General features: G+C 36.8%; 6 protein-coding genes across 10 annotated transcripts; 2 read left to right on the top strand and 4 right to left on the bottom strand.

Moving 5' to 3' along the window:
* Positions 1 to 1,987: 1,987 nt before the first annotated feature.
* On the bottom strand, positions 1,988 to 2,395 carry LOC115949956. Its single transcript, XM_031067215.1, has one exon. It carries the CDS (start codon positions 2,393 to 2,395, stop codon positions 1,988 to 1,990), a length of 408 nt encoding a protein of 135 aa, XP_030923075.1.
* Positions 2,396 to 6,818: 4,423 nt separating this feature from the next.
* Positions 6,819 to 7,427, bottom strand: LOC115949955. The gene has a single exon (XM_031067214.1). It carries the CDS (start codon positions 7,425 to 7,427, stop codon positions 6,819 to 6,821), a length of 609 nt encoding a protein of 202 aa, XP_030923074.1.
* Positions 7,428 to 21,086: 13,659 nt separating this feature from the next.
* On the top strand, positions 21,087 to 38,843 carry LOC115994048 (splicing factor U2af large subunit B). The gene is made up of 10 exons (XM_031118061.1): positions 21,087 to 21,260; positions 24,072 to 25,824; positions 25,924 to 26,061; positions 32,871 to 32,942; positions 34,172 to 34,213; positions 34,318 to 34,407; positions 36,507 to 36,614; positions 36,792 to 36,884; positions 37,039 to 37,118; positions 37,442 to 38,843. Exons 2-10 carry the CDS (start codon positions 24,304 to 24,306, stop codon positions 38,205 to 38,207), a joined length of 2,910 nt encoding a protein of 969 aa, XP_030973921.1. The 5' UTR covers positions 21,087 to 21,260; positions 24,072 to 24,303; the 3' UTR covers positions 38,208 to 38,843.
* Positions 38,844 to 40,888: 2,045 nt separating this feature from the next.
* On the top strand, positions 40,889 to 42,662 carry LOC115994919 (50S ribosomal protein L28, chloroplastic). Its single transcript, XM_031119260.1, has 2 exons — positions 40,889 to 41,218; positions 42,276 to 42,662. The coding sequence occupies exons 1-2, from the start codon at positions 40,975 to 40,977 to the stop codon at positions 42,506 to 42,508; spliced, it is 477 nt and encodes a 158-aa protein (XP_030975120.1). The 5' UTR covers positions 40,889 to 40,974; the 3' UTR covers positions 42,509 to 42,662.
* Positions 42,663 to 43,575: 913 nt separating this feature from the next.
* LOC115994918 (translation initiation factor eIF-2B subunit beta-like) lies at positions 43,576 to 50,781 on the bottom strand. Its single transcript, XM_031119259.1, has 11 exons — positions 50,546 to 50,781; positions 50,369 to 50,432; positions 49,922 to 50,076; positions 48,198 to 48,467; positions 47,779 to 47,908; positions 46,358 to 46,465; positions 46,133 to 46,235; positions 45,917 to 46,042; positions 45,242 to 45,435; positions 44,869 to 44,961; positions 43,576 to 43,858 (listed from the first exon to the last, which is right to left on the bottom strand). Exons 2-10 carry the CDS (start codon positions 50,419 to 50,421, stop codon positions 44,871 to 44,873), a joined length of 1,230 nt encoding a protein of 409 aa, XP_030975119.1. The 5' UTR covers positions 50,422 to 50,432; positions 50,546 to 50,781; the 3' UTR covers positions 43,576 to 43,858; positions 44,869 to 44,870.
* A 3,454-nt stretch (positions 50,782 to 54,235) lies between these two features.
* Positions 54,236 to 60,447, bottom strand: LOC115994859 (protein NPGR2-like). 5 transcript variants are annotated; one of them, XM_031119160.1, is made up of 7 exons: positions 60,361 to 60,447; positions 60,084 to 60,277; positions 59,198 to 59,561; positions 57,604 to 57,856; positions 55,916 to 57,132; positions 55,307 to 55,460; positions 54,236 to 54,816 (listed from the first exon to the last, which is right to left on the bottom strand). In XM_031119160.1, exons 3-7 carry the CDS (start codon positions 59,450 to 59,452, stop codon positions 54,500 to 54,502), a joined length of 2,196 nt encoding a protein of 731 aa, XP_030975020.1. In that variant the 5' UTR covers positions 59,453 to 59,561; positions 60,084 to 60,277; positions 60,361 to 60,447; the 3' UTR covers positions 54,236 to 54,499. The 5 variants fall into 5 exon arrangements, with proteins under 5 accessions (XP_030975020.1, XP_030975021.1, XP_030975022.1 ...); XM_031119161.1 differs by having other exon boundaries at positions 59,198 to 59,483; positions 60,084 to 60,441; XM_031119162.1 differs by having other exon boundaries at positions 59,198 to 59,478; positions 60,084 to 60,441.
* Between the last annotated feature and the right edge of the window lie 10,931 nt (positions 60,448 to 71,378).

Here is a 71,378-nt window from a genome sequence, read left to right as displayed (position 1 = left end):
CAAAATGATGAATATAATGATAACATTAACTTAAATGGAGTTGATTAGGCAAGATAATGAATATGATTAAAAAAATTATTATTTTGTGTCATTTGTAATGTATTATAACTTTTAATTGAGTTTAATCATTTTTTTTTTTTTGAGAAAGTAATCAATTTGAATATGTATGTTATAAACACATGTTGTTTTGATTTATTTAGTTAGCTTATTGAATATTATTATATAAGTGATGAATAAATTAGTCATTAATTGAATATATTCAAAATTTATAATAAACATACCATTTATATTTGTATATCTTTTTTTTTTTTTAATTTCATTAAGTATTTATGAATCTTATGATATACGATACAAAACAGAAAAATTAAAAATCAATTCATGATACGATTAATGTTTTAACAACTAGACCTATTGGGCTAAGTTGTGAGATAACCTAATCATGGATTTGGGACAAAACCAAAAAAAATAGACATCAAAGTGTTGGAGCAAGGATCAAATATCTTTTACAATTGAGGGAAAATCTCATTCAATTCTCAAGTCTGGTTGTTTATTGAATCAATGAAAATTTTGGCGTCTCCTTCAAATTAGACGTACTTGAGACATTGGTTTATGGTTAAGGTGCTGGCAACGTGAGTGGCCTTTGCTTCTACTGGAGCCGGTGAGTGGGCAATGTCCTTTTCAGTTGAAATAGAAAGGATGGTACAATATCAATGTCCTTGTTATGGCAGCATCAAAGTTGAACGTTGTCCATCCAATCAATTGAGGGGGTGTTGGCTCTTTCGAGATTTTGGAGTTCCATGCTTCCATTTGGTTTGCAAAGAGATTCCCATGCATTGAGGTAGAGGTAATTCTTTGAATTGTGGTAAGTGGTAACTCCCAAAAATAATCTTTGAGTTCAACATCGAGTTGTTGACAAGAATGTTTCGCTATTTGGAAGGATGACATCTAGTATGATTGAATGGTTTGCAAGGACGACTTGATTAGTGTGGCCTGGGCATTTTGGGATAAAAATTTTGCTTTCCATCCTGTGATGTGAATTTTGATTTTGTCAATTATGCCAAGGAAATGGGAGTTTTGTTGTCTCTTTATGTGCAGGGGAAAGCCTAGATAGAACTCATAGAAGACCTTCAAGTTAAAAATTCTTAACCTAATTTGGTTACTGAGTTGTGACATTGTGGATTTAAGGATGGCCAAACCCACTGGACAGTGAGAACTTGGCCCGACCTGACTCAATTGGTGCGGGTATTACCTAACCCATTAGGATATTTAGGTATTGGGTGTGGGTATTCTTGTTTATCCGAATTTTTTGAATTAGATACAAGTAGATTGTCTTACATTATTACTTAACTAGTTTGTAACTCTATGTATATGCATAGATACACTTAGGGTCCGTTTGGATACAGCTGAAAATTGAAAACTAAAAAACACTGTAGCAAAATAATTTTTAAATGTGTAAATAGTACAGTGGGACGCATTTTTAATGAAAAATTGCTGAAAATTGAAATTTGTGGGTAGGTGAACAGTGCACGGGACCCACACGTGACTGAAAATTGGTTGAAAAGTCAAACTTTTCAGATAAAAAAAAAATAATGCGCTTCCCAAACGCACACTTAAATATATATATAATATAATGCATAATATAATTCATATATATATAATTTAAATACTATTGATAATCATTTTTATATTTTGTTAAATTTAAATACTATTGATAATTATTTTTATATTTTGTTAACTCTTTAAAAAAATTTATAAGGATTTTAAATTGCCCCTTTTTTTTTTACGATTCATTTATTCTACACTTTTTGATTTTTATATTTAATAACTTACTTGGATGAATATTTATGATGCGGTTCCACATTTAATTATAAAATTAAGAAATAAAACACTTTTTTCTTTTTTTTGAGAATCAAGATCGCATGGTATTATTAAGATACTAAAGGTCCGAAACTACAAATGGATATATGTCTGGTGGAACATGCTCCATCTAGACTGATAAAGGAAAAGAAAATTTTGCTCTCTTAGCCAAAGCATGAGCTACACAGTTTCCCTGCCGCCTAATATAAAAGAAAGAAAAGGTTTGAAGCGAACCCGCGATAGACATAATGTCTTTTACAAACTGTCCAATTGAAGACAGACCCACATCTCTTGCTTTCAAAGCCTTATACACTATCTTTGAATCCCCCTCAAAGATTGACTGAGTTATGCCCAGTTCCATAATAAACTGTACTTCCCTTCTTGCAGCTAGGACCTCCACCAAAACCACCGAGCCTGGATAAGGTATTTTCTCGAATAAAGCAGCTAACACTTCTCCCCTATCATTTCGGACTATGACTCCGATTCCAGCCTCTTCTGGATCTTCAAATACTGTCCCATCATAATTGGTTTTGTACATCTCGCCCAAGGGAGGGCTCCATTTTGCTCTAACCGTGGGAAGATTACTCTTCCTTACTGGGAATTTCAGCTGGTAATCCGAGAGGTAATGCCTTGTTGCACTGAAGATCTTGTCTCGATCCAAACTCCGCTCCTTAAGCCGTACTTTATTTCTTCAATTCCAAACGAACCACGCCACTACCGCGAACAACTCCAGTCTCTGTTTCTGCATCCCGATCAAATTTACTAATTCTTGGGTCTCTCTAATATTCGGGTACTCTGTTTTAACCCAGCTGAAACAGGGGAACCAAATTTGCTCTAACTCTTTGTAGCTTCAGATTGCATGGAAGGTGGTTTCTTGCGCTGAGAGGGAAATACAACACCAATCATCTTCAAGGACTTTCCTCTTCTTTAATTTGACTTTTGTAGGTAATGCATCCGAGCAAACCCGCCAAAGGAAAGTTTTAATTTTGTATGGAACCCGGATCTTCCAAATGTGCTTCCAAAAGGACTGTTGGTGCGAGCCATCAGACGCCGAAGCTGTTGCTCTGTTTTCATCTTCACACAACTGTTTGTAGCCTGATTTGACCGTGTACTCTCCATCTGGGCAGTTAGGCCATATTAAAACATCCTTCTGTTGTGTCATACACAGTGGGATTGCCATAATTCTTTGAGCTTCAAAATGAATGAAATGCTGGTGTAAAATATTTTGGTCCCAAGTACCTGTATCCACAGATATGAGGGCCGAGACTTTTGCCCCCTCTAATTCTGATGCCCGTGGAGATATAATTGTTGGAGTCCCCTCACCCGGTAACCAGTTATCACCGTATATATTAATGCTCTTCCCATCTCCGATCCTCCATCTCATTCCCTTCAGAATCACCTTTCTTGCTTTCATAATACTTTGCCAAGCAAAAGACCCAGATGATATTGAAGCTTCCAACACCGAACCCCTTGGAAAGTATTTAGCTTTGAAAACCCGGAAAAAGAGAGAATTATGATCCCTTAACAACTTCCACACCTATTTGGCCAACATCGCATCATTGAATTTCTCCAAATCTTTGAAGCCCATTCCTCCTGCAGATTTGGGTTTGCAAAGAATTTCCCATTTTTTCCAATGGATTTTTCTTTGCTCCCCCTTCTGCCCCAAAAAAAAATTTCGAACCAAGGCCTCAATCTCACTACAAAGGCTCGCAGGTAGTTTGAAGCAACTTATGGCGAAGGTGGGTGTTGCTTGCACCACCACCTTAAGTAAAACTTCTTTACCGGCTTGTGATAGGAGCTTTTCTTTCCACCCTTAGAGTTTATTCCATATCCTTCCCTTTATGTATCTTAGGCTCGCTTTTTTATACCTTCCCACCACCGTCGGTAAGCCAAGATATGTTTCATATTCTTTCACCTCCGGTACCCCCAGGAAATATGGAAGTTTTCTCCCGATTGAACTTTTGGCCTGAGGCACGTTCATATAATGAGAGAATGGCTTGAATTGCTTGAAGGTCAGACATGGTAGCTCGACAAAACAACAAGCTATCATCTGCAAAGAATAAATGTGAGATTTTTGGGCCATTTTTACATAATGAAAAGCCCCTTATTTAATCATTGTGGGCTGCCTTTTGGAGCATTCTATTTAACCCTTCTGAGCATAACAAAAACAGGTAAGGGGACAAAGGATCGCCTTGCCTTATCCCTCTTGATGGCCTAATATCACCCTTAGGCTCCCCATTCACCAAAATAGAATAAGACACCGTACTAATGCACTAAAAAATAAGGGACACCCATTTATCACAAAAGCCCATTTTCTTCATAATCTTTATCAAAAAATCTCATTTGACTCTATCATACGCCTTGCTCATATCTAACTTTATAGCCATAAAACCCGTCTTCTTAGATTTTTGAGATATCATATGGTGTAAAGTTTCAAATGCCACCAAAATATTATCAGAAATAGCTTTGCTGGATTGGAATGCACTTTGGGTCTTTGAAATAACACTAGGTAATATTTTCTTAAGTCTATTAGCTAGGACTTTAGAAATAATCTTATATAAAGTATTACAAAGTGCTATAGGGCGGAATTCTGAAACTCTTACTGGGCTTTTTACCTTCGGAATGAGTGTTATGAAGGTACGATTTATGGAGTGGGAATCATACCAGAGTTGAGACAATTCAAAATTGCCTCTGACACTTCCTCTCCAATGGTTGGCCAAAATTGTTGGAAGAATAATGGAGGCATCCCATCTGGTCCTGGAGCTTTTAAAGGGTTCATCTGTTTCAAGGCTAACTCCACTTCACTTCTTTGAAAAGGGGTTGAGAGTTCATTGTTCATTTCCACCGTAATCACCAATGGTGTGGCTTCAAGGGCTTCCTCGATCTGAACTGAAATAGATGAGGAGAAAAAAAATATCATAGAACTCAATTAGAATGTTAGCTACTTCCCCTTCTTCCTCACACCTTTCCCCCCTTGAATTCTCTAACACCTCAATTCTATTTCGTCGAAATCTATGAGTGGCTTGACTATGGAAAAATCTAGTATTCCCATCACCTTCATGCAGCCATAATGTGCTTGATCTTTGCCTCCACATTTTTTCCTCCTTTGAAAAGAGGTCATTTATCTCCCTTTTTAGCCGAAACACCTTACCCATGGACTTCCCATTGATGGCTGCATCTTCTGCTTTGCGTAACTGTTCTTTTTTCTCCTTTAATTGCCGAGTAATATTCCCAATAGCCACCCTACTCCACCATTTCAGTTTTGATTGGCAGTACCCAATCTTGCTTTCAACTCGAACCATAGCATGCCCTTGAGCTTCTCGTGACCACGCCTCCTCAACTGTTTCCCTACACCCCTCTTCCTCCAACCACATGTGTTCAAATCGCCATGGTTTTTGTCTGATTTTTGGAATCCCATTAAGCCTTATAAGGATTGGTTTATGATCCGACGAACTGCACTCCAAGTGCATCACCTTAGTGGTCGGGAATTTTTCTATCCACTCCATGGTTGCAACCACTCTATCAAGCCTTTCCTAAATAGTGAAGCCATCCGGATGTCCATTGCACCATGTGAATTTACCCCCCACAAAGCCTAGATCCCTGAAGCCACACTCATCAAGGACATCTCTAAATTCTTGCATTTGTCTTTTAGGCCTTAGTCTCCCCCCCTTTTTCTCATGACTTCTAGTAATTTCATTAAAATCCCCTGCACAAAGCCAAGGGATTGAATTCCTGTTCTTAAGTCGTCAAAGGCAGGTCCAAGATAAGTGATGATTCTGTGTTTCTGGTTCTCCATAGAATCCCGTAAACCTCCATTTATCCTCCTTGCCTTTGTTCAAAATACCATTGATGTGGTTTGGAGAAAAGGTGCCCAATGAGAAATCAACATCCTTTTTCCAAAAAATCACAATTCCCCCCCCCCCCCTCGTATCACGACAAACTTCAATCATACCACCAAACTTCATCTTGCTTCGTATCTCCTCTAGCCTTGCTTTATCCAGCCATGTTTCGACTAAGAACACAACTGAAAGATCTTGTGCCCAGATTAAATCCCCGAGCTCCTATTCTGTCGGAAGGTTCCCAAGCCCCCGACAATTCCAATATAGGAGATTCATTGCTCTTGGCGGGGCTGACCATCAACCTCCGCTACTGGTAAATTTGTTTTGCTGCTGTAAAGAACTAGCCTTTTTTTTATTTTGAACATCACACCCATCCACTTCCATGAGAGACCATTTAGCTCGTGAGCGACTCCCATTTTTCCCTCCTTCTTCAGATTCTTGTGCAGGTCTTGTAATTCTAGTCCATGTTCTAGTTAGGGTTTGCCCCTTCCTTGCACGGCTAGAATTTTTTCCAAGCTCCTCGAGTTGCTGTGCTTCAGTAATACTAGAAGGAATTTCACTTATAATTGCCATGTGACTAGCAGCTGACTCGGATACCGCTTCAGAGTGGCTTGTTTTGATTTTTCCCTCCTTATCCTTATTTGGAATGTCCACGCCAACCTCTTTATTATTGGTTAATGCTCCCCTTTTTTCGCTCCCAGTGATTGCAACCTTATTTAACTCTCTGTCAATCTCCAATAATTGGCTTTCAATAATATCCCCTTTAATTCCGTGATTAGCTTCCTTAGCCATTTAGAGAATTGATGACCCCGGTGCACTTATTACTTCAGTTACGTGCTCCTTAATTTTTGCTCTAACCGTTTCCTTTGGCTGCCCTTTTGTAACGTTTGCTCGGCGTTCATTCATCGACGGTGAACTCTCCTCTACCACCGGCCTGATCAGAGTTGGCTTCCTCTATTTCCTATTCTCGTAGAACCTCGGTACGACTACCACTGTCTTTCGATTCATCGGAGTTAAAGTTGCTCGGATCCAAGCTCCATACTCACGGTCACTTTCTTTCAATGTTCCTTCGCTTTCAATCCACCTGTCGCAGTCCTTGTCCGAGTGGTCCAAGCACCCACACTAGTAGCATATATTAGGAAGACGTTTGTATTTGAACGTTACCCAATGCTCTTCTTCATCTTCAATGGAAAGAACCCGTCCCCTACAGAGAGGTATAGAGATGTCCACTCGCACACGGACTCGAAAAAAGCTACCTCTGTCAACATCCGCATCACTTGTACTACGATCCACTATCCCCACTACGTCACATAAATCCTCCGCTACACCCTTGCTTAAAAAACTGATCGGCATGTTATGGACTTGTACCCAAAGAGATACTGTGTTCAAAGCCATATCCTGAATTGGGATTGCATTAGCCAATTTTTGAAGAACGACTAGGTGCCTGTCGAAACTCCACGGCTCGCTTGCCAAAATTTTTCCAACCTCCTCCGCATTGTCAAACTCAAAAATCAGTATGTGGTCTCCTGCGTTGCGGACCTTAAAGCCATTCCTTGATCGCCACAGAGGGCTAAAAGTTCTGATTATCGCATCAGTATTCAAAACTTTCTTGGTTAGGAATCTTGCCACAATCGCGAACTCATGAGATACTCTGTCCTTCTTTACTACAAGTTTACCTCCTTCTTTATCATTTAACGACAACTTGCGCCAATCGTTTGTTAGATTTTCCATCCTAACTCTTAGTGTTTCCCCGACCCCAACAAAAAAACCCTACTAGCTCTACCGATAACACTGTTACCTTAGGGGACAACGCCTTACAAGAAGGAACCAACCACTTCTACTAGCTTAAAGATGAGAGTTCACAGTCTCCCTTCTTCAGCACCAGAGAAACTACTTGTTTAGTTAACAAAGGACCTAAACTATAGCTAGGTAACTATTAGTTAAGAGTATTTAGACCAGGTCCCAATCTCATGTATTTAGACATAACTATTAGTAGGTTATCACAAAAATAAAAAGACATAAGTATTAGTAAGAGTTTTTAGACTAGGACCCATGGTTATGTATTTAGACATATTAGTAAGAAATAAAACACTTAAGTATAAATAATTTAGGACACATGGCGCAAAATTAGAACTCTAATTTAGAATTATAATTTAAGTTTCTCTCAATTTCACCTATTATTATATATATAGATTACTTAATTAACTTGTTGATTTTCTTTTGTTGATGGTAAGACCTAACCGGTTTTGGAACTAGATTAGATAGGAATAAATGACTTTCAAGTCTCCCATTTTTTGCTTGTGATAACGCACTTAAGTCATCGATGAACATGAGATGGGTAATTGAAGACAACTTTGAGCTATCGTAGTACCTTTTTTTTATATATATATTTTTAATTTATTTTAAGGCTATTGTAAGTACCTTTGAGTGGGCATTATGAATACAAAATTGAGAGATAAGAGTCAACTTGTTCGTAGATTAGGATGGAGTATGACGGTGTTGTTATGCATTAGCTTATCAAAAGTTTATTTCCATGGCCGATTAGAGTGCTGGCATGAAAAATCATAGGGACTAAAGCTATTTTTTTGACAAAGCACACTTGCAAAAATCTTGGCATTTCATTTGGTGGTGGTAACTATTGTGAACAATGTAGAGAAGAGAGTTTTTTTTTTTTAGCTCCCTCCGTTATTTTGAGTCCAATATATAGAGAGTGAGAGTGCTTCTTAGCTGACAATCATTTTCTCCTCTCCCTCATTTTTAGTTCTTGATCTTGCTTTTACACTCCATTGATTAAGCCAAGATCATAGAACTTGATGATGCCGTAATATCACCAGTGAGCAACACAATCCACGCTCGCTCCCGCTAACAACCTGCAAGAAGAAAAAGTGATCTCGCCGTGGGCACCGGTGTGGTGTCGACCAAATACCCTCCGACGATCAAATTAGAACTGTTCTCAACTCTAGAGTCCTAGAGAGGGTAAATTATGCGTACCTTGATTTGCGAGAGTATTGAAACTTTTATAGTAGAAGAAAGCTTCCCTTCCTTGGACTAAAAGTCTTTTCCTTATGGGACTCTTCCTCTAACAATTCCAAGCGTGATGGACAAATATTTCCTTGTAGAGTGGGTTTTTTCATTAAGGCGGATCTTCTAGAATTATCTTTGTGCGAACATCCTAATTTTCCTAGGATTCCCTCAGATTCCAAACGTGTACACCAAGTATTTTAAGTGACGCTAAGTCCTCGGCCCACGCTTAATATTGGCCCATGAGTCCGAATCCGTCAGGCCCAATGTTCCGCAATTTCTTACCCCTTCAGTTGCCCCCTTCACCCTATGGTCCGTCATGTTTTTAAGTGGTCGGATCATTAGGGTGACGGTTAAATGTAACTGGGCATGACGATCAAGGATTGCTAATGGTGACGGTTGAAAACTTTAACGTTCCCAGATGGAACATATTGACGGATGAAGATTCATGAAGTTGACGACTCCTTAAAGGGTACGATCCGTGGACGCGTGTTGCCAGGTTGTCACATTAATGAGGCATGCCACATGTCATTCTTGGATTGGATGGTGTATCGGATCGAAGCGTCGCTTCGTCTTCCGTGCATCTCTCATATATATATAGCGCACCTCTCTTCCTTCATTTCTAACATTTTCAGCAAGAAATCGTTGTCAGAGCGAAGTCGTCAGCCTTGTCAGAGCATTCCGTTAAGAATCTATAACCGTCGACTATTTCATCCGTCAACTACTCTTTACACAGTGTGGTAAGTACTTCATTCTCATTTTTCATCATCATTTTTTTTTCAATGTTACATTTTGTGTCTACATTTTTGTTAGACCTACACACCCGTCAACAATTTTAGACCCGTCAGTCTTAGGTTTTATCGTCAATTTGTAGGAAATGTCTAGTGCGTCAAGTAATCAGTCAGTGGTCCGTGACGGGACGGAATACGAGGAGGTATACCCGTCCGGTCATAAAGACCAAGAGAGTCCCGGCGAAGATAGGAGTCCGTCTGCTTCTTCTTCATCCTCAACAAATGAGGATATGGAGATGGTTGAAGAAGAAGGTTCTTCTAATGACGACGGGGATCAAGCACTAGGACCCGTCATTGGTGCTGGTGGACTTAGGGAGTTCATCATGCTACCAAAGTGGACGGTGCATAGATTCACATCCATCATCAAGGAGAGACACTTCAGCACTTTTAGGACAAACTTCCAAATTCCAGACAACATTTCCATCCGTCTACCATATGTGTCGGAGAAGTGTTACTACGAAGTCGTAGAAGGTGTCGGAGTGTACGAGCAGATGCTGAAGGCAGGACTTCGGTTTCCGCTAAGTACACTTCATACTCTTATATTATCTGGGACTGTCCGTCACACAGATATCTCCAAACGCCTGGAGGGTCTTCATAGCGATGGAAATCCTCTATGGAGCAATGTCGGACGGACGTAGGAGGTTGACGGTGCATGAATTCCTTCATTACTACCGTCCAGATGAGATCGATAGATCAAGGAGGATGTACAGTTTTGCTAGTAGAAGCCCTTTGTTGAAGGTCATCTTTGAGACTCCCGACTCAAATAGAGACTGGAAGAGTCGTTACTTTTTTCTAGAGGGTAACACGTGGATGAACCGTCCTGGGGAGACGGAGTACATGCCTGTTGACACAACTTGGGGAGTAATACACCCTTCACGTATGCACCCGTTCGAATTTTATAATCCTTTTCATACCGTCCATTATAATTTTTACAATCGTCTATTTCTCTGCAGGTAGACGGCGCCCACAAGTTAGTCTTGAGGAATTTGGTTTCCTTGAAAAGATTTTCCAGAAGACTAAGCCGGAAGAAAGGATCTGGGCCAAGTTAGTGAACCCAAAAACAATACATTGGTATTGTGACGGTCCTGAACCTACCCGTGAAGCCATTATATACGACGAAAGAGTCCACAGACGTAAGTCCGTCAACTTTTACTTTTCGAAAGTAGTTTTTAATTTATGTAGATAGCTTCATCCGTCCTGTATTACAGAAATGGACGACGCAAAGAGGAGGGCACTGATAAAATCACTGGCCGTCAAACAAAAGCAGACGGGCGAGGTTGTGGTTCCCAAGGGGTTGGGGTCGTCGGCGAAGAGGAAGCAGCCGTCCAAGTCTGACCATCCACATAAGCAGCAGAAGGTTCCTCTGGAACCCGTTGTGGGCTTGATGGCTGAGGGAGCGAAGACCGTCACCCCAGCAAAACATGGGTCCGACAAGGGTTTAATGAAGGCCCCGTCCACCAGCCAGGAGAAACCTCCTCCTCTTCTCCGTGATGACTCAAAATTTGCCTTGGAGAAACTTTCGTCAATAATTTCCACGGAGGATTACGAGGACCTGGGTAATCATTTGACGGAGACAATGGAGGAGACGGGTCTGTTTGCTGTTACACAGGTAACTTTTATCCGTCCATTTGTGTCTGTCCACTTTTTTTAGCCTTCTGTTTAACACCCTTTTAACTTGCTTATTCCAGTCCTTGGTTATGATGAAGGGCCTAATGGACTGGTGCCTCAACCGTGAGGCGGCTCTGGACCGTGTACGGGCAAAAGCAGAGCAGACGGAGGACGAACTCGGTCAACTTCATAAGTGGAAGTCTACAATGGAGAAGAAGTTCGACCTGTCAGAGAAGACTAGGAAAGAGCTTGAGAAGAGGACGGAGGAAGTTGGGAAGGCCTTGGAGGCTAAAGACGAGGAGATAAAGGACTTGAAGGAAAAGCTTCGTCAAGCCAAGGAGGATGCTGTCAGTGAATACCGAGACTCCGAGGCTTTGTTGAAAGAGCTGGGGGGATCGTTCCTTCAAGGCTTCGACGATGCACTCCGTCAGCTTAAAAAAGCCTACCCTGACCTGGATTTGTCAATGATAAACGTCAATGATCAAGATCAGATGTCTGCTCTGCCCGCCGCTTCAGAGAATACGGACGACCTTTTTGGCGATGATGCGGTTCAGGGTGACGGAGAATCAGTCCCGTCGAAGGATGCCCAAGTTGCCGACCCAAAAAAGTATACTGATATTACTTATCTTTTTTGTAATTTATTTTAAGAACAATCCGTCCTTTTTTTTTTTGTATTAAACACTTGCCCCCTGGGCTTTTTATTTGCTTATTAATGTTATATTTTATTTTTATGCTTTCTATTTTTGTTTGGAACTTGTTTAAAAATCCGTCCTCCTCATAAAGGAGAGATTTTAAGAAAATACTCGTCTATCCGAGTGTACTTCTAGCCACGTTCACTCCATCCACAGTGTGGAGTTCTATTATTTTTAGTGTTGATTGATCCGTCCATTTGGATGATCCGTCTACCTTGAAGACAGGTATGATCCGTCAACTTTCCAAATCTTGGTAGTCTGTCCACTTTTGGACTTGTAATTTTGTTCACCGTTTTAGTGATCCGTCCACTTTCTGGATAGTTTTTTTCATCAACTTAGTGATCCGTCCACTTTGAGGACCGTTTTTCATCACCTTAAGGATCCGTCCACTTTGTGGACTTGTAATTTTGTTTACCGCTTTGGTGATCCGTCCACTTTGTGGACAGTTTACCCATCACCTTAGTGATCCGTCCACTTTGTGGCCTCGTAATTTCACCGTTTTGGTGATCCGTCTACTTTGTGGACAGTTTTTTCATCACATTAGTGATCCGTCCACTTTTAGGACAGTTTTTCATCACCTTAGTGATTCGTCCACTTTGTGGACTTGTAATTATGTTCACCGTTTTGGTGATCCGTCCACTTGGAGGACAGTTTTTCATCACCTTAGTGATCCGTCCACTTTGTGGATTTGTAATTATGTACACCGCTTTGGTGATCCGTCCACTTTGTGGACAGTTTACGCATCACTTTAGTGATCCGTCCATTTTGTGGACTCGTAATTTCACCGTTTTGGTGATCCGTCCACTTTGAGGACAGTTTTTCATCACCTTAGTGATCCGTCCACTTTGTGGACTTGTAATTTCACCGTTTTGGTGATCCGTCCACTTTGAGGACAGTTTTTCATCACCTTAGTGATCCGTCCACTTTGTGGACTTGTAATTATGTTCACCGCTTTGGTGATCCGTCCACTTTGTGGACAGTTTACCTATCACTTTAGTGATCCGTCCATTTTGTGGACTCGTAATTTCACCATTTTGGTGATCCGTCCACTTTGAGGACAGTTTTTCATCACCTTAGTGATCCGTCCACTTTGTGGACTTGTAATTTCACCGTTTTGGTGATCCGTCCACTTTGAGGACAGTTTTTCATCACCTTAGTGATCCGTCCACTTTGTGGACTTGTAATTATGTTCACCGCTTTGGTGATCCGTCCACTTTGTGGACAGTTTACCTATCACTTTAGTGATCCGTCCATTTTGTGGACTCGTAATTTCACCATTTTGGTGATCCGTCCACTTTGAGGACAGTTTTTCATCACCTTAGTGATCCGTCCACTTTGTGGACTTGTAATTTCACCGTTTTGGTGATCCGTCCACTTTGAGGACAGTTTTTCATCACCTTAGTGATCCGTCCACTTTGTGGACTTGTAATTTTGTTCACCGTTCTGGTGATCCGTCCACTTTGTGGATTTTGTTGCCTGTATAATATACATTCGTAATAAACATCCATGTGAAAAATCAAAGTCGTGTCTAAATATTCTTCTTTAAAGAAAATGCATTTGTAGAAAAAGTACCTGCCCCCTTGGGCTTAAAAAGGCACAAAAAGATTGTAGCAAAAATAAAAAGGAAAAACTAGTAAATTGTAGCTAAAAGAATAGAATAAAATAAATTTTGGAAATCGCCGGATCCCCATATTTTCCTCTACTGGTAGTATTTCCGAAGATGCTTCGTGTTTCAAGGGTGCTGTAGCTTTCGTCCGTCCATCGTTTCGAGGTGGTAGGTTCCCTTCCTTTGCCATGACGCGATCCTGTAGGGTCTTTCCCAGTTGGGGCTGAGTTTTCCTTGCGAAGGATCTCTAGCAGTACCCATTACTTTCCGTAGTACGAGGTCCCCGACCTGGAAGTCCCTGTGCCTCACTTTGTTGTTGTAGTGTTTCGCCATGAGATCCTAATAGCGCACCAACCTCTGTTCTGCTGTTGCCCTAACTTCGTCCAATAGATCAAGCTGGAGGCACATACCCACTTTGTTCGTATCATCGTCGTAGCTCTCGACCCGGTAACTCGTGAGCCCCACTTCTGCGGGAATGACAGCTTCGGTTCCATATGCGAGTCGGAATGGGGTTTCTCCAGTAGGTGTTCTCGATGTGGTCCGGTATGCCCATAGGACGCTTGGTAGTTCGTCTGGCCAGATACCCTTTGCCCCATCAAGATGGGTCTTGATTATTTTGAGTAGGGACCTGTTCATGACCTCAACTTGCCCGTTTGCCTGTGGGTGTGCGGGTGATGAGTAGTGATTCTTGATCCCTAGCTCCGCGTAGAAGTCTCTGAACATGCTGTTGTCGAACTGCTTTCCGTTGTCAGAGACCAGTACCCTGGGTATCCCGTACCTGCATATGATATTTCTCCAGACAAAGCTTCGGATGTTTTTCTCCGTAATGGTGGCTAAAGCTTCTGCCTCGACCCATTTAGTGAAGTAGTCTATGCCAACGACCAAGAATTTCAGCTGTCGGATAGCCGTCGGAAACGGACCCATAATATCAAGTCCCCATTGTGCGAACGGCCACGGAGCCGTCATAGGTGTCAGCTCTTCGGACGGCTGCCTTATGAAATTGCTAAACCTCTGGCATTTGTCGCAACACTGGACATAAGCTTGCGCATCCTTCATCATTGTAGGCCAGTAGTATCCTGCTCGGATCAGCTTGTGTACCAGCGATCATGCGCCTAAGTGGTTTTCGCAGATACCCTCGTGTACTTCTTTCATCACATAGTCTGCTTCTTCTTGGCACAAACACCTTAGGTATGGTCAAGAGAAAGCCCTTTTGTATAGAACATCCTTCATCAGCACAAACCATGATGCCTAGACCTTCAGCTTCCTTGCGGCGTCCCTTTCCTCTGGTAACACCCCGTCCCTTAGGTAGGAGATCAATGGCATGGTCCAGTTATGTTCAGAGTTCACCACCTGCATATTTGTCCCGTCATCGATAAGTGAAGATATTTGGATGAATGGTAATACCTGTTCGGGAACCAGCATGAATTCGGCTGATGCAGCTTTTGCTAGTTGGTCAGCCCATTCGTTTTCTTCTCTTGGGACCTGAATGAATTCGACTTCGAGGCTGTTGATTCGGTACCTCACTTCTTCCTGATATCTCTTCATTCTATCGTTCTTGCACTCGTAGTTGTCATTGATCTGACTTGTGACCACTTGTGAATCGCAGTGGACAATTATGCTTTTTGCACCTGCGGCCCTCGCAAGGTCTAGCCCCGCGACCAGGGCTTCATACTCTGCCTCGTTGTTGGTTGATGGGAAATCTAGTCAGATCATGCACTGTATCGTGTCCCCCTGCGGAGTTTTTATCACTACTCCGGCTCGTCTGTTTGAGGATCCGTCTGTGTGGATACTCTACTGTTCCTTCTCTTTTACCAACTGGTCCTCCCTGAGTGTGAACTTGGCGATGAAGTCAGCTACTGCCTGTCCTTTTATGGCCGTCCGCGGGCGGTACTAGATGTCGAATTCGCTTAGCTCTATCGCCCACAAGGCCATCATTCCTGCTGCTTCTGGGCTATGTATGGCTTTTCTCAGCGGCTTGTCCGTTAAGACAATGATTGTATGCGCCTGGAAGTATGGCTTAAGTCTCCGAGCAGCAATCACTAACGCGAAAGCCAACTTCTCCAACTGAGGGTACCTCTCTTCTGCTCCTCGGAGCGCACGATGGTAAAGTAGACGGGTTTCTGTATACCGTCCTCTTCCCTTACCAAGGCTGCACTTACAGCGGCACTCGAGATTGCCAAATAAAGGTAGAGTTCCTCTCCGTGTATGGACAGACTGAGCAGCGGTGGAGACGATAGATACGTCTTCAAGTCGTTGAAAGCCGTTTAGCATTCATCTGTCCACTCAAATGACTTTCTCAGAGTTCGGAAGAATGGCAAACACCTATCCGCCGCCCTTAAGACGAACCTGTTTAGTGCTGCAATCTTCCCATTTAAACTTTGGATCTCCTTGACCGTCCTTGGTGGTTCCAACTTCATTATCGCCCATACTTTCTCCGGGTTGACCTCTATTCCTTTTTGGGATACCATGTAACCCAGGAATTTTCCCGCAGTTACTCCGAACGCACACTTGTTCGGATTCAACTTCATATTGAACGATCGAAGCGTATCGAATGTTTCTCTGAGGTCGTCTAGGTGATCTTTTTCGTGCACGCTTTTAACCAACATGTCGTCAACATAAACCTGAACGTTCCTGCCAATCTGATGTGTAAACATCTTGTTCATTAGCCTTTGGTATGTTGCTCCAGCATTTTTGAGTCCAAAAGGCATCACCTTGTAGCAGAATAATCCCTGGCTTGTGACAAAAGAGGTCTTCTCCTGATCAGATTCATCCATCCTGATCTGGTTGTAGCCAGAGAAAGCGTCCATGAAGCTGAGGAGCTGGTGTCTTGCAATCGAATCCACAAGGGTATCTATCCGTGGGAGCGGTTAGCTGTCTTTGGGACAAGCCTTGTTGAGGTCTGTGAAATCTATGCACATCTTCCAGCTTCCGTTGGCTTTCTTAACCATAACTACATTCGCCAACCAGTCGGGATAATATACTTCTTGGATGAAACCTGCCTCCAGTAACTTCCGAACTTCCTCGGCTATGGCCCTATCACGTTCCCGGGTGAAGACTCGTTTCTTTTGCTGGACTGGAGGGAAGGAGGGCGACACATTCAACTTGTGGACCATGACCGATGGGTCAATTCCCGACATGTCTTCATGATTCCAGGCGAATACGTCTTGGTTATTTCTTAGGAAAGTTGTGATCGTTTGGCGTACGGGCCAACTGGCTAGTGTGCCAATCTTAGTCATTCGTTCAGGCTGTGTGTCGTCAAGTTTTACTTCTTCTAGCTCTTCAACCAGCTCTGCTAATGCTCGCTGTTTCCCGATGCACATTGTCTGCTGCTGATCCTCCATCTCTAACATGGCGATGTAGCATTCTCGTGCTGCTACTTAATTCCCCCGCAGTTCTCCTACCCCATATTTCGTCAGGAATTTGATCATTAGGTGGTATGTAGAGGTTACCGCCTTCCAAGAATTGAGAGTGGGTCGCCCGAGGATGGCGTTGTAAGCGGACGAGCAGTCGACTACGAGGAAAGTTATCTCCTTCGTGATCTGCTGAGGATAGTCACCTGCCGTCACAGCTAGCATTATCGCGCCCAAAGGGAAGACCTTCGTACCCCCAAATCCTACGAGTGGGGCGTTCGTTGGGGACAATCGTTTCTTGTCAATCCTCATCTGCTGGAATGCTGGATAGTACAGGATGTCTGCTGAGCTGTCGTTGTCGACGAGGACCTGGTGCATATTATAATCCCCAATTTACAGGCTGACTACTAGCGCGTCGTCATGAGGATGGTGAAGTCTCCGAGCGTCATCCTCTGAAAAGTTTATGACGGGGTTATCTATCCGCAGCATCTTTGGTACTGATCCTGTGAGTTGGATGCTATGGACCATCTGAGGTAGGTCTTGTAGGCTTTCTTGGAAGATCCGGCTGCAGTTGTGCCCCCTACGATCATTCATATGTCTCCTATGGGTGGTCTAGGGCGGTCGTTCTCCCTTCGTGGAGCCTGTTCTTCCGGCGTATCAATTCTTTCCCTGCTGACGAACCTCTGTAGTTTCCCCTGCCTGATTAGGGCCTCAATCTGCTGCTTCAGGTCGTAGCAGTTAGCTGTGTCGTGACCGTGGTCCCGGTGAAAGTGGCAATACTTGTCTCTTGGTCTTTTGTTGGGGTCTCCCTTCAACTTTCCAGGGAAAGTCAATTCTCCTTCATCTTTGATTTGCATCAATACTTGGTCGATTAGGGCGGTTAACGGGGTGAAATTGGTGAACCTTCCAGTGGGTGGTCTGGAGCGCTTTTCATCACGTTGATCCCCTGTTTTAGCGACCTTTCGCCCCCTGTCTTGTCTCGTGTCTTCCTGCCTTTCCCTCTTCTTAGGCCTTTCCTCGCGGGCCAGCAGCGTATCTTCTGCATTCATGTACTTGGTAGCCCTGTAGAGGACGTCCGTCATGGTTTTTGGGTCATTCTTGTATAGGGAAAACAAGAACTTACCCTTCCGTAGCCCGCTAGTGAACGCGGCTACGAGTATTTTATCGTCAGTTTCATCAATCAAAAGGGCTTCTTTGTTGAAACGAGTTATATAGGCTTGCAGTATCTCGTCTTCTCGCTGCTTGATGTTCATTAAGCAAGCGGTGGACTTTTTGTATCGATGTCCGCCTATAAAGTGTGAGGTGAACAGGGTGCTCAACTCCTTGAAAGTATTGATGGAGTTTGGTGTCAACCTACTGAACCAGACCCTCGCAGGCCCCTTCAGCGTGGTCAGGAACGCCCTGCACATGATCTCGTCTGGTATGCCCTGAAGGTGCATCAGGGTCTTGAAGGTCTCTAGATGATCGAGTGGATCCTTGACCCTGTCGTAACTTTCGATCTGCGGCATCCGGAACTTTTGTGGCAGGGGGAATGAGTTGACGGACGCGGTGAATGGTGAGTCGGTCCTGTTCACCAAATCGTCGAGATCAGAAGATACTCGCCCCTTGAGGGCGTTCATCATGACCTCCATCTGCTCCTTCATCGTCTGCATCTCGGCGACGATAGACGGGGGGGGGGCAAAATCCATGAGAGACGGAAGGCTCATGTTTTGCCGCTCTGGTCGGCTTGGGGCATTGCTGCATTCAGGCTTCTCCTGCTCCCTTCGCTTGGCACTGTTACCTTCCTGGTTTTGCTCCTGAAGGTTGGGTCCTACATCCCTTTGTCGTAGCTGCTCCTTCAGATCGTGGTTCTGCTTTGTGAGTCGTTCTACTGCTGTCATAAGTGTCTGGACTTGCCTTTCTAATGCAGTAGATCTCGGTGGTTCGTCTTCTTGAGCATTGTTGGTGGTAGCCATCGAGCGAGTGAGTACCATGTGACTCTTATGTCCGGGAGGCGATGATCTGGCTTAAACTTTTCGCTTTCCCACAGACAGCGCCAACTGATGATACCGTAATATCACCAGTGAGCAACACAATCCACGCTCGCTCCCGCTAACAACCTGCAAGAAGAAAAAGTGATCTCGCCGTGGGCACCGGTGTAGTGTCGACCAAATACCCTCCGACGGTCAAATTAGAATTGTTCTCAACTCTAGAGTGCTAGAGAGGGTAAATTATGCGTACCTTGATTTGCGAGGGTATTGAAGCTTTTATAGTAGAAGAAAGTCGGCTTCCCTTCCTTGGACTAGAAGTCTTTTCCTTATGAGACTCTTCCTCTAACAATTCCAAGCGTGATGGACAAATATTTCCTTGTAGAGTGGGTTTTTTCATTAAGGCGGATCTTCTAGAATTATCTTTGTGCGAACATCCTGATTTTCCTAGGATTCCCTCGAATTCTAAACGTGTACACCAAGTATTTTAAGTGACACTAAGTCCTCGGCCCATGCTTAATATTGGCCCATGAGTCCGAATCTGTCAGGCCCAATGTTCCGCGATTTCTTACCCCTTCAGAACCCATTTATTTACTCCAAGTATATTTTAATCCCATTGTGGGCAAAGTGTCGAAACTGCATAGCCAAAGGCTAGTAAGGTTTACTGAGAAATTCTTCAAGAGATTCTTGGCGTACTAGAGGTTTTAGTTTAGAGGAGATTGCTAGACAAGGATTTGGGAGTTCTTACTATAGCAACAGGAAGGCAATTAGGCTAGACAAAGGTTTTATGAGTCGTTGACTATGTAATTGTTCATATTATATTGATTTTCGATGGGACTGTGTTTGTTCCCATAATTGGTTTCCCTTTGATTTTCTACTTTGTGACCAGTCTCTATGTCTCAATATTTTAACTGCTTACCGTATTGTTAATTAGCAAGGGGTCTAATCTAAATTTGTTTAGGATTTTTCATAAACCTCCATTGATGTCTTAGCCATTTAGTAAGTATCCAATGTGCTTGCTCTATGGAGCAAGACTCTCATAGCCTGAGAAGCCAACAGGTTGTACATGGTCGACTTCTTAAAGTGGGCAAGAGGCACCCCTTCTAGTCATTTTGCTTATGTGTGTGTGACGGTGTGTGAGAGAGGGAGAGAGAGACACACAAAAAAGAAAAAAGAAAGAAAGATAAAGACATAGTAAAAAATTAATAAAAAGGATAACAATTGGCCAGAGGCCATTAGGGGCAAGTTAAAATCCACTTTGTTTTATTTTTATTTTATGGGAAGTTAAAATTCATTTTTTTTAAGTAACCATAAAAAGTTTTTAGTGGATTTTAACCATATAAATTATTTTTACATATATGATTAAAATATTATATCCAAATAATTAATGCATAGAAAAGAAGCATTGTAACCTGCCACATATATAAAAAAATTAATGCCTTTATAATACTAGGGAAGAATGATATTTTACATTTCTTGGGAGTATTTTACATTTTCATAAAGAGTTTTGTAATTAATAGCGTTGTTTGGTCTTACACTCTTACCTTAAAAGAGAAGTTGGTTTAAATTATTGCAGCCAGAAAAGAGAAAAAGAGTAAAATCTTCTCGTAATAAGGAAAAGAAAAGAAAAATTAATGTGGTGAGTATTCCAATTATCTTTAGGTCATAGGCATTTTCCTATGTCCATCTTTCCAATTAGTTTGGAGAAAAAATATCCTACTCAAAATGTATCAAGAAATAAAAATTTATGCCATATTACAAATTTTACTACATTAACTTTATAAATTGATATGTCACTAAGCACATAAAAATTAGTCAAACATGTGTTTATTGTGATGTTAAAATCTCTACTAATCATGTTAGATGCCACATCCATTTGTATTTTTTTTTGGATAATTGGAGAAGGAGAGACTGTAACACTTTATTTGTTTAGTTGCAAAATGTTTCTGCTAAAAACATTCTACATTTGAAACATTTTTAGTTAAACATCTTTAGGTGTTTGGCTTGACATAAAATTTTCTACTCACAAGTTACAAAAAATCGGTGTTACCCGAACTCTATTGGTGGCCCATCCATCAGATGAGAAGAGACCTATGAAGTATTTTTGTAAAACATTTTACCAAAATGTTACAAAAAGATTTATGGTGAAAAAAAAAAAAAAAAAAAAACACTACAAATATTTTTAGTGAAATAAATGGAACGGACAATATTTACATTTTTAAAATTTTGGAGTTGGTATAACATAATTTTAAAAAAAAAAAATACCAAAAGTAATACACGTGTCAGTTAGCTAAGTTGAGGAGTGATAAGAGAAGTCACCGGTGGGTAACCAAAAATCAAAAAGAGTGAGTCCATTTTACGGAATGCGGATAACTGAAAAAAAATAATGGGTAGCCCTCTCTTTCTTTCTCCCTAGGTTTTCATCCCAATACAATACTAATACCAGAACCAGAGCAGAGAGGCCATACAGTAACTTCAACTGTGCTCAGCCATTCAACTTCGCCGCCACCACACTTTCTCGTCCAAAAGGTACAACCCTCTAGTAGCCGCCTCATCTTTTCCCCTTCTTTTTTACTCTTTATGTGCTTATATAATTTGGTCTAGATTGCCTTCCTCCATTTAATTTCCCTGAAAACTTCAGGACCAGAATTTAACACTAAATTCAAACGTTTCTTCCCCAAAAATATGAAGGTAAAAATAATAGGCTATAGTGAACTAAGACAATGTGATTGAATGGAGGCTTTGGTTTTATTGGTTTTTGACGAAATTATGTAGTTCAAATATTTTAATTACGGTTTTTTGATAAGAAATTAAAGGAGTCTTACTTTTTGGACAAAACTTAGCTACAGTATTTATCTTTCGATTATTTCCCTAGGAGAATTAAATGCAATACAGTCATGTATTTGAATTTAATTGGAGAACCTAATGTATTACACCTAAGGAACTGTACATGAGTTTTATCCTTTATTATATAACTTCCATTAATTGGTTTCGTATTGTGCATCAATTTAAATTGGATTTTTTTTTTTAAATAATTGTTGGTAGGTGTAGCATAATAAATCAATAATGCTACACGCTACGTCCGTCCTTGCTAATCCGGACTTTGGTTGATTGGCCTTGGGTTTGGGGTTTTACACACTGTACATCCATTTGCGATTTCCAACACACTGTTAGAATTTCTATTTGATATGCTTTTTTTTTTAATAAGTAATAAGCTTTATTGATATAAAAAAAAAAAAGGACGCCCTAGTACACAGGGAGTGTACAGGGGTCAACAATTAAGAATAAAAATTACAAGAATTAAGAAGAGAAGAGAATGATTGGTTTCGCAAAACAGACAACCAATCAAATAAAGTTCTAAAGAAAAAAAAAACTTGAAGTCGGGTATGGATCTCTCAACATCTTCAAAACATCTACTATTTCTTTCCTTCCAAAGACACCACATTAAGCAATGGGGAATGATTCTCCATCTACTATTTGATATGCTTGTAATTACTTTAGGTACTATGTGTTCATCATCATGAACATAGAGTGTACTTTTACTTTATCAATAAAACTTCTATTACTTATAATACACACACACACACACACACTAGTAATAGTGTAGGTGTTGATATCATTCCTAATCCAATTCCTATGTCTTTGATAGGCAACCCTTTGTATAAAGAGAATTAAGTGTGAAGTTGTATTGTATCAAGATATTGATTGGTGAGGGGATAGTGATGTTGGAAATGCAGTGTATTGTATAATAGAGTTGGTGATATTTTATTGATTTTATGTACGGTGATTCTTCTTTTGAAAGATATTTTCCTTGACCTGAAGTGCTCTATTGGAATCCTTCTATTTTTCCTGTGCTTTTCTGGATTGGGAATTGCAATCCTAATTTCTTTCTAGTTGAGGTGAAGATAAAATGTCTAAGAAATTATTAGCATGGTCTGGAAAATTTGAGGTTCTGTTGTTTTATGATGTTTTGAGAGGGTTTTGTCTTTCACATGTAAAATAGCATTGGAAAAGATTTAAACAGTAGAGTAGACAATCTTTGAAAGAAGAACTTGTGCAAAAGTAGCGAGGCGTCAGTTTATCATTTTTTACTACATTGGATGGTGGCAAGATAGTTTTGGCGGTTTGTGTTTTGTCTTTTTGGTGATTCCAAATAACGTGATTTAGTTGTTTGCATGTTGGCAAGGGAATTTGGTAGCTGTAAGAGTAGAAAGAATTTGGAATGCTGTTCCCTTTTGGGTAATGTGGACAATCTAGAGAGAGAGAGAGAGAGAGAGAGAGGAATAGTATAAATTTTGTTGGAATTGGACTTCCTCAGCATTTTTTTTTTTAATTCTTGAATTCATTGTATGATTGGATGACTGCTTGAGGCAGTATACATCCCGTTTCCATTTTTTTTTAAAAGATCTTTTGAATTTTAACTTGTAGTTTCTTTAAGAATACCTTTTATATTCTCCGTGTATTTGAGGTTTCTCTCTTTTTTAATAAGGTCATTTTTTTCTTATAAAAAAGTATATTTTAAGAAATGAAACCTTTACTATGGAGTGAATATGGAGATTCTAGCCTATTCATATGTAGTTATTTCCTACCAGCATTGAAGTGCATGGTGTATACATGTTCCTTGAACAGTTGTGTTTTTTCCAAGGACTTCTGCAATGGGTTCAATTTTAACTATAGATAAATTCATCAAGAGGAGAGTTATTATTGTGGACTATTGTTGTATGTGCAAAAATTATAGTGAAATAGTTGATCGTCTTTGCTGTTTGGTGTGAGAGGATTGTAGTCTCTAGCAATTTCCCTATTTGAAGTTTAGTGGGTTATACCAATAAAGTTAGTGAGCTGCTTGCTTGTTGGGAAAAAAATTTGCTCGTCAAAGAAATTGTGCTATTTAGAATAATACAGTGCATTGACTTATGTGGACTTTTGAAGGGAGTGGAATAGTCTGTTTTCAATGGCATTGATCACCACTTCCCATTGATTAAGTCTTGAATTTCTGAGGTCCCTGTACGATTGAACATCTGCAACAGGCAGTGTCCTTTCCACTTCTTCATCTTCTATTTTCTGAATGCTCCTGATTTTATGAACTTTAGATTGTTATTCATTATTGATACTGTTGTTCATGCTCTGCCTACTTGAATGTCTCTTTTTTCAACAGCTGTATTTAGGTCTAGGATGAATTTTAGATTATCTATACTTTACATGGCTAGCTGATTGATTCACCAGTGCCTTTAAATTGTTTGAGATCTCCTTTGATGATGTCACACTTTCTTTTACCTCTTTTGATTATTTCATGGTCTAGAACTTGATTGTAATTATTTGAACCACTTTGTTCTGTTACAGTATTTAGAATGGCTGGAGCTTGTTGAAGTTGTGTGGATCAGTAGCTGAAAATAACCCTGACATGGACAATGGGCTGTTTTTTTCTTGGGGTTGCTCTGATTTTCACTTAGAGACTGCCTAAAAGTACTCAAATTTTCAGGACCTGACCTTTAGGTTACCTTTAATATTTGGTTACTGGGCTGAACATACTCCAAACTCTATTAGAGCACTGGAATCTTGTTATCACAGGAAGATGAACAGATCTAGTCGGAAGACGAACAGATCTAGTCGGCTAAAAGAAAAGCATGATAAAAGTAGTAGGCATTCCCTGCGTGAGTATGATGAAGAAAGTGCTGCTCGGACAAGGCCTTTCAGCTTTGACGAGATTATGCTTAGAAGGGAAAACAAGTTGTTGTCTGAAAATGTGAAAGAGGGAACCTTTGAATCAGGGAACATATTATTAAAGGAAGAAACTATTGAGAATGTTTCTGATGCTTTTGAATCTGAAAGGGGTTACAAACATAATAATGATTCTTCTCCTGCTGTGGAAAAGCATGTATCTGAGAAATTAGTGAAGGCAAGTTCCAGAAAGAAAGAAGAGAATAGTTCTATGAAGGAAGATGCTTTAGTTAAGAGAAAGGACAGAGAAAGTCGTGTGTCAAATACCGAATTGAAGGATAAAGACAACAAAGATATGAGCTATAAGGATAGACTAGGAAGAAACAACCACCAAAAACATGTTAGGAGAAAAAATGATGAGTGGTCAACTGATGATTCTGAAAATGAACCTGAAAAGAAGCACTCTAGAGATTTGGCTGATAGGGATAGACCTGCAGAAAGAAGTAGGGAAGACCTTGAAAGAGGAAGCAAGAGAAAATACAAAAATGGAGTTGATGAGACTAATAGAGACCGGAATACTGCAAAGAAACATGACCCAAGGAAACAACATGATTTAGATATTTCAGATAGAAAAGAGAGGAAGGAGTCATCAAAATCACGTTATGAAGAATCAAGGAAAAGGAGACGGTCAAGGAGTAGAGAACGTGAGGACAGAAATAAGAGGTCAATTTCACTATCAACACGTGAAGAGTCAAGGAAAAGGAGACGGTCAAGGAGTAGAGAACGTGAAGACAAAAATAGAAGGTCCATTTCACCATCAACAAGGGCACACAAGCATAATTCTCACCATGGTGGGGAGCACAGAGAGTTGTCCTCACATTCTCTTAGAGATAGGTCTGGACGACAACATTCAGATATTGACAGGAACAGAGTATCAAGTAATGGTTCAAGTAGCCATTATCGGCGACATAGTGGATACACAAGTGGACTTGGTGGCTATTCACCAAGGAAGAGAAAAACTGAGGCTGCTATTAAGACTCCTTCCCCATATGGTCGCTCACCAGAGAAGAAAAGTGCTGGGTGGGATCTCCCACCAGTTGGAACAGCAGCTGTTGTTTCTGGTTCAGATCCTTCGAATTTTCAGTCATCAAAGCAGGATGTAGCCTCAACTGGAAATGAGATTGTCAATGCTGTTTCTGCTGCTTCCACCACAGTGAAGTCTCTTTCTACGGTGTCTAACTCTTTCTTATCAAAGAAGAATTACTCGTTTGACTCTGTTCAACTAACACAAGCTACTCGGCCTATGAGGAGGCTTTATGTAGAAAATATACCAGCTTCTGCCTCGGAGAAAGCTGTAGTGGAATGCTTTAATAAGTTTTTGCTGGCTTCTGGTGTTAGTCATATCCAAGAACCCCAGCCATGTATCAATTGTATTGTAAGTGTCCATTTTTTGGGGTAATATCACACTTTATTCTTTTCATGCAGGTCGGTATGATTTAAAGAACTTTGAATGCCTTGCCATATTTAATTGCAGATGTATAAAGAGAAGGGCCAGGCGCTTGTAGAATTTCTTACACCTGAGGATGCTTTGGCAGCCCTTTCTTTTGATGGCGGTTCCTTCTCTGGCTCCGTTCTCAAAGTCAGACGCCCTAAAGACTTTGTTGAAGTGGCAGTAAGAATGACTATCCTAACCATCTCCTTTTTCATCTTCTTTATTGCCTTATATTGCTTTTAATGTTGCTTTTTTATTTATTTTTTATTTATATCTTATCTATTGAATGTATGAAGTTTATATTCTTTTAGATTATTATTTCCTTTTAAAAGTAATTGGGAATCTGTTGAATCTTAGAAGCTTGTTAATCATTTCTATTTGCATGTAAGATGTAGGATCTTTGACTTAATATATTGCTTTATGGTTTTGCATAGAAGGGTTTACTTTATTGGTGTGATTTGTCAAATGTTCTGGATAAAGTGTGGTTATTTTGGCCAAAATATGTCTTGTGGCTGGTTATGTGAGCTATATTGGAGTTATCTTATTTGTGAATCTACATTTCCACATCCTCTAATTAAAAGAGCATGCCAGTTTTTAACTCAATCAAAGTAAGAATGAGGTGTGACGTACTGTTGATGGTTGAAATTTTAAACTTAAATTGCTGCAATGAAAGGCAAGAAAAGCCACTTTAATAGCCAAGTTCATTTCTGATTTTAAAACAGGCATGACCTCAGGATGGCCAAAAGTTTAAAACTGAGCCAAACCCCCAGGTGTTTGGATGTTTGCAGTGGGTTGTTAGGAGGTAATATCTAATCGATCAACCTTGATCTTAACCCAAACTAGCTTGGAGCTTGGTAGAAGGGGTCAAAAGCTAATTGTAAGCCTACAGCCTTGGAAGTGAATACTATGCCTAAGGTTTTTAATCTGGCTTGTCATCCTGAGTCTTTAGTGTGACCGACAATGCTCGCTCAAATAGCTTGGAAAATGGTTGGAATGGGGCTGAATAGGGGTTAATTACAGACATGACTCTTTCATTTATCAAATAAAAAAACAATTACAGACATGACTCTTTCCTGTTTCTAGCGAAGATTTAGGCTGGAATATTGGGTGGTAAAGAGCCGCTTTTCCTGCTTGTTACTAATTAAAAGATACATTTATTTAACTTATCATTTGTAAAACAAAGATTTAATTTTCAGAAGCTGAGTGGAAGGCTGTGGAAAGTATGTCAGTTATGAAAAATATCTAATAGCAAAGTATTTTTTGTGAATTACATTATGAATATTTGCCATGATGGAAATCAAAGTTTATTCATGAAATAAGTTCTTTAAAAGGCAAATGATTTGGAATCTAGGGCTTGAAAATTTTCATGAGTAGTTTCAATTTTACCCCATATGACATTAATCATCATGTCTATTAGTAGGTTTATTAGATGTACTGCCTTGGTGGAATGGTCTCATTGATGTGGAGCAATTCTACTATTTATTAATTTCCCGTATGAATTTGTAACCTTTTCCTTTAAATATATTATATATTATGCATTATGACCACACAGGGCATTGATTGGGCCATGCCTAATGAAATGGAGTCACTACGAATCTCCTGCTCCCTTTCTCCTTGGGGTTACTTATTATAAAAAAGAGGGAAAATTGCACTCTTGCCCCTTGAGTATATGGCAAGTGCAATCTCCCCCCCATTAATTTAACACGTAACAATGTCCGCTCTTATCTTTTCGTAATGAGAACTTCACCCCTTATGTTAGTATTTTCCATCAAATTAATGGAAAATTATTTATTTATTTATTTTTAAATGAATATGAACCAACATGTCGGTGACCTTATTACCCTCCAATAACAAACACATCACATGCACAATGATGACCCTTCAAATTGCATATGATATGTTTGCTATTGGAGGGTATTAAGGTCATTAACTTGTAGGTCTAGATACATTCTTAAAAAAAGTATGAATTTTATGTTAATTTGATGGAAAATAGTAATGGGTGTGGGTAAAGTACTCATTACGAAAAGATATGTGGGGATGCTTATACCTTATAAACTAAAAAGGGGGACATTGCAACTTCCCTATACTTAAAGGGAGGAAAGGTGGAATTACCCTCCAAAAATTATGCATTATTGTTTGCGTATAGAAGGGTTTTCAACAACTCAACAATGTTCAGTTTGCATACAAAGTAAATAATAGTCTAACCATCTAGTGGTAATGCATTTGTACCACATTTTACATTAAGGCTGTCAATGTTAATTAATAGTGATGAATTGCTTAGGGAAACCATTGACTAGAAATAGGTTTTATCACTGCCTTTTGTTACTATTTTTGTAACTCCATGACCAATTCGCAGTGGTTGGACTTGAGCAGGAATCTGCACTATGGATCTGATCGGAACCATACGCTACTTTGAGGTTTTAGTCTCAAGTGTCAGTAAAATATTTTCTTACAAACAAGCTCAAAATAAGTTTCATTAGATAGAAAACTGTTTAATGCTAATTGTTGTTTCTATCATTATGGAATTGTAAGTCCTATACTTACCAAAATTTATCCCAAAAAAAAAAGGTCCAATACTTACCAAAAAAGAATTCAGTCCTATGAGCTTATTTGTTAGAAAGAGAAAGTTACTTTGACTAAATTTGTTGTGCAAATTGATTTTTGGGCCAGTGGTGTATAAGCTTAAATCCCAGGCCTCACTGCCCTCAACCTTCCTTATAATATAGCCTTTCTTTTGTAACTTCCTTACTGTGGCCTTGGTGTGTCTGGGCAATTAAAGTTCAGGATCAAAATGTCATGTATAGAGTTAGCTTCATTTTCTCTGTATCTTATTCCTTAGGAGACAAAAAGTAAAATTCCAAGAAAGCTTAATTTTGGAACTTTAATGAAACAAAGGTCTCTCCCCATCTCCCTCTCTCCATTCTGAATGAATGTGTAGAAGATGGACACATAGATTACACTAGATGGGCAAGGCCATCCAATGTACATGATGGTACATCAATTGTACATTTGTACGTAAAAAGGGCTATCCCAATAGCAATACAATACTGAGTATTGGCCTTTGATGGGGTTGGGGTAATCACTAATCCTTGAAACTATTGAAGGGTCCTGTCATTGTGAATTTCTATGTGATACATCTTTAATTTTGATAGGTTCCTTATTTATGCTTGCACCTTGGAAGCAAATTGAGATTGCTTGTCACACTTAACACCAGGAACTGTTTTGTATCTTCAAGAGTTTTCTATTGCACATCGAATGATCTATTTGTCCCGTTACGTGAGTTATTTTCTGACTGCCATGTTGGAATCTCTTAAATAGGGTGTTTATGTTGCGTATGTCGTAATTCACATTCAGGATGGTGATGAAGCTGACTCCTAAATAAGAAGATTTCCAGGTGTAGTGACAAATTTGATGTGCTTGCAGTTTTTTCTTTTCTGGATGGTTGGGGTCATTGATCGAGGCTCTTAGAGTAGTAGATTTTATATGACATGTGATACAACGTTTAACTTATTTGGTGTTCAAATTTTAAGATGCTGTGAGATGTAGTTCTTGTAGGATGTCTTCTCTCATTCTCAGTGGAAGTATCTGCAGTTTGAATTTTCTTATTGCTATATTTGACCTAGCAATTTTACCTTTTTCTAACACCAGAACTTTTTTTGTAACACCAGAACTTTTTTTGATAAGTAGATAAGTATTTTATTGTTACGAAATGTTTTTTGAACTCCAGTTACTGTTATGCGCTAATAAGTTATCATCATTTTTAACAGTTAGCATATTGCTGCATCCCAAGTTATATAAGTTGACCTCCCTCTTGTCTTGAAATTCTCTTCTTCTTTTTTTTTTTTTTAATTTTTATTTTATATTCCTTTACACATGGCACAAGAAACTTAAGATAAGAAATGATCTCCTTTGTTTGTATAGTTGTGCATATTAATGGGTTGGACTAGTGTTATGATGACACCCATTTCAGTTTTCATCACATTATGTGTTTAAGATGAAGAGATGGAAAGTGATCTTCAGTTTTATGTTTAATGAAGTCTTACACTACCTACATAAGACTGTCTAAATGAACCATTCTGTGTTTAACTTTGTGTAGCTTTGTTTATTATTTATAAATGAATTAATTGCAGGCCTTTCTTTTCTCACAACCCTTGTTTCAATTCTAGGTGGGATTTCTCATGTTTTTGTACTGCTTTCAATTTGAACCAGATCACTTGTCCTTATTAGTTTTATCTTCTGTATTTGTTGTGTGCTTGCATGTGAACAAACCATCTTGACCAAACTTCTTTATTTTCCTTATTTGGTTTTTCTTCAATCCTTTCATAAATGCATTGAAGCAACCTTCTTTTATTGACTTTAGCCCTCCATAACCTCTAGCAAGGCCTTTTATAGGGCTGTAAGTCTTCACTTGACAAAGCATATTGTAGCCAATGTGGTTTATATGAGGTGAAATGCCTCAATATTGTGGATGATGCTTAAACCTAGACCAAGAAATGCGATTCCTTCTTCTGGTAACTTGAGATGCATTAGTGGTCTCTCCAGTCTGATGTTTGTTTTGGACTTTTGGCGTCATTATTTATTCCTTATTCTCACCCTTAACCCATAATCTATTTTCTAACCCAAGTCTTATACTATCTAACCAGAATCTGGGAAGGGAGAAAAGATGGATAAAAAAGGAAAAAAAGAGTTTAAAAAGAAGTTAAAGACAAAAAGGGGAAAAAAAATTAAAAAGAGATTTCTTAAGTTTGTGATTTTTCAGTTAAAAAAAAAAAAAAATACCCCACTTGTGTCTCTTCAGATACTCATTTGTACTCCCTCTGTCCTGAAAGCAAAGATATGGTTGGTGCGGGCGTGCTTCTCATAGCAGACAAATGAAGGTGGCCTTTTATTTAAGAGAAGTCATTCCCATATCTGTAAACTTCAGTGTAGAAGATTCACATCAAAATAATTATGTTGCTTATAGACATGTATATGGAGCAAATTGCGCTGTTCAGAAAATGTTAAGAAAAGGGAAGTTTTCCTGTAGTTATGCTCAGACTATGTATTGATTGTGTAGTATATTGACTTGAGTTTTGGTATAGAGAAGTAACAGTCATAACTGTATAAGTTAATCTTGGATGTTGTGGGTCGTAAATTCATGACCTCACCCTCCATCGCATTATTGTGATGGAGGAAGTGCATTTGACCCTAAGAAACATCAAAAGCGCCCTACCTGTCTGTAATACATGAGCATGCCTGGGACATAGTTGCATGCATTACTGGCAAAAATATTAAAATTTTGGACATGTTTTAGGCATGTTGGAGATGTTGTAGCAACACGGTCTAGACACAATGGGAGTAAAAAAAAGAAGAAAAAAGATGACTTTTGACAACTTGCCACAATCAAAGCCATTGATGAAGCTTCAAAAGCCGTAATGATTCTCTCTCTCTCTCTGGAACAGCCAAATAGTCTTCTCTCTTGCTCTTCCTCCCTTGATCTACACTCATCAAAGAATATCTACACACATTGAAGCAGATTGAGGCACATCGGCACTACTTTTAGTTCATCAGCCTCACTCTTTGTCTTGACCAATTGTGGCTTTAGTTGTTTGGGTGCTCTCGAAACCTCTCTCTATAAGAAGATAGGAACCTGTTTTCTGAAATTTTTTTTTTTTTCTTTTTTGGTAGAAAGACACGACTTAATAGATTAAATGCAAACCATTCTGTTACAAAAACGCTTGGCATTGTCAAAAGTCAGCAAATTCTCCACCACAATTTTTTGTTTTGTTTTTTGTTTTTTTTTTAATGATATTGTTGATTTTAATTATTATCTAATTTTTTTTTTTTTTTTTTTTTTTTTTTTTTTTTATATTGGCTAAAACACTCGGTTATTCTGTTACTCTTAAGGTCAGTTGAGTGCTTAGTTGCATTTTTTAATTATTAACTAAAGAAAATGTAAGACATTCCTAGAATACATACTGTATAATAATTACTCCACCATCCCAAATTGTTAGTCCTCTTTTCATTTTGGGACGGCCCAAAATGAAGTCCTCTTTGAAAAGTCAATAAATAATTCCCTAACATACCTTTTACGTTATTGAAAAAGTCAATGCCCCTCTTTCACAAAAATTTAAATTAAAGTGGGTGGTTTTGGGAACTTGTACATTTTTATATAAAAAACGATGCATTAAATGATGTTCCCTTAAAAAATTGGTTTTTCTAAACATGCCTAACAATATGAGATGAAGGGAGTAATTAATACCGTGTCATGTCCTAATTTTTAAAGAATGACCTTGTTGCTATGTCCTATGTCGTGTTGTGTTTGTGCTTTTTAGGTTCAAACTAAAGCTCGTTGGATTATATGATAATAATTATTGCTTTATTCCCATATTGCTTATTGGTTGGAATATTTCAATGTTCATTTGGTTTTGGATAATGCATTCTGGTGTTTAGCGCATTCAAATTAATTTAAATATCCACACTTTCAGTTGCCAATAATTAATTTAACCTTGATAACATTTTTGTGGTTTCTATTCTTGTTGGATAAAATCTGAAATACATGGGACAATTAATTCACTCATGCTATTGATTCTGTGTTAGGGAGATGGGAGGTCCTAAAATAAAGATTTCAGATTTTAAACATGGCCCACTGTTACCTTTTATCATTTCATTTCAAATTTTAGAGTTCATTCATGACATTTTATCATGGAACCCCATGAGATTACCATAATAGTGCGTTTTTTTGTTTATTTTTTATTATTTATTTAATAGTAAACATCCAAAAATTTTGTTGTAGTTTTAGATTTTATGGCTTCCTATTATCTTCTTTTTCTTTTCATTTTTAATATTATTAGCATGATTTACTGTGATATGATTAAGTTATTCTATGCCATACAAAGAAGCTATTATTGGTTCAACTAGCACTTTCTACCACTGCTTTGCAGTTTCTGAGGTATATTGTGGTTACTATCCATGTAGCAGGTTTTCAGACAGTTGCTATTTTCATGCAGACTGGTGATCTGGAGAAATCAGCGGCTGCAGTTGATTCAATAAGTGATATCGTGGAGGATTCACCTAACAAGGTATGTATATGAAGCTTGTAATTTCAATATAACAATGTTTACATTAAGACTCAACTGTAAAGTTATGCATACATAAGTTACTCTATATAATTTCAGTGCTTAGTGGTTAATTCACTCTCTTTTAGTGTATCTTTTATTTCATATCATGGTTGGATGTATCTTTTGGTGTAAACTAGATTCTCATTGGTGAGCTACACTACTACAAGTGGGCACAAAATAGAATAGGAATTCATTGGAGTCATTCAGTCAAGTGTTATCTGTAGAGTGAGTTCCCATAAGGGTATATATTAGTACGAATTACTAGATATCCATACTACTTTACTCCATTGAATCTTTTAAAACATTGAGCTCAAACTAAATTGAGGATTTTTCTATCGTTTTATAACCCTATTGTGGTGAATATTTTCTGGTACATCCGCACGTGTATGCAATGTTGAATTCTATGTATATATGTGATAACTTGATGTATGGGAAGACACCCCTATACATTGTTACCTGCTTTATATCACATAGTCCAGCTTCCATTTACCAAGTGAACTAATAGTAAACTTAAGTTTATATACAATGGAGTTGCAGTACGTAGTTTCATACAGAAGTGATGAAACTTTTAATGTCTTCATTGTATAATAGTAAACTGCCATTTTCCTTCTTGGATTTACCTTTTTGTATATTTCTTTTTGTTTTTAATCTACCTATAAAAATTTTTACCATGTTAAATTGATAACATATTTCCATATATATTCACTTTGAAAAGAGTCCTTATTCCTGATTATGTCATGCTTTGAGTTGGATATATACATTCTCTTTGTTTATGTATTTCTAGGGTCACATAATTGTTGCAGAATGTTTTTGTGCTTGTTGTAATTGCCCAAGGTGTCATGTATGTTTTACTCAAGAACAGACTTCTTTCCCTGTGATTCAAAGGTTCATGTATTTTCTTTACCTCTCTTTATTCACATATATAATTATACTTTAATGAGGGTCGTCATCAATATCAATAGATGGGGGAAGTTTTTACAGCATTACCAGCTGTCAGAAGTATGCTGAGGTTTTTTGTTGACATGATATACATATTCTAGAGCTTCAAGAGAGATTGCATATCTGAATCTTTAGGATTTCTCTTTGTTTTTTATATACGCTTATTTATTTTTTATTTTTTTCATGGTGTTCCCTTATTAACTTTGTGGTTGTGTATGTTATTATCCTTTTTCTATGCTCTGTCTCTGCAGATATTCATTGGTGGAATTTCAAAGTTTATTTCATCAAAAATGGTAATATTTTTCAATTTTTTTATTATTATTATTGTTGTTGTTGTTGTTGTTATCCTTTGTAAGTGGATATCTTTAGTGACTAGGCTTTTTATTCTGCTTTCTAGCTTATGGAGATTGTAAGTGTCTTTGGACCTTTGAAGGCCTACCACTTTGAGGTCAATGAAGAGCTCAGTGAGCGCTGTGCTTTTCTTGAGGTAATACAGCAGTCTGTACCTCTATACTTTTGTTTCTTTCTAATAAATTCTGTCTAATAAGATGTTAAAGCAGTGATTGCTTTCACAACTTTTTCTTTTTTTCTCATTTTGAATGAGATTTTTATGTCATTGTGGGGTATGGCAGATGTGCTATAGATAACACAATTTTAAACAAGATTCCCATAATCTAAATTTTGATCTTAATGATTGCTTATCTATCTATTTAATACAAAGTCTAGTATTTATTATGGTATTGTAACTCTTGTGAGGTACTTGATATTTTCAATAAGCTTGAGAACCTTTCTTCTATTTGTAACATGAACAAGTTACATATATTAAATTACCATCACCCTAGCACCATACAACTTTGTTATAAAAATTGGCTCTAGCTTGTCCTTGCATATCTTGAATCCTATCAAATATAGTCTTGCTTCATAAAAATTCTTCCTAATCACAATCAAATCTTTTATCTTTTACTTATCAAAAAAAAAATCTTTTATCTTTCTCTTCATTAAAATAAAGATTCTCATGATTCAACATTATGTCAATAGAAAATTATTAAAAATCACATCTTTCCAAGTAAAATTATTCAAATCAGCATGTTTATGTAAACCTTCCATTTTTAAAAGAAAATACTTGCATCGAATACTTGCCAACAGCCTTGTAGCTCAACTGCCACCTCTTGTTGTTTCCAACAAACACATCCATCTTCAAATCCCCCCACTACCAGTTATTGAATCATCAGAGGACTTGCATCGAATACTTGGCGTGCATCACTCTCTAGAATAGTTTCTTTAATATGTATAAGTATTCACAGTTAAATCACCTTCATTAAAGTAGACATCATAGATCAGTGGAGAATCCTAGTCTATGGCACAAACTCTAAAAAATTTCATCCTTCAGTTCAACCGCGCACACCCACCAATTGATTCTTCAATCTGCCTTGTGCTACATGTTCTATGTCATTCTCAAGTCCACCTTCTAGTATGTCCCAAGGATTGTGGTTGCTTTATGAAAAATATTTTGTTCTGATACCACTTGATACAGTGAGGAGAACTTAGATATGGTGTAAAAGAAGGGTCTGTGAAGAAATTTCCAGCAATAAAACAAGATTATAGCTAGAGGAAGAAAATGGGATTGAAACACTAAAACATCGATCTCTCAGCTCAAAGAGCCTAAGAAATATTTAAATATGGAATTTTATAAGTTATATAAGAAAATGTTGTCTATAATGATTTAAAAGAGGTTTTGAAGTTTCATAGGTTAGATAAGAAAGGCTGTCTATAATGACTCAAAAGAGGTTATTTATAATAGCTTTTAGTAACTCTAGAACCCTAACTCTTCATCTCACATATAACTATTAAATCCTAAGCATCTTCTTCATTAAAAGTCATATATTAGTAACATTTCCTTTTAAAACAGTCAATGTATAATAATCAATTAAACATAACATAGAAAAATAAGAGACAATGAACTAAGGGGCATTTTTCTTCCCTTTGGGCTTAAATTCTCGTACATTTCACTGTCTGGTTACTATAATAATCACTCCCAAAATAGTCATTTTGATCTTATTTGTGTTCTGCCTATGTAACGAGAATACTTCTACTTATGTGGTGTTAGACACTGACGTGCATGCTTTTTGGAGACATTTTTAGTTGCATATCCTGCATTCAAGCGTTTTTTCTTTTTCTTTTTTTTGTTTTTTAAATTTTAAATTTTAAATTTTTTAAGTTGAGTTGGCCATGTTTTTCACATTGTTGGACACCAATGCCTATATTGACTTAATGTGCTTGGTCTTTACTTTGCTTCATTTGTTGGAAAGTCTGATGATATTGAAGGAACAATCTAAATTTTATATCATTGTATTTAAGCTTAGTTAGCTCTTATTCGATTGAGTCTATTTTAGTCATGTCTATAAATATCAATTTCTTTGCAACAGACAAATATGTTGTTGGATTTATCAGGATTACTTAGAGCTTTGATGTATGCGTCTATGTGAAATCTTGAATGTTAGATTCTCTTCAGCTTTCCTTATTTGAGTGAAACTACCTTTTCTTCTGACCTTTTGGGTGTCTTCTAACTTTTGTATACTCTATTAGTATGTAGATCAATCAGTTACTCCCAAAGCTTGTGCTGGTTTGAATGGAATGAAGTTAGGAGGGCGAGTACTTACAGTAGTTCAAGCTATTTCTGATGCATTGTTTCTGGTAATAAACATCACCCTGTTCCTTCTATCAAAAAATTAATTGAGATGCAACACAATCCTAATTATTTTTTGGGTGGGTATGTGGACTATGTAATGGGAGGTAGCCTACTCCCATTTTATTATCTGTTATAACGTTTTTATGGAGATGTATACTGACCTAGAGAATAACATCTGGCAGGAAAATGGTGGGAATTCTATTTGCTATGGGATCCCCGAGCATGCAAAGCCACTTCTCAAACAGCCCACAGAAGTTCTGAAGCTTAAAAATGTGGTAGGGTTTCTGCAGTATAGTTTACTTTTTTTCTACTCTTGGGGACGGTTTTTTGGGCTTGGGGGGGTTAATTATATATTATCATGAATCTTCCAAATATCCTAATAATATTTACTTTGTCAATCTAATCTTCTTTTTTTCCTATGTGAATTAGTTCAATCCTGAGAGTCTGTTATTGCTGCCTGAGCCAGAAGTTGAAGAAGTTCTTGAAGATATACGGTTGGAGTGTGCAAGGTCTTGATAAAACTGTTTTCCATTTTAATAAGGCCTGTTTGGTCTCTCCACCCCCCCCCCCCCCCCCCCCCCCCCCCGGGGAAATTTTTTTCAGAGAACTACTTTTCAAAAGCCAATTTTCAGATAACATCGAAATGATGTTGACTTTCTCAGTTTATGATAAACAAAGCATTGAAATTTATTAATTTAAATTTATTTTTTAATTTATTATTATATTATTCTACTTATTTAACAATGTTTCAGAATTTTCTTTACAACCAAACAGGTCCTTCCTCTTTTGTGTTTTTAGATAGACTTATATTTACATAAGATAAATCCTGCAGGTTTGGCACTGTGAAATCTGTTAAAGTTGTCAAGCAGAGCAACAGTCACATGAGCACCTCAGGGACATTTGAAGTTATTGACAATGGGGAATCTGCTGGGGCCTGGCAAGATTTATCTCATGATGACGAAAAAACAGAAACAGAAACTTCAGGAAAAGATGATGACCATGATACTGGGAAAATTAGTGAGACAGACTTTCTTGGTGATATCAAAGAACTCAAAGAAGATGAAATAATTTTGAGAAGAACTTGCTTCAATGATGATGGACCTGCCGATGATAATGGAGAGAACAAGTCATGCCAAATGGGTCTGCTTGATAGTAATGTGGTTGTTGAGGACTATGAGAACATATCAGATGGTGTTCCTGAAGAACTCGCTAACCAGCTGAACAGTCAGAATCAATCGGATTGTCATGATGAAAAGGTTGCTGATATTATTGAAGCGAAGGACATTAGCTTGGAAAACAATTTGATGGTTGAAGATCAGTCAACTTTGGGGGAAGCTGATAATAAGTTACAGGAAGCTTCTGTTGGAATGGATGGCATTGTGGCTACTGAATCAGCTGCTGCTGAGAGGGGTGAGAACGAGGAACAGGATTGTGATCTTGGACATGTATTTGAGCTGGGGTGTGTTTTTGTGGAGTATGGAAGAACAGAAGCCTCTTGTGTGGCAGCACATTGTTTGCATGGACGCCTTTTTGATGAACGGATTGTGACAGTGGAGTTTGTTGCTCTTGATCTTTACCGGGTGAGGTTTCCAAAATGAATATGTTTGGACAACTGCAATTGGTGAGGCTACTGGGTACAATGTCCCGTCTCTTCAACCACTGGAAGATGAATCTGACTTCTGGGTCCTCAGCACACATTTGGTATTGATTACTTTATGTGGCAGGGCTCAGTCATTGGTTAATTTCAAAATTTTGGATCCAAATATATATGTTTTAGTTTTTTGGCCATGGTGCACAGTGTGTATAGGCGCATGGATGCAGAAATCTTACGAAATTGCTTCATATTGGCTGTGTAGTGAGGAGCTTGGCTTTAGCTAATCACCAAGCACTTCACTGGATACTGCTTGAGCTCTGAGATTATTTGTCTGAATGTCTCTGTTACTGTATACAAAGGATGATGATGGGAAGGGTATGGGCTACTGATCTAAATGGTATTTAGGTGCTGCTTACTCAATGTACTAACTTCATTCCTAGAGCTAATTTTTTCCCTTAGATTTGTTTAGCTTGGTTTATGTCCCATGAACAATCTTATGTCAATTTCTTAATGCTCTTGGAAATTTAAAATGGATTCATGCACCGAGTTGAGGCGATGGTCCATTTTGCTTGATTATAGATTATTTATTTAATTTGTTTTCTAGGTTGCTTCTGGGCAAGTTGAAATTCTATTCCTCTGATTTACCAATTACCACTTGAGCTGAGAAGCAGATGCTGTGGGAGAGGTTTGATGGATTGTTCTAGCTTGCTGTTCCTATGTTTAAAATTAAAATTGCATACGCAAAGCCTGTGCATTGCCTTATACTCTATAGCTCAGATTGAAACCATCTGATCAAATGATGGCGGAAAATCTCTCCATTGATCTGGACCAGAAACCGTCACAGTATCTCATAGCAAGTAATTGAGTTTCCCAATTGCAGTGGTTTTACTTCAAATCGGACTTTTAAGTTTTTGTTTATTGCGATACTAGACACTTTTTCGCTACCCGTAGATTACTTATAATCACTAATCATCGTGGATCATTTGGAATCTTAGATAGCGGAATGAATGTGTATCCATTTTAATCATGATGCATAACCATCTAATTGTTCGTTTCACTGTTAGTGTATGGCTTTTTGGTAGAATGGACAAATGGGAGTATGGAGAAGATGCTAATTTTCCGTACTTTAAGTTTGGTAGGAAGATAGAAAATTGAGGGGATATCAATCATATGATAGTAGTTTCTTTCCTTTACTTAGTTGGAAAGAAAAATGAGAGGTTGGAAAGAAAAACGAGAGGAAAGAAATAGTGATTTGTAGCAATTTATTATTTTATCCCTATTATATATAGGACAAAATTTAGCTAGAAAATTAGTTGTAGTTTAAGATTACAACTTTACTTAATAAAATAAATATTACTACATATTTTAAAAATTTAGCCGTTGAATTACATGTTCTTTATACTCTTGATGCACATGTCAAATTTTGTGTCAATCGGATATTATTTACTATGTGATTTATAAGTTTATATTTTATGCATAATTTTAAATTACAAAAACTTGCAATTTAAACAACTTATTGATAACATAACTATTGATCTTTAATTTTCAAGAAATTTTGCAAGCATGGAGGATATAGGAAGAAGAAGAAAATATAATCTAATGGTGGATTTGTCACAATTCACTTTCAATAAAAAAATATTGAGTAAGGTTATATCTTTAAGTTACAACTAATTTTATAACTAAAATTTGTCCTTATATATAAGAAAAAATTTATTTTATTTTTATTTTTTTACATTAGTTTTTTAAAGAGGGTTAAAATAATAATTTTCTTTTTCTCTTATATTTTGTTTGCACTTTTCTTCTCAATTTGGAGGAATTAAAATTTGTGTGTTAAGAGAGAAAATGACTCACCCCATTTTCCATCCCGGGTGAAAAATTAATTATGTATCCCGTTTTATCTCATCTCTTTTACATTCTTAAAATCATTCTAAGCAAAGAGCAAGATTGATAGGTGTGACTAAAATCACAAGGGCATGCATGCTGCACTCAAATTAAATAGGCATACACTAACAATAATGTCATCTATTTATCAAGTACAACATGCCATTTTGTTGCCTTCACCAAATGACTTGTCATTTCAAAAGCAAGGTTTGGAATTGATTAGGTACGTGTGGGAGTTTGAATAGGGACCTAGGATCCTTAAAATGTGATGGTTTCTTGTTATAACACAATAAATTTTAACGTGAGGAGAATCAGTGAACACTTCTTTTGAGGATTACTATATTAATCAATCAACTTACATTATTGACCTAAATAGATGTTGACTAGACCGATGTAGACCATACAAATGATACAATTGACTTGTTACACCTTTTTGGGGTGCTTTGAACATCCCCATATTAAATATATTTTTAATTGAATTTAGATTCTAAACACTTCATTAAAATCTTGGCATATTATATATAGAAAGAAAAAATCATATTATGTTAAATTTTTGTGCATTATACAGATTATCGAGTAGTCTTTCTTTTTCTTTTTCTTTTGGGGGGGTGGGGGTGGGGTGGTAAAGATCAAGAAACAAATTAGCATGAAAATTTTGTTAAGTGCGTTGGTACAATTTTCTTGTCCGGTACTATGTGGTGAAAACCAATCCTGGGCTGGGCCTCACATGCCAGCTTGGGCAAAGTAGCTAGGTAGCAAGTAGCAAGCCCTCTGTGAATGTGAAAAAAAGAAAAAGAAAAAAGAAAATAAGAGGCTCTATCTATCTGCCGATCTCGTTTAATTCGTTATCCATTCAAACTTAAGAGGACACACAGAGAGAAAGTGAAGCAATGGCAGCATCGGCAGTGTGTTTTGGAAACACTTCCACTTCCACTCTATGTTTCCGCAGAACAGGAGCACCAGTTAAAATTAGCCCGATATCTTCTTCTTCACTGAGGACCAAGCTGTCGGTGTCGGTGTCGGAGTTAGGGTTCCTGACCTCCCAATTGAGCGGAACCAAAATCTCAGACTACAACCTCGCTCACTCTATCACTGCTCCACCTTTCACACCTCCTCTTCAACCTATTGTTGCCCGTAAACTTCTCAACCTCTCAATATTTTCACGTGTTTTGGATTAATCACTTGTGTACATATATGTTGTCAACCACGCCGCTGATGAATCATTCAATTTTGTAGTCATAGCTAAATTATACATTTTCAACTCGCATAACATATTTTGTTTATGTAACCCAAATTTCTTGCTTTTTTAAGGAATGCCCACTAGTAAAAAATTTCAAGGCTTTATATAATCTCTAGGTTGAATTAGCTTAGTATAGCTAATGTGGGTATCCAGAGTTCTTCGAGACTACTTTTTTTTTTTTTTTTTTAATTTGAATTTATTGCAATGTGCACGCAATTACGCGCAAACCACGTTGGTGGTCTAGGGAAGTGAAACCTAAAGCAAGTTGGTGTCTAATGTTTATGTGTACTAGGGGAAGGATAATCAAGTTGGAGTGAGCCTTTTCTTCATAAATTATGTGTAGGTAATCTATATGCTTGAACATAATAATATATGGAAAAGCTTATCTTTTTGTGGAATTTAGAAAACCCTTGAGTGATACATTGATTTTCTTTCACTTACTACTTGTGCTAGTACCCTGCTTTGCATACGCAAGGCTTGCTAATAAAAATTGGAATGAACAAGCCTCAATGAAGCTTGTACTACTAGTTTGACTTGGTTTTGCGATTACTAGCAAGCTTGTACTAGTAATCTTTACTTGTTGGATTGGATTTAGGGGGAGATTTTGAATAAGCCTAGTAAGTATCTATGAATTCATGCATAAGCTTATAATTTTATGGCTAAATGGAATAAATTTGGGGTTGAGTTTGAGCGTTATGCTGAAGCAATTTATGTGAAATTGGTGCTGTAATATGTGTTTATGGCTTGCATTGTAACAGTTGCTCATGTATTTTATTTGATATATTTTTAAAATGTGAAAGATGTAGTATTTCTTGATAATTTATCCAAAGATGTAGGCGTATGTGCTTATATGACTTCCTATACTTCTAACAGTGATTAGTCTTTACCATTGATGACCATTTTAGTGACCTTTTTTCAGAACTTATCTTCTAATTTGGTCTATTTTTTCAGGTAGGATCTGTCCCTTCACTGGGAAGAAGGCTAACAGGGCCAATAAAGTTTCCTTCTCAAACCATAAGACAAAGAAGTTGCAGTTTGTGAACCTGCAGTACAAAAGGGTTTGGTGGGAAGCTGGTAAACGTTATGTCAAGCTACGGTTATCAACCAAGGCATTGAAGACCATAGAGAAGAACGGTCTGGATGCTGTTGCTAAGAAGGCAGGAATAGATCTTCGCAAGGAGTAATATGTGGCCCTTATTAATAGCCTTTGTCTGTGTTTCATAAGCTTGTTTAGTTACTTCATTTTTGTAATAATTTTTTAATATAAATTGCATCACTTTTTTGTTGATCTTCTTTTTAGATGAATAGTTCTATTCACACAAGCCTAAAAGTTTTATATGTTTCTTTGTTGCAAGTAATCCTGGGACCATGGATCCATGATTTTATATTGCTTTGAGATCTTTGAATACGATATCATATCATTGGCCATGTGTCCTGGTTTTCCCGTCATTGTTGATGCCAAACCAAGACGGCGCAGATTGGAAATTTTAAAAGTTTTGCAGAATAACAATTGCATTGCACCCTTTAATTTCAGGAGGAATTGTTGTGTTCTGGATGACATTCTTTATGGCTTTCCTCAGTAAATAACAAGAAGACATTGCAGGAAGAGCTCTCTTTTGTTGGAAGAGTTGGTTCCAACTGTTAAAATATTGGAGGTAACGATCATAGGTACGTATCCCCCACTCCCTTAGGAACTGACCCACCCCAGTCCATTTTACAAATTCTTCTTCATTTCTTCTACTCCCTTATATGTCCTGTTTAATTCTCTATTAACTATTCACCTAATCAGCCGTCAAAATTAAGGGAAATGGTCAAACTTAAGATTGAGAGATTGCCTTTTAATGTTTGTTGCCAATGACAAAAGATCATTGAAAAAAAAATCACTGCGTTCTCTCTGAAGTAGTAATTGGTATCTCTACCCGTTAGCAAGGTGAAGATCATGTACAGCATAAGAGGGAAGGGATTTGAATGGGAGAAGACTGCTTATTGTATAGCCCACTCATAGCTTGATTAAAGATAAGAACAAGTAACTACTAATGCATGTATTGAAAGGCCAGGACTATTCATAACTACAGGCTCACACTGAAATAAAATAAGAGAAACAGGGTTAATATTTCATAGAAAAGCAATTAATTAATTCTATTTTAAATGCCATCTCCTTCTCTTGTAGAGTAAGATTGAGGGTGAGGCCATGGATTCAAAACTCATAGGTGTGTGCATAACTTTTTCAATCTTTAACAAAAAATAAAAATAAAAACTTGAAAAGCAATTGTACTATTACATAAATGACTGAAAATCTCTAGTAAACTTTGAATGTATTTGTTACAAATGAATTTGGTCATTAGTTCATCCTTATTAACAGTAACATCAATTTTTGTAGTTTTATCTATGCTTTTAACCTGTAGTTCTTCCCCACTAACAAGGGGCTTCTCTTTGCCCATGAAATTTGGACCTAACATAAACTTATCATGAATCATAATGGTAGTCAAATTCCTGTTAATTTTCTGTCTGCTAATTAGTATCACCTCCTTGATCTGCACCAGACACAAACAATCAACACATATCAAAATATGACTAACATTAAAAGATTATGTTAAACTAAAACTTTTTTTGTCACTCAAGACACCCAAATTAGATCTGTTTGTGAATACTGCCTGAGGATCACAAGCCCCTACTCGCGGCTTTATAAAAAAATGTTAAGCCATACCCCTAACAATATTGGAGCATGCATAATAGCGAATTTCTGATGAATCTAGTATACTATTGCTTGTATTCTTAATTAAATACATTAATGGACTACAAGAAATATATATTGGATTGCTACTAATCTTGGCTTATTAATTTGAGAATTCAGGTACATGGCATGCAGTGAAGTTTCATAAGAGAAGTATCCTGTGTACAGTTTGTTTTTCATCTTTTTGAGGAATTTACATTTTATGGTTGGTGTCTGTAGTACAATCCCATTGAGGTCTGTTGATATCTAGAGTTTTGCAAGGGAAACAAATGGTTAGAATTAATTGACGCTAATACCAAGCTTGCGATCTGTAGTGGCATTGACATTAGGTATATCTCCCATGCACTGACTCAGTAGTCAGTACTGGTATAGCTAAGTCTTGATATACACTTATCAAGTTTGTAATATATGAGGTTCAACGAATACAGATAAGCAGAAAAGAGCTGCTTTTGGCTTTCCATTTCTTTAGAAGCAATAATCCCCCCTATCAAATCCAGATTAAATAACACTAGGACTGAAAATTGTGATTACAATCATGAACGGTTTATTATAAGGTACTGGTTTTCACCATAGACTAACCAAATCACTAAAATCTTAAAGATCTAACTTCTAAGAATACTTGTAATATGTAAATCATTTAGCAAACCGTGGGAAAGTTTTGGTACTTGATATTTGGATTCTTGCTTACAATCATCAAATCTAGATTACAAGAAGAGAGTATTTGATGCAGACTACAACACATAAATAATACATGCAGACTGACATAATCAAAATCTCTTCCAACATGGTTGAGGCTTCAAGAAAACTTACTTTTAGGAAGCAGGTTTCTGTTGTATAACCACATCATCAGAAGAGTAATAATCAGCAATAAGCCTATACATATATGATGGATAATACCCTCCTCTGCAAAAGAAATTAAGCATAATCAGGGCATTAATGAATACATTTCATACATAGGAAGTATCATAGATATTAGAAATAATTTAATAGGATGAGACTTTTTTTTTTTAATCATATTTATGAATGAAAAAAGAAGTTAGTTATAGATATATTTGATAATTTCAGAACATGAGTTCTACAGAAAGAAAATTTTCTTTGGTAAGTTAGAAAATAACATTTAAAACAAGAAGGAAAAAGGTGTTTGAAAGTTTCTCAATACTAGCAGTATGGAAAACAGTCTTACATGTCAGTAATGAAAAGACTAACAAGCTCTGGGGGAACATAATCAAATGCAGGATTGACAACATGAAGTTGAGGAGCACCAGTGCCAATTCTATAATCCATACAATCTGAAAATTCCTCGAAAGACAATACTTCAGATGGGGATCTCATCTCATTCAGCGAGACTTCTGGGTTGTTTGGATACAATGGACACAACTGTCATAAACAAGGCAGCATTACACAAATCATAATCAGCAAAGCTTTTTTGTAGAAAATAAAACAATGTACCTTTTGGTATCAATAATTCAAAATATTCCACATCCTATTCAAAAATGCTGCATATGATATTTAGTCCATATCAAAATTTGAATGGGACTTGATACCATATAGTCAGAACAAAAGTTCAAGAAGTTTTGACATAAGTTGACTCGAGCTCTTAAGTGCCAATAGAACACAACACAGCCCAGGTGTTCCTATGAATTCTTGAAACAAGTTGTTACAACATGATTTGAAATGAAAAGATAAAAACTGATACTTATATTTAAGGGGGAATTTTATGGATTATGAAAAAATCACACTATGACTAAAGAAGTCAGATGGAAATTGTAATTTTGTAATACAGAATATTATGCAATAAGATGTCCGTGTGAGACACATTCTTTCAATAAATGAACAGCGTTTTATCATACCATCATACCTTGTGAGTACCGGTAACAACAACAAATGGAACGGCATGCTTTTGTGCAGCAAGTGCAACCATATTCAATCCAACAGGTCCAATGACCCCGCCATTGGCCATCACAGCATGAACTCCAACTATTACCTTTTATGACAATTTTTAGTTTAAACAATTAAAATTCTTTCCAATAACAGCCATAACGGAATAGAAAAAGCTTCCAGAGTCAATAATTACCATATTCACTCTGGAAATCATGGCAAAAACAGCAGAATCAGTAATCACTGTTGTTTGTAAACCTCTGGCAGCCAACTCTTTTGCAAGAAGATGCCCTTGGTACCTAATCAATGACCAATTTGCAACAAATCATTTCAAAAAGAGTAAAATAAATCGGTCTTAAGCTAAAAAGGGACTAATACAATTGCTTTCTTGTGGTAAAGATAGATAGTGTCTAGTACGAACTTTGGAGCACCTTCTGCAACAAATAACCCAAATGATCTTTTTTTCTCCCTTGCAGCACATAGGAATTCTTTCACTGTTCTTGAATGACCGAAAGTTAATATCACCTCACTGTAATAATCACAAGGCAAAGAATATTTCAATTGAATGAAAAAACTAAACCGCTATAGCCTATAAACAACAAATACTTGCAACATACATGAAAGATTATCAAATGACTAAACAATTTTAACAAAGAGAGCCATATGTGAAAACCAATTAGAGAGACTAAAAATCAAGCAAAGCTCCACTTCAACTAGAAAGATTTCTAGAAATAGAAAAACTACAGCTGGTTTTTAGATCTACTCTAGTCAGAAAGCTGAAAGAGGGTATTCTGAAAACAATGAAATATATAGTTTCATTGATGCAGATCATATTGTGATATAGATTTGTTGGAGCTTTCTATTTATGGATTGATTAGCTCTCTAAAGTATGAACTTGCCAATGATGATATGGGCACATAAACTTTCCAACCATGGTTGATGCAATTTGAAATTTTAGTGCCACTACATTATCCATATAAAATGCTATCTCCTAAAACTTGGGGATGCATTGTACCACCCAGATTCAGGGGACAGACTTTAAAATGACATGATAGAATATAATTAACGGAATAGAAGAGATCAATCAACAGTCTTAGTGAAGGCTTCCTTCTTGAAGAGGATTCATGAACACCCAACTAGCAAGGTTGCCTAGTTTTGTGCTTTTGTACAAATCCTGTAAACATCCAGACAAAACCTGTTCAGGCATGTAAAAATAGGACAAGCTGCTATCTCATTTGGCCCCTAGAGGGGGCTGGAAATTACTTTTGGCTTATGATTGATGTGCCTCTTTGACATATTTTACTTTCCCCCATCATTCCTTCTCGCATATCAATAGCTTCTCTCAAGAGGTTTAGAGAAAAATTATTGGTAGATCAACTCATTGCGGCTATTTATCTAATAAATAAGTACATTGCAGAAATAGTTTTGATGTTAGACATCCATAATATTTTCTGTTCTAGTATAATTAATGTCCAAAGATCTAGGAATAAGGAGATCCATAGCCTAGCCAAGTTTTGATTTTATGACTTTCTTGATTGGTATTAATTAAGAGAGGGGGAAAAGAAAAAAAAAAAAAAAAAGAACTATTCCTGAAAATGCAAGAGAAGAAAATAATTAGGAGTAATACCAAATTAAAAACCCTCTGTTATATCTTGTTTGGAGCAACAAACATTGCAAGATACAAAAAAATTATTACAGTAGGAGAAATAAGCAGAAAAGAAAACATCTATAAACATATTCAAAGTGGCAATAGAGGGGAAAAATGTTTCTGGATGTAAATTTAAAGATTTAACGAAAGCTACTTGATGGAGAAAGATAATATCAAGTTTAAATAGTAATTACTTGGGATGTATATGCTCCACTGCTAGTTCTGCAATCACCAAATGGCAGGTATTTATATCTTCAATGAGATCATTAACTGCTGAGATGACCTTACGCCTAAACTCCAAGCTCCTTGCAATTGGATCCAATGCTGAAAAAGGATATAATTTTTTTTTGGATTATATATTTTTTTTAAATCAAAACAACAATAATGCCTTTTTAACATTTATGTAAACTCAAGGTAATATATCAACAATGATATATCATGTCCAGAATGTTTATCATCATGAATACGATACAATGTTCATTTTTTCAATAAAATTCTATTACCTAGAAAAAAAAAAAAAAAAAAAAATCTCTCAAAGTTAGAAACGTAATTCATATTTTGATTTGATGTCATAATTAGAGTTCATTGAATACAAGCCACTGTGATAGCTTACATTTTCTTTTCTCTTCAGAATCATCCTCTGAAGTAGCAGTGAAGTAAGTTGTTGCAGAGTTAGGAGAACGCTCTAAAAGGGAATGCAATGAAGGTCGACACAGAGAACTTTGAGCAGCAACTGATAGATTTAGGTGATCTTGCTCAACTATATAATCATTATCACCTCCTACAGATAATCTAAACCCTTCAACAGCATCTCTTGCATTCGAATGATCCTCCTCCCTGATAATATGCAAAACACGCCTCACAATGTTCCCAACAGCAAGCTCTGCAATCCAAAAGATAGAAAATTTTCATCAATTTGCAACAAGCTAAATTTTTTGTAAGAGAGCTGAGCATAACTTCGAATCATAATTTTCAAATATATCGCGGACAGGAAAAACCAAAGTCAATTGGTATCAACTTTAGGCAACTATAACACAAGTGTGTGCAAACGAATGGGCATGTGGAAGTATACATATTCAAGAAGTTAATCCAAGTTGTTGAGACTACTCAAGTTGTTATTCATAAACGAATGTATATTTGTATGCATACAAGCATGAACAAGTACATGCAAATAATTCATAGGTATATGCACTTAAATCCTTAAGTGGTAACATTTATTTTTAATGAATCAAGATTAGTTACAATATCTTTCTATTTACTCCTAAAATTGGGTAGAAGGGAAAAAGGTTCTCGTAGGGAGTCCTAAACTTACTTGAAATATCTACCTGACATGATTTCTTGTATGTGACCTATTTTACAAATTGGAACACATGATTCCAACATGTTCTCTTAGGAATGTGTTCTTTGGGCTAATCCAAAGACTCATAACCTAAGCTTCCTACAATGCTCCTAGAATTACAGGCATGCTCTAATCTAAGCTTTGACTCTTTTTGTGTGAATTTGACAAATGGTCAAAATTGTCTTTCAGCTGAGTCATTGATTTTAATGAAGCGTCCAAAACAGTTAAGGAGTGATATGGAAACTTGGGATCTAGACCAGCCAATGTACACCACTGACCACCAAGCTTGACAATTCTAGCACTATCATCTTACGATATTTTTAAGAAACCTTAATCTCATATTTGTAGATATTTTTATTTTTATTTTTTAAATTATAAAAAGGTTAAAAAAAAAAGTATGTGAAAATGATGTTGTAACTATAGAAAGTTGTCTGTAAATAAATAAGCCATATCAATGATAACATATTATAAGAATTTATAATGATATCTATAATTTCAAATAACAAATTATCAACTATGATCTAACAAATATACTTAAAATAGAGATGAATTTTTTATTAAAAAAAAAATCTTATAATTATATAAGAGCAATACGAAATATTGGATATTAATATTCAAGGGCAGAAAAAATCTCCAAAAAAATAAATAACCCGTTTAATATAAGAAGGCTTTTTAACAGCACTGGTTAAGGAGGTTTCAAAAGCAAAAGTTAATAAAATACTAGAGTTTCAGGTTTAAAGCATGGCTTAACTCCTTATAGAAGTGGCTTGGTTGCATCATTAAGGATTCTTTAAAAAGCTATGATGAGTTTTTGTTGCAAAATAGCATTTTTAAACTCAAAACACACTTTTAACCTTCAAAATCATACTATAAATTATATACTAATGGGTGTACTTGTAGGAGTAGGACCCAATATACGAGGGAGTGCAAAACTCACCCTCTCCTTCTGGTGCAGATTAAAATCTCAAGCAGCAAAACAGAAATTAAAAAAGACCTACCAATGGGATTAGCAGCAATCAATTTTCCTCCAACATCCCTTACGGCATCAATGAGAGCGGCGGGCTGGTTTGTAGCCGGCAGTTTCGATTGCGATATCACTGAACGAAGCAACTCAGCTGTCAGCCGAGCTGTTGCACGCGAACCCTCAACCTTCCTGCAGCCATCATCACACAACCCAACAACATCATCATCTATACATATATATATATATATCTCAGAACAACGACAACAAAACCTTAGCCTCAATTTTTTTAAGCCAACTATCAGTTAGTAAAAGTAGACCACATATATTCTTTTCCTCTTTTTTATAATATCCGAAGTCGTAAGGTTCAACCAAGAATCGAAGCGTACGTACATACCCACGTATTAATATACACACACACACACACACACACACACACACATATATATATATATATATATATATATATATAAAAGAACATTACCTTCTTCTTAGCTTGGAGACAAGCTCATTGACTAGTCCTTGAAGGTCTACCATATTGAAGATACCTGAAAAGAGAAAAATAATGGGTATTCGGAAAACAATAAGAAAGAAGAGGACGGAAGATGATAATATATATATATATATAAAGTATAAACTAACTTCATAAGTCATTACCGACCTGAGTAACACAAAACCCTAAAACCGTGTGGTGTAGGGTTTATAGGGTTTACCAAGTAGTAGCATGAAAAATCCAAAAGGAAAGCGGAAAAGAAAAGAAAAGTAAAAAAAAAAAAAAAAGTTTATTTCAACATTGAGAAATCCTTATTTCGGTGCAAACTCTGACTCTGAGAAAGAATTAGAATTTTCTGTGTGGCGCCAATTTGAGAACAAAATAAAAATAAAACTTTTTGAGATTTTATTGGGTGTACGATTGACATATCTGATTTATTTATAGTAACCAAAGACAAAGACAAAGGTATTTCAATTTGACGGTTGTGATTCTCTCTTTAGGACAGGAGAGGTTACCGGGTGCACCGGTGAACCATGATAATACTATGCAGCCCTCCACCCCCACCCAAATAGCAAGTGCCAATTTTATCATGTTAATGGGAGCTTTTAAAGCAATTATTAATAAATTATTTTAAAAAATTTTGATACTACTTTCATAAGAAATATAAAAAAATTTAATTATATTTTTCATAAAATGATTTTAAAAATATTTTCTAAACTAGGAGCATTTGTTAACTTTTTCCTAGTCAAAAATCCAAATACCTCTCCAATTCGGAAACTACACTAACCACACCAACCAATGTCAATAACCAACCGCTCTTTCCCTCATAAGCGACACATTGCTTCCACTTTCTCCGATTCCTCTACTTTACTATTTCTTTTATGTGCACATTTTGTTTGCTGAAATTTTATCTTTGGAATATGATAATTTTATATCATTGATTGACATTGTGTTTGGAAAGTGGTGTGTTTTTATTTTTTAAAGAAACGTCCAGAGTTCAAATCACTCCTATTATAATTATCAATTTTTTTAAGAAATACAAAACGCTCTTATTTAGCTTTTATGGCCAGTTTGCATAGATGACAAGGAAGGAGTAGAGTTGGTCTAAAATTAATTACAATTTTCAACCAATTTTACTATACTTAAAACTTACATATTCTTAGAGCAGTGTTTCAAGTCTCACAAAAAAGGTGAGCCCCATTCTATTTGTGAGGGCTGGAAGCATTGCTTGAGGAGTATGTAATTACTCCCATCCAATAGGTATATTTTTAGACGAAACTTACATATTCTTAGATCAGTGCTTCAAGTCTCACAAAAAGTGTGAGCCCCACTCTCTTTATGAGGGCCGGAAGCATTGCTTAAGGAGTATGTAAATACTCCTATCTAATAGGTATATTTTTAGACGAAACAAAACGGTCATCCTCTTTTAATTTTAACAAATGAAATATATATAAAAATAATTTTTTTTAAGTAAAACCAAGTCAGATTTGAGTTAGGAAGCATATCATTTTCTTTCTTATATCACATGCTTTTTTTTTTTTTTTTTAATAATAATATTGTCTATGAAGCTTGCTCTTGTGGATGTATATGGTTTGTTTTGGTTTAGCTAGTAAAAATATTACAATCTTGTGGGGCTTGTTGAGTTATTTTGATGAAATTAATGCAGGTACTTTTGCATTTGTTTTATCATGGACAGTCATGTAGCTTTTATCCTTGCCATGGACCTCAACCTACCCTTTTTTATTGTCAAGGGAGACTCGGAGGTGGTTATTTCAGCCTTAAGAAGTAAAGAGGAATCTATATCTTCTTTTGATCATCTAATTTCTTCTATTAAGCACTATTTAATTTTGTGTAATTGCGTTTCTTTCTTTCACATTCGTAGGTCAGGAAACTCAGTTGTTCATTTTTTAGCAAAACACACAAAAACTATTGATGGTATTTCGGTGTGGATGGAAAATGTTCCACCACAAGTTGCTGATGTACTTTTAGCAGATTTTGACTGATTTAGTTTTATAAAATTTGAAACCGCATTCTTAAAAAAAAAAAATGTAGCTTTTATTTTGCCATTTGCATGCTCTGATGTGATAGAATTTAATTTATAGCAGATATTGATTTGAAAGGTCTGAATAAACATCATTAAATTTCCCATGTGACGTCCAGATATTACTGTCATTTGGAATCAATGCTCCTTGCAATATTGGATTGACTTTACACATATGCTTTTCAATAATAATAGAAGTTGTAATCTCTTTATGGATGCTTTTCAATAATAATAAAGTTATGTTTTTTTTTTTTTTAATGTGTTGCACCCATGAAAAATCTTATTAAGCTGGCTCTTAAATTCATCGTATCTAAAATAATTTGGTAAATGTTGCATCAACGAAAATTGCAAACCAAATTCACCTCTAGGTCAATTTTGGGAATTTATTCACATGTAAAATGATCATTTTACATTTTGGGTATATTTGTAAAGAAAAAAAAAAACTATTTCAAGATTATAAAATGAGGTGTCTAAATAGAATGAACAAGATGTACTAATACACATGAATGTCATATAAAATATAGAATGAACAAAGTTTTCCTTCAAATTAATTTGGATGAATTTTTTCTAATCTATTATGTTGACTCATAAAACCATTCACATAATAATTTAAATAAACAAGTCATAACTCATAAAATAGTTTATGTGACTATGATTTTATCAGTCCTTATAGCGGAGAAATATATATATATATATATTCCAAACCAATTTAGGAAAAAACTTTTTCCATAAAATATATCAAAATGGTATATTGAATTGATATTTATTAGATAGACAGTGACGTGAACCCTTAGCGCTGTCAAAGGGGGGTCGAGTTATAGTGCAGTGTAGAGGTGTAGCTGTACAAGTCTTTTGCATTTCAGTAAAACAAAAAGTTTATTGCAGAATTTGCAATTTTGCTGTACACCAGTTAGAAACTTCATACATCAATTAGTAGGTCCCACATTCCTACTTAAAACTCTTTGCTTCCCACATATTCTACCTTTCTAACCGCAAGTAAGGACTGAAATAGGTGTCTCACAATTAAAATAAAAAATAAAATAAAATAAAAACTCCTATATTTATTCATTTAATATTGTATTAGAAGTATCTTTTTTTTTGGTTCAAGAACTATATAACTCAATTAGCATTTTTGGTATTTCTAATGTTCAAAACTTTAAATATCCCCATTTTAATTATAAAAATGAAGTATTTAAAAATTTTCAAAAGCAACCAAAACAATGAGGTATGTATTCAACTTTACAGGTATATTGTTATATTCTTAACTTTTTTACATTAATTTTATTTTTAAATTTTTTCTTGAAAAATCAAGTTATATGTTTAAACTTTATGTATTTAAACTAATCTCTTAATCTGATAGTTATGAGCAATGAATTTATTATTTTATTTTCTTTATTATAATGATATAAAATATATATTTATAGTTAATTGAAATTATGAAAAAATATATTAAAATTTTACATTAGCTTTTGTATGACAAATATATTAGCATATAGCTTTTTATTTATTTTGTTATTAGTATTGATTCCTATTTTTTAGATTAATTTAACTTACAATCTTTTCTTTTAATTTTGCCTCCCTTGAGTTGAAATCCTTGCTAACAGTTTGCATCAGTTATGATCATATGAAGCTTATACATCTCCCTAAGGATGGAGCTCTAATATCTGATTGTTAACATGTTCTGCACCAGTTATTTTACATGGGAAGTGGACCAACTCGAATGAGTCGAGAAGTACTGTTAATGTCAGTGCCACAGATGACAGAACAGCAAAGGTCAATAGAAGAGATTTCATGAACTTCCTAAACTAGAATGTGAATTGAACATGCAAAATACGTTCCCTTCTAATGTTCATCATACAACAATAACGCAAAATTCATTATAGTCCACTCATCAATAAACCTCAAGACATAGCTAGGGTAAAAGATGCTAATAACATTTCAAGTGAAGCAATTTAATTATCAAACATCTTCTATTTCCTTTGGCTCTTTTTTATAATGGGTATCATCAAGTTAAAATAAAAATTGTAGTCTAATCTACAATATAATACATGGGTCATAGAGAAAGTGTGCGTGTAGTTTGGTCATCTGAAGGACTCAACTGGCGCGGATTCTTCAAGAAGCGCAGCAGCCTCAAAGCATTCGGCAGCCTCTAGCTGTGTTGCTCCAATGTCAGCTTTGTAGAGAAGCCCAAGATTGTACCAGGCAGAAGGGTTTGTTCTGTCTAGTCGAAGTGCATCAGTTAGAAAACTTCTCACAACTGCCAATGATTGGCCTCCGAGCTCTCGAAGGATGCATGCTGTGGATATCAAGCTTGGAACATGGTTGGGTTCAACATCTAATGCTTTCCTGAATGATTTCAGGGCTTCTTGGTGGAGACCCTTGGCTTTATAGAGTAAACCTAACAAGTCACCAAGTTTTAGGTTCCTTAATCAACAATATAATCAAATATTTTTGCATATGAACAGTGGACACCCCATAAGATTGTTTCAAAATACTCAAGGAAGAGAGACTTGATTAAACTTTGATAGTGCCAAGAGCCTTGTTGCTCAACTGGTTGGTACCTCTTGGTGTTTCCAGTGAAAATATCCAGGATTCAAATCCCCCTTCTCCCCTATTATAACTATCGAATTATCAAAAAAAAAAAAAAAAGACTTTGATAGCAATTTTAACGAGAAATAATTCCAGATACAGTTCTACTCTATATCAAGCAACTTGAGTTTTGGCACCATGTCTTGACATCATTCTAAAATGAAGCAATTTGCACCATGTCCCATGTCTCTAAGGGCTATTGAGTAGAAGGGAACTAAAAAATAAGAACATAAAAGCTAAGAGGAAATTCAAGATATATACAAATTAAATATAAAAGTAGTGATTGAATGAGAACTTACCTGTTGAATGCCATCTAGAAGCGGAATAAGGATTGATAGCCTGGGATTTTGAAAGACAGACTTCAGCATCCCGCCATTGTGACAAGCTTGTGTAGACATTAGCTAAATCATGCCACGTTTCCATTTCTAAGCTTCTGTCATGATTTCTCCTATTCTGTAAGAGAAAATTGTAACAAAAGTAGGTCATTTGCTACCTCAAAACGGTCTTCTGGGAATAATAATTGGGTGCATAGATCAAAGTTAAGCTAATCTCCTTTCCATTATTTAAAAAAAAAAAGAAAAAGAAAAAAAGAGAGGCTTTTATACTTAGCCTGCACATATTCTCTATCTTTTACAAATAGGGAATAGCAAATCAAAATTCCTAACCAAAATATAAGGGAAAATAATTTCTTTATAAAAAGACATGTCATATATGCTTCAAAATTTACACTCCTTTGTTTCACTGTAAAATATTTTCTTAGTCACAGAAGGAAATATGCAAAGCTGTTTCAATAAATGAAAAGAAGGTCCATCTGGACACATTTTCAAGTTAATGAAAACATGATTCTATATTTCAACATTTAATTACAAGGGCACAAACCTAACGTGGATGCCCACCAAACACCATACCTTTAGAAGCTTCTTCCCAACACCTAAACTTTTGGTCCGAACTTGAAGAACAGCAAGAAGATGAGTATATGTCTCTATGGCATTCTTTAACTGACCCTGTGCAATCTGGAGCTTAGCTTTAGTTCGCAACAGTTCTCCTTGATCCCACTTCCCAGTCTGATCTAAAGCAGCATTAATTAGTGTCTCTGCATCACTGAACCGTTTTTGAGCTGACAATATCCGTGCCGAAAGGATATACCCTTTAACACTAGAGCCAGCCTCAAGTTTCAACAGCTGCTTTGCATAATAAAGTGCTACATCCAATTTCCTTTGTTCAGCATGCTCTAGACAAAGATGAAAAACAATGCTTGGATCTCTTTCTCTCATTGTTCTCTCAGCAGTTCCCAGTGCTTCAATTGCTTCAGACTGCTTCAAAATCCTCTCAGAATCGGAAGCAACCAATCTGGATTTACCTGACAATAGAACACCCAGTAAGCAGTTTGCAACACTAAACACTTGGCTGCATTTTCCTTGCAGTCCAGAAAGCGCTTTGTGAGTATAATTAATCCCTTCCTCAATGCAAACCAAATTCTCTCCACAAATTTTTGAAGCCAGTAATAACTCTGGTATGCAATCATGGTTCTCTCTATCATGCAAAAAGTTCCTCAAAAGATTCAAAGCAATCATGTTTTCGCCTTCCCCATAATAACAGAGAGCTAGAGTGCTATATCTTTCCTTTCTATCCATGATCCCTGGAAGCAATTCTTCAACCTGATGAGCTAGGGCCCTCAATTCCCCTGAAACAGATAGGGCAAAAGAAAGGTGATCAATGATTGATGGGTCCCATACAATCCTTTTAAGAACAAATTTTCTTAGTAGAATCAGTAACAGAAGAACAGCCTCCTCTAAATTATTTCTTGGCACAAAGGAGCCTCCCATCTGTGAACGAAGATTTGGGGGGTTTGCATCACAACCACTATACAGAAGAAAAATGGCAAATTCTTTTTCTATCTTTGCAGTAGTTTCTGTGTCAAGATTCCAATGATAAAGTAGAGCTCTCCTGTATGATAGGATAGCTTCTTGGGGAGACCCAGCAAGCTTCCATAACTCCGGAAGCAATTCGACAGCTCTGTTTAGAGTCTCTTGTAATTTACAATCTGATGCTAAGTTTTCAGTCAAGCCTTCTGGTAATGCAGATTCAACAGTGTCCAAAATTACTTTGCAAGACTGAGCAGCTTCTGTGAAAATGGGTTAGGAAGGAAGGTTAGCCATGCAGTAATTTTATAAACAAACCATCTCAGAAACCTTAAAATTTTCATTTCTATGTGATCCTTGGCAGGGAAGATGAGGGAGAGAGAGAGAGAGAGCCCACAACAAGCACAATCTTTTTTTTTTTTTTTTTTGGGGGGTTGGGGGAGGGGGGGGGGGGTGAGGGATAACTTGTAATGCACAAATCACCTAAATAATTACTTTATACTGGTCGATTTATTACACAATACATAAATTCCTAATTTAGTAAAGAAAACTGATCATGGGATTCAGTACGCTTGTGACCTCTAAATATAAATGACCGTTAAGAAAATGTTGCTTGGTTCGTTGCAAGTTCATGAGTCCAAAAATGTACAAGACAATCTGAAAGATAATTGAAACAACATAAGGAGAAGAAAGATAAACAGGAAGTGGAAATCAAATTGAGATGGAGGGAATACCTCCAAACCTCCCAAGACCCTGACATGATTTTGCTTTGAGGAAAATAGCTTCAAGTAGTAGACTAACAGCATGCATAGACATTAGTGGGGCAGCATCACTTTGTGAATGGCGTCTATTGTATTCACATCTTCTAGAAATGGAGACTTTCATCTTGGGGGTAACTGCAGCAATGTCTATTCCTTCAAATACATGAAGTGCAGCTTCTATGTTACCTTTTTGATACTCAAGCCTTCCTAATAAAGCTCTTGCTTCCTAAAGAAGTTAGACATTTTTCTTAGCCTTAAAAATTTGTAAAGAAGATTCTAAAAAGATTCAAAGCAAGCCCAGATTGCAGAATACCATATAGTCTAGCCATAACCATGCAAAAACTAGAGATATGAGGACATTGGCTGAAATTTCAAGAAGCCCCTGTTATAAAGAATCTCAAGGAAAAGCATATAATATATTTACATCATATCAATAAATATAAGGGACTTAACTCCTATGAGAAACTGAGTCACATGTTTTCATTTCCATGTCATGTATGAATGGGCCATTATAACCAAGTTACTGAAAATCAAATTGGTACATTATCAATATCGATGAAAGAAATTATTTGGAGCAATAGCATTCCTGTTTAAGTCCTGGTTCTAGTAGATCAACATGCCCAAAATAACTAGTTCTTCAGTTATGGAAAACATGGAGATCAAAGATAAAATATCATACATTCAACCACCCAACTTTGGATACATCCATTGAAAATGCAGTGGAGAGATCACAAGTTACATGGAAAATAGCACATGTCATGAACTAATTGAACCCCCTGAACCCCACTCCCATGCAACTCAAGTACTCAACCAATAGACAAAAGACGTTGCATCACTGCAACCAATGCCTAGGTGAAGGAATGGGTTGTAGTAACACAACAAATTTTTGAAGTTTCATGGAACAAAATAAATCCATTATTCAACAAATTTAGTAGAGATTCCATGATTCCAGCATAGCAAAATTTTATTGTGTTCATGATCTCTTCAAATTAGACATATATACTATAGTCTCAGGCATCATTGGAGAGCTATCTTTACCATAGAATATTGGAATTGCCAATTTTTTTTTTTAAAAGAATTCATTTGGTTTATTATTACAATGTACTGCCCTTAATATAACTGTAACCAATGACCATCCAGAGAAAAAAAAAAAGGCAAATCTATCTAAAACAGGATAAACCAACTAAGGAATTCTCATTGTCAGAGTCACTCCCACCTCAAAATGACTTTACAAATGTACAGCTAAATAACAGTAAAACAAAGACTTATGGCCTTTTTGGTTCGTATGAACTTGACTACTTCATTTTGTCTTTCATATAATTTAAATCCATATCTTAAATGGAGCAATCAAAAACAGGTTGAAGTATTTACTACAATGAATGAATAAATCATATCTATAAATTTTCCCATTATAATGCTCAATTTGTTCATTGAAGATCATATAAAGTGAAAACGTAACCATAAAAAATTTCCTAGTATGACCAGACAGGCTCTTAGTTTACATATAACAGATAAACAAAAATACAACAGAAAAGGCAAGAGATCAGCAAAAATAGGTATAACTAACCTCATAGTTCAGATAACCACTCTCACGAAGAGAGCACTCTGCTTCTTCAATGTTGCTATTGTCCACCTTTGTTTCCATCTCACCAGCTCGGGATGAATAGCCACTTGCTGAATAGTCCCGAGTTGCTAAGGACTCCGATGAATGAACCATTTCATCTACCTTCAATTGCTCACCTGAACAAATACACTTCATCATCTTCTGCAATCTCCCTTGAATGATAATTACTCCGTTATTCACCCAATTCTTAAGTCTCATACTGGATCAATCCACTTGAAATTCTTCTAAACTAGCATCAACCATAGAACTATAAATCAGAACCCAGAAATTACCCAACACCCCAGCTCATATAAGCGCACATAAATTCCTAGATAATGAGCAGAGTGTTAGTGCTCAACCAGTGAATTCTTGAGAGTACTAGATTCCATATATATCAAAATGAACTAAGAAAATGAAACTATCCCAAAATTCCAACTTTCAACAAGTTTTCTTTTTGGTTCCTATTCAATTATGTTATGAAGCTTATGCTATAAACAAGTCCAATTCAGAATCCTACTATCAAGGATTCGAACATCCAAATTATGTAATGACATGAAAAACCAACCAAAATTTCTGCAACCCCACTTCACAACTCCATCAGAATTCGCAAACAAGAAACCTTAAGTACCCCAAAAGCCCATCAAAGATGAATAAAAGAAGAAACTTTAGAGTATAAAAAAACACCCAGAAGAATCCAACAACAACCCAGATGAAGTAAATACAAGCCACAAGATATTACAGCTAAGCAATATGATTATGGAAGCTAAAGTTGCAGAAAAGGAAACACCCATTACAACTACAACTTAGAAGAAAGAACAAAAGAGATTAAAACAGCATCTTAAGAAAGTACCTTTTGGTTAAGAAAAAGCATTGACTGAGCCCACCAGACATCAACACCACCGTGCATCTCTCCAGTTCCTACAACCAAAAAAGGTCCCTTGATTTTCTCTTGCTAAACAAGAATCCAAAGCTGCAATGACTTTTTGCTCTCTTTTTATGACTTTGAGCCTGTATTTCTTGTAACTCACTGCTCCTTTGCCTCTTCTACGCTTTTGATATATTGTTAGTTCAAAATTCAAACAGTACGGAGACAAGTCAGAGTTTGTGCATTAAATTATGAAATGTACCTTCTAATTCTGCTTTCGAAGCTGTGAATGTGTGAACAGAAGAAAGATTTTGTTTAAACTTTTTTATTTTGTGTTGTTTAATCTTTATTTTAGTCTAAATTGGAAGCAGTATTTATACTTTATTATATTAAATTTTATTATTAAAGAAAGAAAAAAAATGTCATTCTGGAATCTGAATGGAAAGGAAATGTAGCGGGGCCCAGTTTCCTCCTTGCGTGGTCAACTACTCAACTGCCGGCCCCTTGACGTTACAAAAGAAAATCTCTTTTTGGTTTCCAGTTGTGTTCAATTTGTTGACTTCATACCTCGCATTAAATTTTAAGCAAAAACACTTGGCCATCATTTTATGCGAGAAATGTTATAGAAACTATTTTTAAAAATATTTTATTGAGAAAAGGGTTAAATAATAAATATTTATAAAAAAAAAAAAAACAAATTAACCCTTAAACACACATTTAATTACACTATTTTATCAAACTCAAATAATAAATGTTGTTGATAATTTTTTATATTTTTCATAAAAATGATATTAAAATTTTCTTATTATGGTTTATTAACAATTGTTTTTATTATGGGTGCCAGTTAGCTCAACTGATAAAGTTTTTAATGGTTGTATAAGAAATCTGGAGTTCTGTTCCCGCTTACATTAAAAACTGATTAGTATCTTAGTCTGATAATAAAAAGCTATCATTAGGAACAAATGTCATAAATTGAAACTCTCTCTAAAAAAAAAAACTAATCATTGTCCTTAGAGCATCCATTAACATGAGCAATTTTTTATTTGATCTCAAGTTTTCATACCTTTCATTTGGTCCGTATTTTTTTAAACTTACTGTAATTTTGGTCCTTACTAACATTTCACTTATAGAAACCGCTATTTTTACACTACTAGTCAAATACATTAGAGGATTTTGAGTCTAAAATAGTGTCAATTTTGAGCCCTTTGGTTAGATTGTTGAGCTTGGTGAAGGAGAAGTGATACCCAAACGAGAGGATGATTTTTTTTTTTTTTTTTTTTTTTGAGAAAGAGACCATTGTATTATTAATGAAGGCTAGTGAAGTCAGCCTCTAGTACAGATAAAAGGTCTGGTGGTACATCTTCCATCCAGACTGACATATGTGATAAATATTGCGATTTTCTTGCTAATGAGTGCGCTAAATTATTACCCTGTCTACATACAAGAGATGTTTTAAACTCAGACAAGTGTGTACTGAGGAAAAGAATATCTTGCACTAGATGCCTGTACGTTGTAAAGTTACTGCACTCCGTCTTCAAAGCTTTATCCAAAGACTCAGAATCTCCTTCAAGAATGATCCGCTCAAAACCCAGCTCCAAAGCAAACTCTAGAGCCCGCCTTGCAGCTAGGGTCTTGACTTCTATAACTGAAGGTGGCAGTGGGACTTGTTGTGCTAGGGATGCCATGACGAGACCGTCACTGTTGCGCACCACGATCCCAATTCCTGCTGTATCTTTGTCGGCAAATGTGGCACTGTCGAAGTTAAGTTTGTACCAATGATCGGGAGGCGGTGTCCACCTAGCTGGTTGCTTGGCCGTCGATGTTGTTGATGTTAAGGGGCTGGAGTAGGACTCAATCCGTTGCTCCCGAGAGTGCTCCAGTACCTTATTTAGAGGTATTGTAGGCTTGCCCAAGCGAAGGTTATTCCTACGCTTCCACAAGTTCCATAATACCACCATGAGAGGCTCGGGTTCATTCGGACCTACAAAAACAGAAACAATAAAGTCAGAGAAGCATGTGCTTTGCCTGAAGGTAGCTTGGTTCCAGGATGGAGTCGCCGTCCATATGCTCTATAATTCGGGGCAGTGATACAGAGCATGAAGTGTGTCCTCTTCATGCTGCTTACAAATCTCACAAAAGTTGTTGGGGACGATTTTACGTTGCATCAAATTTGCTTTGGTGGGGAGTGAGTCCTTACAAGCTCGCCATAACAGATGCTTCACCTTATTTGGGACATTAAGACTCCAAAGCTTTTTCCAGAGCTGTTGCAGGGGGTTTGGCGTTGAAGAACTTGGTTGGCGGGCTAGGCATGAATCTTGCAGAAATTTATAACCCGACTTGACCGAGTATACACCGTCCGAATTAAAAGGCCAGATCAGGATGTCATTTTGTAAGGATCGGCACAATGGGATGCTTTTGATCGTTGAGGCTTCAAAATCATAGAAAGTTCTATCAATTAAGTCTTCATTCCATGTCCTATTCTCTTGGTCAATGAGGTCTCCCACCCTAGTTGTCACACAACCCTTTGCCATTGGTGTGATGACTTTCGAACATCCAGGTTTAGGTAGCCAGTTATCACCCCACACTTGCACTGAATATCCAGCTCCAATACGCCATAGCCCACCCCGTTTTATCACATCCCTTCCTTTGATTATGCTCTTCCAAGCATGAGATGCACTTTGTGGACATTTTGCTTCCAAAATCGTGGAGTTTGGGAAGAACTTGGCTTTGAACACTCTATAAAAAAGGGATTGAGTGTCATGTAATAACCTCCAAGTTTGTTTTGCCAGCAATGCATCATTGTACAAAGCGAGGTCTTTAAACCCCATACCACCTTGGTTTTTTGGTTTACATAAGTCTTGCCACTTGGTCCAATGAATTTTTCTACGATCACCCCTTTGACCCCAAAAAAACCTACAAATCAAGGCTTCTATTTCATGGCATAGAGTAATAGGAAGCTTAAAACAACTCATAGTATAGGTGGGTACGGCTTGTGCAACAGCCTTGATCAAAACTTCTCGACCCGCTTGAGATAAAAGCTTAGCTTCCCACCCTTGTAATTTCTTCCATATTTGTTACTTGATGTGAGTAAAACTCTCCTTTTTATTCCTACCAACAAGAGAGGGGAAGCCCAAATACTTCTCATAATGTTGTATCACTGTAACTCCAAGCATATCCTTGATTAGATTTTGCATTTCTCTTGATGTAGATTTACTAAAGAAAACTGTAGTCTTGGCCCTATTAATTTGCTGCCCCGATGCTCTTTCATATGTGGCTAATACCTGTAACAAACTTTGGCATTCACTCTCCTTAGCTCGACAAAAAATCAAGCTATCATCAGCAAAGAGGAGATTTGAGTGAGCATTACTTTGGCCTTTTTCTAACATGTGACCAACTGTTAGATGCCATTTGGTCAACCATTTTTTTAATTAAAAAAAAAGAAAAAAAAAGAAGAAGTTTGGTCTAAGCCAAATCACTTAGTATCCGTTTGGATATACGTCCACGTCATTGCATTTCACGTTTCATATTTTTTATATTTTTTTTAAGAAGTCAGTTTTCACGTGATTATACACTGTTCAGTGGGTCCCGTACACTATTCACGAGACCCCAAACCTTTTTTTTCAACAAAACTTTCATTAAAAATGGGTCTCACGATACTATTCACATATTTAAAAATTATTTTACTACAGTATTTTTAGTTTTCAGCAAAATAAGCGATATCTAAACGAACCCTTAATGCTAAAAAAATAACATACTAGCTTTTTGTTAGGCCACATAGGATAAAGGTAACAAATATGAATGAGAGGACATAAAGTAAAATGTTAACCATAAAGTTGTAATTTACAACTATATTTTTATGTTAGCTTTAATTCTGTGTCAAATTTGATTGTATTTATGTTTAATCATTTTCCTGTATTTTTTGTCAAATTTAATGTAAGGGTTGTGTGTGAGAGAGATTGGTGAAGTTCTGTGAAGATGAAGAATTCGCGACTAGCTTGCGAGTGCTAACCTGCAAAAGGCCATGTAAGAAGCACATGCTAGAATTTGAAGAGTCCCTTTGCCAGGCTGGATTTTGAGTCACTTTACAACTCAAGCCAAGTTGCAAGTGACCTGCGAAACTCTTTACCTAGATCTTTTTGAGTGTGCTTTTTCTCATACCTTTACCAACACTATATAAGCCCTCATTACCCACGAAATTGTAAGGAGTTTTTCTAAGAAACTTTTGAGAGAAAAAACCCTAGCTAAAAACTTAAGAGTTAGAGATTGTATACCCATAATCATCTACACCATTTTTTCTAAAGTTTTCCTTTACTGCTACCTCTCCATCTACACATCCTTGAGAGGTTCTTAGTTCAAACACTTACCTCACCCAATCTAAGTGTTAAGAGAAGTTTTGGTGAATATGGGAAGCACTAGAAGAAGCCATTAAGTGGCGGATGCAATTTGGAGCTAATTACGGGATCCAGATAACTAGTGAAAACATGGCTCCGTGAAACCCGTTAGTAGCTAGAACTTGAAGGGTTCAAGTACATTGGGTAGATTTGGCTTGGAGGATTTTTTGATATTCGTGTACTTTAACTTTATTCACTAGTGAATCGATTTCGGCTTGGAAGGTTGCGGAGAGATTTTTCACCGAGTACTTCAATTTTCTCTTCGATAACACATCTCAATGTTATCTTGTGTTTGCATTTCTCTTCCTTACTCTTTAAGCTTTACATTTATTGTTTATTGTACATGCTTATACCTTAGAGTAGTGTTCCAATTTTATTATGACTAGGGGTGGCAAAATCTGACACGGCCCACGAACCTGACATGACTAACCCGTTTACAAACAAGTCATGGGTTAAGGTTAAACGAGTTCGGGTCATATTTAGATTGACACGACTGACCCGTTTAATAAACGGGTCATGTTCGTGTTCAACATGTGAACCCATCTAACCCATTTAGATAATAAATATATTAAATTTTGTTATTATTGCTTAATTTTTTGTTGTAATTTTATGTATATTACTATATTTATGATTGTAATTGTATTTTAATTTTAGAAATGTGGAAATTTATAATGGGTCATTTGTATTGAATTTTACATGACTTATCAATTAAATTGGTTAAACATGTCGTGTCGGGTCGACCTATTTAATAAACGGGTCGAGTTAGGGTTGATAATTCTTGACACGTTTACTAAACATGTCGGGTTCGAGTTAACCCATATAGCAGAGTACTCATGGCTCGACACAACAAGAACTCAACTCGCGAACCCAAATTGCCACCCCTAATTACGACTCATTTATTCTTGTTCAGCACTTAGTTAAGTTAGAGTAAAAGTAATTAAGCCGTAATTTAAAATTGGGGGTCTAAATTTGCTATAGTGTTTCACAATATTTGAGCTTTCATTTACAAAAGTTTAGGGGGAAAAAAATTAAAGTTTAGGGATGAAAACCAAACTTCTTGTAAAGCTTAGGGATGAATTTTAGCCTAATTTATTTGATTATCGAATAGTTACAACAATGATGGAAGAATTATTTGAATCCTAGTTCTCCTCGTAAAGGAGAGCATATTGTCAGAGCATTCTTATCAAGACTTTTAAAAAATTTAGCATTTACCATCTCAAAACCTATATTTATAACATATAACACACCACTTTACAATATCTCTTACATCAAAACTTCTATTTTTTTAACACTTCATTTAAATATTATTTCTTTATTATTTTTTATTATTTCTCACTCTCCCCCTATCTCTCTCTCCCACTGTCTTTCCATCTTTCTCAACCCGGTGAAGCTTCTCCCTCCCCCTGATATTTGGTCTCAAAATCTCCATGGCCTAAGCTTTTCAAGCTCATCACTAATAAACCACAGCCACAGCCACAACCACCACCACCAACCACAACCTCAACCCCCAACCACCAAAAAAAAAAAACCCATGTCACAAACCGAGAAGCTTCTCCCTCTCTCTAATATTTGCTCTCAAAACCTCCATGACCTGAGCTTTTCAAGCTCAGCACCTCTAACCACGGCCACAGCCACAGCCACAGCCACCACCACTAACCACAACCTCAACCCCCAACCACCAAAAAAAAAGAAAACCCACCACAAAACCGCCACGAAACCCACCACCCCAGCAAACCCGATCCTTACCTCAACCCCGATCCTCAATCCCGATCTTCAACCCACAGCCTCAACCAACTCAACCCACGATCTCAACCAACCCCAACCATCGCCGGACCCACCACCGTCAAACCCTCCACCGTCGGACCTAGACCCACTTGCAGTCATCGAGACCCATCAGACCCACAAAGAAGTTACGGGAAAGAGAGAAGAGGAAAGTGAGAGAGGAGAGAGAAGAAAGAAGGAAAAAATAAAAAACAAATACACGCACAGTTATTGTTGGAATAAAAAAATAGTTTTTGGTTTAAGATTTGTGCTACAGTGAGGTTGTATTAATACAATCTCACTGTAGCAGTATCTCAAAATTTTTGAGATTTGAAATGTTTGATGGAGTTGGTTTTTTGGTGTATTGGTGCTAAAATTTAGCATATGGCACTTTTAGCATCCTTAATGGGAATGCTCTCACTAGACTATAACTACAGTGCTCTTAAATAAATATGTAACAAATAAATACAATAAATGACAAAATAGCTTCTGTCTAGTTAAGGCCATTATTAGTTTACCTTACCAACTTTTCTTACATTCTTGTATTCTGGATTATGGTCAAATATAAAAAGACCCCTTCCGATTTGGGTCAGTTGCAAACTGGTACCTTATGTTATCAATTTTGTCTTTTTGGCCTCTGAAATTTAAAAATTGTTCAATTTGACTCACCCATATCAATTATGTGCATGTGTTATTTTTAAATGATTTTTTTTTTTTTTTAGTAAAGAGGTCATGTGCACACCAAGTTGCCATTGGGACAATTCTTAAAACTCATGGATCAATAATTCAAATGTGATAGCACATGGGATTAGTTTGCAACTAATCCAAACCCTAAGGTGTCTTTTTTGGCCTTTGGATTAAATGGCAACTTTGCAAGTTTAATACCTCATGTTGCCATCTAAATTAACAGAAAATGACAAATACAAATTTATTTTTGTTAAGGGTTTCTAGAAAGTGAAAAAAATTAATTGTATTTATTATTCATTATCATGAGCCCTTAGGGAACTTTTTAATAGGAGGCCTAAATTTTTTTATTATATATAGCATGTTAAAGTTTACTACTAAACATTACATCTTTATACTAAGGATTAAGCTCCTTAAAAGTTATCATGGCTTTTGAGTAGAGTTATAATGTGCCTTTGTGTTAGAATCTCTTTCTCTCTCCCTTGTGTGCGTGTTTGTTTCTCAAAAAAAAAAAAAAAAAAAAAAAAAAAACTAAGGATTGAACCATACGCTATAACAATAGGATGTTTGAAAGTCCGAATTAGGGGTGGCAAAATAATCCCAAACCATTTGCCCACCCAAACCCACCCAATTATTAATTGGGTTAAATGGGCATCAACCTGATTAGACCCAGTGATTATTGGGTTTTAACTAAAAACCCATTGAACCCCATTTAACCCAAAAACAATATACCCAAATTTAACTCAACCTATCCATAATTAAAATTAAAAAAAAAAAAAAATCCCAGCCTGTTTCAGTGTTTCTTTTCAAACCTAGCCATCATCTTCTTCTCTCTACTCAAACCCTAGCCTCTCTCTTTCCCTCACTCTCTGTGCTTCTCTTTGAGCATGAAGCTCTTCAATGGAGGTGGAGGCGGAGGCTCCACGTCAGTGCAGTCGCAGTCGAAGGAGAAGGAGAAAGCGAGAGTGAGCCGGACCTCTTCGATTCTCTGGTATGCGCACCTAAACGACGTCGGAGCCGTCTGGAAGCTTCTAGAGGAAGATCCGACGCTGGTGCATACTAGGGACTACGACAACCGCACGCCGCTCCACGTGGCATCGCTCCACGGCTGGATCGAAGTCGCGAAGTGCTTGATCGACTCTAGCGCCAATGTCAACACTCAGGATTGATGGAAGAACACCGTAAAAAAAAGAAAAAGAAAAAAAAAAAAAAAAACACTCTTTTACTATTTCTTCGTCAATTTTTCCTTTTTTTTTTTTTTTTGCAGTGTTAATTTCTAATTTTTCCACTTTATTTGTTTAATTTGAAAATATAATTGTGAAATTCTACAGTAATAATAAAAAAAAAATTGGTGCAAATTGTTTTTTTTTTTTTGGTGAAATTTAGTATGGCTTCTGTTGGCGTTAGATTTGTTAGGCTTCTTTGTATTTCTTTGATTTGGGGTAAGATTTTTTTAGGGCTTTTCTATATTTTTTTATTTATTTTTGGTAGATTTCAACTGTTTGGTAGGTGAGAAAGTATAAGAAATTTGTTTAATATTTTTAGAGTACTTTGGTCATTTTTACTTTAGTGGTATTTTGGTAATTGGGTGAGTTGAGGTTTACCCATTATAATTGGGTCGGGTTGAATTTGGGTTAGAAATAATTAGTTAAATGGGTTTTAATGGATAAATGGGTTTTATATACTCAATCCAATTATACCCACCCCAAACCCACCCATTTGACACCCCTAGTTTGAATTGAAATTATCAAAGATTTAATATTTGTATAAAACTCAGCTAATGAGATTTGTATAATTGAACGGTAAGCTTTTTATAGTAAAAAAAAATGAATTTTTTCATTAGAGAAGTAACATTGTGAAAGATCATGGATTTACTTGTTGCATTAATATAATGGATTGAGCCATACGCTAAACAATAGGATGTTGAAATTCCCAATTGTAATCACCAAAGATCTTTGGCTTGTATTGCGCTCAGCTCTTAAGGTTTGTATAGTAAGTTTTTCTTTTTAAATAAACAAATATGTTATTCCTTTAGAGAAGGAACATTGTAAGAGGATATGGAATTATTGTTGCATTAATAAAAACTTTAATAGGGGGAGCTAGTGTCATATTGATAAACCTCAAGGGAGATTGGTTTGATTTACTCTCTTAATTTTATTTTGAACACAAGCCGAGTTTGAGTTCATCATCAAGTTAGATTATTTGTACAAGCTTAATTCTTTTCCTTTTTTTTTTCTTTTTCTTTTGGTGAACAAACTCAAGCTTGTTCACAAGATATTTGATTAATTTTTTCTCATATAAATTAAATGTAGGGGCAAGGGCCCAAGATCGTATATTGGGCCTTGGGATTTATCTGAGGAAATAGATGGGTCCGAGGAGGAGCAAATAATTATTAGATAGTCCCAGACCAAGTCCTATAAGTAGGGAGCAAATGAAAGGTTGTCCGAGAAGTAGCTCCTCCTCAGAATTGATGAACATGGTTCAAAGTATGTAATCTAGCAATTAAAGTGACCTTCCAAGAAGCTTCAATGATAGGGATATGCCTCATGAACATACAAGAAGGAAGGAGACCTAAAAATATCTAAGGGAAAGTTACCACCACCGCATTAAATGCATTGCAGCTATTTTTCTGGCCGCATTTATGTGGAGAAGACTTCTAAACAGTGCTACCTTAGCTACCGTAACTCACAGAAAACTAGAGATGATGTTTGATGGGACAAGTACTCAAGTAAAGGCTCGAATGATCAACAGGTGTAGGATGAGGATGGTCCGGAGGAGGATATATAATGGGAAGGATTCTTCGTAAGAGAAGGATCCCAAAAAAAAAGGGGAGAGAGAACACTGTAGTAATCAAAATTGTCTCTGTATTTAACTGTGATCAATATATATAATTAAGGGCTCTTTAGACTGAAAGTCTATTGATATCAATACATCTTGTTAGTGCCTGATTGTCATTTAAATTCCATATTAGTTGTTGTTCAATTCATTAGGGCCAAGTTCTTTAATCCACTCTCTACAAATTTATTGTATTGGGTTCATTGGGCCGAGATCCCATATACTTTGGGTTTGGGCCACAAATCGGGACCCTACAATTGGCGCCATCTGTGAGAAAGAACTTGTGTGATAGTGAAAACAACAATCAAATATGGCAAATTCTGGCTCACATCAGGCAGAATCCATGGCATCTCAACATGAAAATCCTTTCGCCAATCTTGAACATAGGAGAGATAGGGAGGGCAGCGTGCACGTTATGTACACAAGCAAAAGCCACTCCCGAGTTGGGAGTCACGTCTCTTAAGAACAACACAATAAAGCCATGCAAAGGGAAATCGACTAGCTTAAGAAGAAATTACGCCATGCACAACGAAAACGAACTCCAACCCCGTCTGATTCCTCCTCCGACAATGAGAAGGATAGTGGTTATCGACATAGATCAAGGACTTCCCCTAGCGAATCCTTCTCATATGAAGAAGAGTATCATAGTGAACGCCGATGCAAAAGCCCCATTCATAGAGGATTGGGAAATGATGCGATGAGAAAAACTTTGAACCAGATTGCCAAGTCTCCATTCATGCGTAGAATCTAAAAAGTAGCTCCTCCTCAGCGTTTCCATCAGCCAACATTCACTATCTATAATAGGCGAACAGACTCAGTAGAGCATGTGAGCCATTTCAATCAGAAAATGGCTGTCTATTCTAAGGACGAAACCTTGATGTGCAAAGTGTTCCCATCCAGTTTGGGACCCATGGCGATGAGATGGTTTGACGGCTTGAAGACTAGTTCTATAAATTCCTTCAAGGAGCTCACTTGGGCATTTGGCTCTCGTTTTATCACATGTACAAGGGTCCCTCGACCCTTAGACTCCCTACTGTCTTTGTCCATGCGAGAAGGGGAAACCCTGAAAACATACTCGGACAAGTACTAGGAGATGTACAATGAGATAGAGGGTGACTTTGAAGATGTCGCCATTAGTACTTTCAAGAGTGGCCTCCCAACCGAGCATGGTTTAAGGAAGTCTTTAACAAGAAAACCAGTGACCAGCCTATGCCAACTTATGGACCATATTGACAAGTATAAAAGAGTTGAGGAAGATCAACAATTGGGTAAAGGAAAGGCTAAGGTTATCCTTCAAGAGAGGAGGGATTTCAGGTCGGACCGATTCAATAATAACCGACCCCAGAGAGATTTTGCTGGACAATCAGGGTCTACCAACACCCAGACCGTTAATGCAGTATTCCGAGAACCGGTGCATCAGGTTCTAGAGAAGATTAAGAACGAGTCATTCTTCAAATGGCCAAATAAGATGACCGGAAACCCCTTGAGGCGCAATTAAAGCTTTTATTGGCAATATCATCAAGATCAGGGGCACACCACGGAAGACTGCAGGAATTTGTGGGATCATTTGGACTAGTTGGTCCGAGAAGGGAAGTTGAAGCAACTACTG

The sequence above is a fragment of the Quercus lobata genome, chromosome 6 (genome assembly GCF_001633185.2).
Source record: "Quercus lobata isolate SW786 chromosome 6, ValleyOak3.0 Primary Assembly, whole genome shotgun sequence".
Taxonomy (NCBI): Eukaryota; Viridiplantae; Streptophyta; class Magnoliopsida; order Fagales; family Fagaceae; genus Quercus; species Quercus lobata.
This window is presented reverse-complemented; position numbering and strand designations above follow the sequence as displayed.

Bases quoted from the DNA above. Each gene is read 5' to 3' on its own strand.
- LOC115949956 (XM_031067215.1), bottom strand. From the start codon at position 2,395: ATGTACAAAACCAATTATGATGGGACAGTATTTGAAGATCCAGAAGAG.
- LOC115949955 (XM_031067214.1), bottom strand. From the start codon at position 7,427: ATGGAAAATCTAACAAACGATTGGCGCAAGTTGTCGTTAAATGATAAA.
- LOC115994048 (XM_031118061.1), top strand. From the start codon at position 24,304: ATGAACAGATCTAGTCGGAAGACGAACAGATCTAGTCGGCTAAAAGAA. The intron at 34,214-34,317 runs GTAATATTTTTC...TCTGCTTTCTAG, and splicing joins AGTTTATTTCATCAAAAATG to CTTATGGAGATTGTAAGTGT. The intron at 36,885-37,038 runs GTAGGGTTTCTG...TATGTGAATTAG, and splicing joins TTCTGAAGCTTAAAAATGTG to TTCAATCCTGAGAGTCTGTT.
- LOC115994919 (XM_031119260.1), top strand. From the start codon at position 40,975: ATGGCAGCATCGGCAGTGTGTTTTGGAAACACTTCCACTTCCACTCTA. The intron at 41,219-42,275 runs GTAAACTTCTCA...CTATTTTTTCAG, and splicing joins TCTTCAACCTATTGTTGCCC to GTAGGATCTGTCCCTTCACT.
- LOC115994918 (XM_031119259.1), bottom strand. From the start codon at position 50,421: ATGGTAGACCTTCAAGGACTAGTCAATGAGCTTGTCTCCAAGCTAAGA. The intron at 46,043-46,132 runs GTAATTATTGAC...TTGTCATAAAAG, and splicing joins TGATTTCCAGAGTGAATATG to GTAATAGTTGGAGTTCATGC. The intron at 44,962-45,241 runs GTAAGACTGTTT...TTTCTTTTGCAG, and splicing joins AGTCTTTTCATTACTGACAT to AGGAGGGTATTATCCATCAT.
- LOC115994859 (XM_031119160.1), bottom strand. From the start codon at position 59,452: ATGAGACTTAAGAATTGGGTGAATAACGGAGTAATTATCATTCAAGGG. The intron at 55,461-55,915 runs GTATGGTGTTTG...TTTCTCTTACAG, and splicing joins TTGGGAAGAAGCTTCTAAAG to AATAGGAGAAATCATGACAG. The intron at 54,817-55,306 runs GTAAGTTCTCAT...GTGACTTGTTAG, and splicing joins TTCTAGATGGCATTCAACAG to GTTTACTCTATAAAGCCAAG.